Below are 65,033 nucleotides of genomic sequence, written 5' to 3' on the forward strand. Positions count from 1 at the left end.
ATCGCATGGATCCGGCTTCATCTAAGGCAGAGCTGAGAGTGGGGTCTTGCTTAGGGGGCTCCCTAGGGCTGTGTCCCCTTCCCGCCTCCCTGAGCCAGCCAGCCCCCTGCCCTGGGACTGGATCGGGATAATTACCTTAGACTGGGAAACCCCCTTGAAACTGCCACTGAAGTTTCATGATGTGGCATGAAGTTGACCTTGAAACCACTGTATTAAATGTGAAGGTCCAGCCCCAGGGCCCTCTGACACCCTTTTTTCCAATGAAGGCCGCTCAAAACCACCTTTGCTTTAAAAGTTAGTGTGTGTGTATATATATATATATATATATATATATAATATTGTCATAGAGATATAGATATTTGATATATAAAATAGCATTTGTTTACATTTTACAAAACAGAAGAAACCCAGCCCACCCGCCTCACTCCAAAAAATAAAATAAATTCCAAAATAATTAAAATAAAATAAATCCCCCTCCCCCGAAATTGGCTGTTTCCTCCCCACTTCCTGTAGCCCTGAGTTGCTGGGTGTGTCCCGGGTAGCGAGTGTGCTGGGGAAGGGGTGTCACTGTATGGTGGGGAGGGGCATAGTTCAGTCTGCCTTGCTCTTGGTGTGGGGGAGGCCGTTGGCATGAGGATTGGGGGCCTGGTGGGCGGGCACTGGGAGGCACAGGTAGGTGCTGAAGAGTGGAGCATAGTCAGGGTGGCGCAGGGCGAAATCCTGGAACTGACCTGGCAGGGAGACAAGGAAGGAGAAGGTGAAATAGCCACTGGGCTGGCTCAGCCATCCCTTGGTCCGTCTATCTGCCCCCTCCCTCGTCCGTCTGTCTGCCCATCCGCTCTTCTGTCTGTCCATCTGTCTGCCCTCTTTTCCATCCGTCTGACTGTCCATCTGTCTGCTCTCTCGTCTGTCTGTCCGTCTTGCATGTGTAGCCTCCCTCTCTTTCTCTCTCTTCTTCCCCACGTGTCAGTTTCTCAGTCTGTTTGTCTGCTGGGCGTCCCCGTTTGTCATTGTCTGCTAGGCCTGCCCTCATCCAAATGCATGTCTGTCTGTCTGTCTGTCTTCTGGATCCCCGCATCTGTCTGTCTGCCAGAACTCCTCCTGTCTATCCGCCAGGTTCCCCCACCCCCTGCCCCGGTCTGTCTGTTGGGTCCCCCTGTCTGTCTGCCAGGCCCTCTGTCTGTCCAGGGGTGCTCACCGATGCTCAGACCGTGGTGGGGCTCAGCCCCGCCCAGCGCAGCGAAGAGCTTGGCTCCGTCGGCCCAGGGCGTTCCCAGCAGCAGGTGCAGGATGGCACAGAAACCCTCCGGGGGCAGGCATGGGGCCCCCAGCCCAGCCCTCACTTCACAGAACAGCTGTGGGGAGGGGGAGAGACAATGTGAGCATGAGAGAGACCCCCAAAATCCCCAAGCCCCCAGTCCCCCATACTCCCCCCACAGCTCTCATATCGCCCCGCCTGTGGCCCCCTGATATACCCCACCCAAAGCCCCTATGTCCCCCCACAGCCCCATTATCCTCTCACATCCCCCAGATACCCTCACCCACAGCCCCCATATCTCCCTGCAGCCCCTAAATCCCGCTGACTCCATACCCTCCATATCCCCCACATATACTCCCCCATTCCACATTCTCCAAGCCAGCCTCCTCCCCCCACCCTCTATATCTCCACACATACCCTCCCAGACCCAGACCTCTCCTCCCACATACTCCCAACCCATCCCCCTATATCCCCATCCCTGCCCTATTCCTGCCAGAGCCCCTCCTCCTGCACCTCACACTCCCTGCCCCCCCACCTCGAAGGCCAGGCGTGTGAGCTCCTCAGGGCTGTGCACCCCCTTCAGCGCCTGCAGGGCCAGTCGCACCGCCCGGGCATCCACGGCGCCCCCCATGTCCTGGTGGACAGAGACATGGATGGGGGTTACCTCTGGACACTGAGTCCCACACAACCCTCTCCCCTGCCCAGGGATGCACTCTTATGCACCCCAGGGAAATTCCCCTCCCCTCCCCCATCCTGGGGCAATTTCCCACTCTCTGGGGCAATCCCCCTCCCCTCCCCCATCCTGGGGCAATTTCCCACTCCCTGGGGCAATCCTCCTCCCCTCCCCCATCCCGGGACAATTTCCCACCCCTGGGGCAATCCCCCTCCCCTCCCCCATCCCGGGGCAATTTCCCACCCCCGGGACAATTCTCCACTCCTGTGGCAATCCCCCTCCCCTCTCCCACCCTGGGGCAATTCCCCACGCTCTGGGGCAATCCTCCTCTCTAACACCCCTAGAGCAATTCCCCATCCTCAGGGGCAATTCCCCTCCTTGACCCCTGGGGCAATTCCCCTCCCCTCCTCCAACACTGGGGCAATTCCTCACCCCAGGGGCAATTCCCCTCCCTGACCTCTGGGGCAATTCACCTCCCCTCTCCACCCAGGGGCAATTCCCCTCAGCCCCGATGCAATTCCCCCCCAGCCCCAAGGCAATCCCCTTCCCCTCCCCGCTCCTGGGGCATTCTCCTCCCCAGCCTTCTCCCACTCCCTCCCTGCCCCCCGGTACCTGCTGGAAGTAGGCACAGAGCTCCTCAGGTGCCTCAGGGTGGGGCAGCCCCAGCCAGTGGGCGAGTTCCTGGCACCCCAGAGTCCCTGCTCCACCATCAGGCAGGGGGCCCCCTGCGACCCACCTGCAGGGGGATCCCCATGTGGGGGCGAGAGAGGTCAGAGACACAGGCGATACACCCTGCCCCCAATGCAGCACTGTCCCATCTGTCCCTCCCCTACTGCCTATCCATCCTCCCCTGCCCCTCTTGCCAACCCTCCCCTCTCCTCCCCAACCTCCCAACCTCCCCACACTTCCTCTTCTCTCCCTCTGTCTCCCAGCCCCTCACCTGGCCCTCCGCAGCGCCCTTTCCAGCTCCCAGAGCCGGGGCTCCAGCGCCACCCGCAGGCGCCCGACCGCCCGCACCGGCAGGGTGCCCACCAACTCGCACTCGGTGGCTGGGACGCCCAGCGCCCTGCGGGGAGACAAGAGCAGGGAGTGGTCAGATTGAGGGGTCCCCCCAACGCCGAGCCCCCTATTGTGTCCCCTTGAGTGCCCCAGACCCCACTGTACCCGCTACAGTACCCCGACTCCCTGTATCCCCAACAAACCGTGTACTTTCCTTCAACCCCCCATACATACCCCTCAGAGCACTGACCCTCCATAACCTCCTCAAAAATTTTCCATGTGGCCATTCTGACCCCATAACCCCCCTGCCAACCCCTCCCAAGACCCCCACACCACCTCATCTGACTACCCCTACATGGCCCCAACCCCCATATCCCCTGCGTCAACCCCATCTAAGTACCCTGATAACCCACCATCCCCCACACTGTGGCCATGTCAATCCCCTGAGGGCCCAAATAGCAACCCCCCCATGCCCTTCCACGCCAGCCCCCTCTGTGCTCCCTTCACCTGCCTCCATGGATCCTGTGACAACCGATGCCCATGGCCCCCCCACACCAACTCCCTGGTACCATGTGCTCCTCCCTTGTACCCCTCACGCCACGTGCCCCAGACAGCCCAGGTCCACCCCCCGGCACCTCACGCCAATCTCCCCACCACCACCTTACCCCAATATCCTTTGCCAAACCCCCATGGATGCCCCCCATCCTACCCCACTTCAGTGACCCCCAAGGGGAGCCCAGTTGGCCCCCACCAGGGCCACTCACTGGGCCATGGCTCTCTGCACGTTGCTGGCGTAAAGGGTGGGGTTGACGCTCTCTTCGGCAGTGGGCTGATAGACAGGGAGGAACTGGAAGAGATAAGGGGGTTAGGGGGCAGCAGGGAGTGTGTGGGGAGCTCAGCCAGGGAGTGTTGACCCTACTGCCCTGGCACGGCACTAGGGGGCGCTGTGCAACCTCACCTCCACTTCCACAGTGGTGCAGAGTTGCGATGCCGTCAACCAGATGACTTTGAGTCTGCGGGGGGCGAGAGAGACATGACAGTCCAAGTTAGTCATTCACGAGTACAGCAGGGAGACAGACAGGCAGACACACAGCAGGGCTTGTCCCCTCCAGCAGGGGGCAGCAGACAGACAGATACACAGCAGGGCTTGTCCCCTCCAGCAGGGGGCAGCAGACAGACAGACAGATACACAGCAGGGCTTGTCCCCTCCAGCAGGGGGCAGCAGACAGACAGACACACAGCAGGGCTTGTCCCCTCCAGCAGGGGGCAGCAGACAGACAGACAGATACACCGCAGGGCTTGTCCCCTCCAGCAGGGGGCAGCAGACACACAGCAGGGCTTGTCCCCTCCAGCAGGGGGCAGCAGACAGATAGATACACAGCAGGGCTTGTCCCCTCCAGCAGGGGGCAACAGACAGACAGACACACAGCAGGGCTTGTCCCCTCCAGCAGGAGGCAGCAGACACACAGCAGGGCTTGTCCCCTCCAGCAGGGGGCAGCAGACACAGAGCAGGGCTTGTCCCCTCCAGCAGGGGGCAGCAGACACACAGCTACAAAGCAGGGCTCATTCCCTCCAGCCAGGGGCAGCAGACAGACAGACAGACCCCTCCCCCATGCATAACTCACACTCCGGGTCCTTGCCACGCCCAGGTTGTCGAGTCCTGCCAAGAGAAGAACAGAGGTGTTGGTGTGCAGCCCGACTGCGCCATCCACCCGGCCCGTTACCCCTGCCAGACACTCACCAGGCTGTTGGGGTACCGGACGAGGATGGGCTGGATAGGAACCCCGGCAATGAAGGCACCTGGAAGAGAGAGACACAACCCGTTTACACCAAGACTTTCACTCTGGATTTACACGGGAGTGCAGAGAGGGGTATAGGCTGTTACAGTGTCACCTGCATACATGCAAGGAGATACGCCTGGCACACAGAGAGGTTAACAGCCTTTCCGCTGAGGATCACCCTGCGGGTTATTGTCGTTTGCTCTGGGTTTACACTTGGGTAACTCTAAGTTTACACAGTGTTTACTCGAATGGTTACTCCAGATTTACACTGACTCTAGTTTTACAATGGATTTTTGCAGCGTTTCCTTGGAGGGTTACTCTAAATTGACACTGAGGTTACTCTCTGCTTCTTCTAGGTTCACACATTGGGGGTTAGCCAGTGTTTACACTAAGGCTGCTCTACATTTACACTGAAGTTCACATTTCCGTTTACATAGATTGGTTCTCTAGGATTGCCCCAAGACTGGCCACATTTATACTGATGATTGCTCTGCGTATACTCTGTGCTTCAAACAGAGCAGCTACTCTCAATCCACACAGCATGTTACTCAAAGTTTACTCCAGGTTTACTCTGTGCTTCAAATTGTGTCACTACTCTCAATCCATGCTGCAGATTACTCCAGGTTTACCCTTACCATATACAGGGGATTACATCACGTTCCACACCAACGTTTCCTCCTGCTTCATACCCAGCGCGCCTGTGCTGCTCACACTGGAGTTTCCTGCAGCTCCACCTGACCATCTCACCCCCCTAGTCCCAACCCTGCAGGGAGGAGTCTCTGGGCTCCAGAGTCATTACATCCAGGCCCTGCTTGACCAGTGGGAATGAGGGTCCCAGGGTGGGGGTCGCCCTACTCCCCCCACTCCTGTGTGAGCAGGCTATACTGCCGGGCCTCATACCCGGCTTAAACTTCAGTAAGGCTTTCTTGTTAGAGCAGGTCCCCTCAGGGAAGAAGAGCACCTGGGGGAGAGCAAAGGGGAGAGTGTCAGATACTCGGGGGGGGTGATTGGTCAAGGGGAGGGGGTGGGAATTGAGTGGGGGGGGATGACCAGTCCTACCTGTGGCCATTTTCCCTGGGATGTGGCCCGTCTCTTCACCTCCTCTACCACCTTCTTGCGGGAGGCTGGGTCGTGGCGGGACACCAAGATGGCTTGGTTGAACCGCAGCAAGGCTGAGGGAGGCAGAGAAATGGGTGAGGGAGACAGGCCATGAGGCAGGGGACAGACCCACCACCACCTGCTGCCACTCAGCGCCAATGGAGCCACCACAGGCCCTCACCCTGGGGCCACCTCCTCCACCTCCCCTCACTCCTCATCCCCTCTCCTCCCATAAGAACGGCCGTACTGGGTCAGACCAAAGGTCCATCTAGCCCAGTATCCTGTCTACCAACAGTGGCCAATGCCAGGTGCCCCAGAGGGAGTGAACCTAACAGGCAATGATCAAGTGATCTTTCTCCTGCCATCCATCTCCACCCTCTGACAAACAGAGGCTAGGGACACCATTCCTTACTCACCCTGGCTAATAGCCATTAATGGACTTAACCACCATGAATTTATCCAGTTCTCTTTTAAACACTGCTATAGTCCCTCCTCTCCTCTGCCCTGCTGCTATCCACGAGCCCCTCTTTTTCCAACCCCCCATCTCCTCCTTTCACAGCTCCTCTTCCTCCTGCCCCAAACCCATAGCGTTTTCTCCATCAGGGGAGAGACCCACCAAAATGGGGAGGATGGGACATCGTCGGACCCGGCTCTATACCTCACTGTTAGCTATCAGCTCTGTGTTCTCGGGGAACCAGGGTGCAGTACCCAGCCTATCTGACACAAACACCCCTAGCCTCTGCTTAAACCAAAACCGATCAGAAGAAAGACTTACAAAAAGCAATGAAAAGGCTGTGGGAGACACCCCTAAGCCCCTGGGATAAGGGTGACAGGATTAAGGAAACTCCTTTGGCCTCATCTGCATCAAAGATGGGACAGGGAAGCATCTCCATTAGCTACAGAATGGAGAACAGAGACTTCAAGGCAAGAACCGCACAGAACTCCGGGACTAGAAAATCAGGGAAGCACTGCGGGATGGGGGATCTCTGCTCCAGATGTCAATGAACCCACGCCTGCACACACACAGCTCAGCAGTTATCAGACCAATTCTAGTAATGAATCCTTGATTGGTGTCCAACATGGTGAAGCTCCCTAATTGCATTGTGAGCTCCCTCCAAGGAACACCACCCAATGCCCGGAATGATCAGCTCCCATTGTCTAGCCCAGGGGTAGGCAACCTATGGCACGGGTGCCGAAGGTGGCACGCGAGCTGATTTTCAGTGGCACTCACACTGCCCAGGTCCTGGCCACCAGTCCAGGGGGGCTCTGCATTTTAATTTAATTTAATTTTAAATGGAGCTTCTGAAACATTTAAAAAACCTTATTTACTTTACATACAACAATAGTTTAGTTATATAGTATAGACTTATAGAAAGAGACCTTCCAAAAACATTAAAATGTATGACTGGCATACGAAACCTTAAATCAGAGTGAATAAATAAAGACTTGGCACAGCACTTCTGAAAGATTGCTGACCCCTGGTCTAGTATGAACAAAACAACTGTGGTATTCTCCCTTGAGCCATCAGTTTACACATAAACAAATCTAGTGTTCTCCCTTGAACCATTGTTGTTTCTCTACAAAACCTCTACCTATGCTCAAGTAAGTGCTCTCATGCCTGAATCCAAAATCTCCATCAGTTCCACTGGGACGTCATCTTCTCCTGAGTGATCGTGCTGGGGGCTCTGCCTGTCTCCAGCCCTCCGGACCCTCAGCTACCACCACCACCTGGGACCCCGGATCGATTCAAGCTTCATGGAGTGGTGAGAACCCAGCTCTTTTTCTCTATCTCTCGGTAGAGCCTTCTGACCCTGACCTGTGTGATCAGTTATCGTTTTCTAAACCTGACTTTTATAATCAAAATTAAGTTAGATTTAATATTATAACTGTTTTGTTTGTTTGGCTCCCCTATGGTTATTATCTGGCCATAAATAACTCTCATGGTTAAGCTGGTTGCTTCTCTCTCTCTCCCACCTCATGGGTGTTTTTTGAGTTCCTCATTTGCTCTGCAGCAACGCTCCTCGTACCTAAGCTAAAAGATCCCTGCAGCACCCAAAAAGCCTGTGGGGTTTGCTCACCAAGTGGGTTACTGCCAGAACAATTGTAATGTGAAAGTGGGGATAGGGACATGCTGAAGCTGGGACATATAAGGGTGACAGTTTGAAGATGCTACTCGACCCAGCCTGCTCAGGTGTGCTCTATTCCAGTGCGGTGCCTATGAATATGAGGGTGACAGCTTGGAGGTGCCGCTCGACCCAGCCTAATGAGTCCAAGGACATAAAAGGGGTCAGCTTGGGAGTGCTGATTAACCCAGTACTCTCAGAAATGCTCTGTTAGTGTGTGTGTGTGTGTGTGTGTTCGTCTGATTCTGGGGCTGGAAGAACCAGCCCTGGGGAACCGAGGTCCTGCAGGATCGCTCCACTGGGGGGGGAGGGGGGGGACTTGCAGCATGCAGAAGTAGAGCTCCATATGAGGACACAAGTGACACAAGCAGCACATTGACAGAAGTACAGACATCCCCCCACCCCCCTGCAGAAGAGTATCCCTAATAAATGAGCGTACCCCAAAGTAACGGGCAAAGCTGGTAACACCTACTTCCTGCCCCATCCCCTGTAGCTGGAGCCCCATGGACTCTGCTCCCCATTCCCCCCATGACTGGGATGCCCCTTCTGGAAGGGTCCCGGGGGGAACCATCCAATGGGGAGACAATCCAATGGAAGGGCCCATATCCCCACCCCACTCTACCATGGGCCCTTCCAGCCAATGACCCCAAGGTCCCTCAGTGGCATCATCCAACTGGCAGACCATGCAATGGAAGGGCCCGCCTCCCTTCCGTTCTCCATGGGGACTGTGCGATGGAAGGACCCGTCTCCCCTCTCCACTCCACCCCAGGGGTCTCTTACATCCAATGACCCCAACAGGCATCATCCAATGGGCCCTTCCATCTGATGACCCTAACGTCCCCCACTGGCATCGTCCAATGGGCAGACCATGCAATGGAATGGCCCGTCCTCCCAGCCCCTTACCTCCAATGACAGGCACGTGGAGGTTCTCTGTGCGGGAGACCACCATGGGAAGGTCACACGGCAGCAAGATGATGGGGTCGAAGAAGGTGGAGTGGGGGGCGGCCACCAGGATCGGGGCCTCCAAGCGTGATGCCCGCTGCCCCCGCACCCGGATCCGCATGAAGCCGAGGAGGAAGAACATCAGGCGGCTCAGGAGGTAAACGGAGCTGTGGGAGATGGAGCTGAAACGGGAGAGATGGAGATGGTGGATGTGGGGGGAGCACAGGGCTAGGACAGCAGGGGGCTGCGGGTCGGGACTGAGGGGCATTGGCAGAGCTGGGGAGTGGGAGCCCAGGGCTGGGCTAGCAGGGGACTGTGGGTCAGGATTGAGGGGCACCAGCAGAGCTGTAGGGGATGGGAGGTCTCTTACCTCCTCCAGTCCGTGAGCGGCTCTTTCAGCTCTTCCTCGGACCGGTGCAGCACCTGGAGCAGCGCGAAGGGCCACATGAGGAAGAGGACAACGAAGGCCAGGGCCACCCGGAGCGGGGCCAGCACCGTCCCCAGTAGGTAGAACTGCGAAGCAACGGGAGAGACGTCAACACCCCAACACTGACTGCCCGGGCCCCTTCGGGCAGCATGGGTGACAGGATCCCCTCAAGTCAGCATTGTAGGGCTTATCTCCACCAGCAGGGTCCCACACTCACACATATACACACAGAGTTCACCCAGCCAGGCAGGTTTTCCTGGGACTGGCCTCACTGAAAGGATCGCAGGCCAAGGACTCCCCATAACACAACACAACACACAGACCATCGTCCCCTTAGTGTGCATTGTCCTGGGGCTGACGCCCACAGGGCAGAGAAGGGGAGCCCCAGGAAGGTGTTATAGGCCCAGGATGGCAGCCAAGGGCAGAGGTCATTGGTGGCTTGGGCAGGGGTTGTGATCATGTAGCAGGGAGTTCCAAAGGCCTGCATACGTGTAACACAGTCACAGTGATTTTGAGCCATGCTATGTTAGCTTTGGCTACACATGCCTGTTGCTCTGTGTGTGTGCACACGCACCGTCTATGTCTTGTGCGTGTATTGCATTATTTTCTGTTTGTGTGTGTAGGTATTTTGTGCACTGCTAATATTCTGTGTGTGGATTGAGGATGTTTTGTGTTATTTTCTGTTTGTTTAGTTGTTGTGTGTGCACATTGTGTGTTTTGTGTATGTTTTGTGTGTCACGTTATTTTCTAGTATCAGAGGGGTAGCCGTGTTAGTCTGGATCTGTAAAAGCAGCAAAGAGTCTATAAGGTGCCATAGGACTCTTTGCTGATGTTATTTTCTGTTTGTTTCATTTTTTACATACAGTGAATGCTTTTGATTTATTGGGTTATTTTCGGTTTCTGTGTTTAGTTGTTTTGTGTACTGTGGATGTTTGTGTGTACTGTGTTATTTTCCGTTTGCATTTTTAGTTGGGTTTTTTTTGGTGTACTATGGATGTTGTGGGTACACTGTGGATGTTTTGTGTTATTTTCTGTTTTCGTGTTTAGTTGTTATTCTCATGTGTTTCTTGTGTATGTTTTGTGTGTCCTGTGCTATTTCCTGTTTGTGTGTTTAGCTGTTTTGAGTACTGTGGACGTTTGTGTGTTTGAATATTTTGTGTCATTTTCTGTTTGTTAATACACGAACAGCTTAGGTGTCTGTTGTGTATTGCGTGATTTACTATTTGTGTGTTTGTTTATTTTCTGTACTTGTTTGCATGTGTATTGTCCTCTACTGGGTGCGCAGGGACACTGTTGATCCCGTTTGATCTGTGGCTATTTTGCGTTTCTTGTGGGTTTTTTGTGCGGTTTGTGTTTTGTGGTCCGTTTTCTGAAAACGATTTGACATCCGGGGCCAGATTCACCAATCTCCTTCTGTCTATTCACATCATTATTAATACATAGGCTAATTATACCAATCACAGCTCCACACAGTCCCCTGCGCAGCCATACGCAACCCCAGTTAACGATTAATAAATAATAATACAAGACGCTCACATCAGTACTTTGCTAATTCAGGGCCTGTACTAATCATCATAATAAATATTATAAATGTAGAAATTCTTGGCTGTCACTGGATCAACCTCCAATTCACACAAAACTTTATTAGCATTAATAATAAAACAACAGATGTTGTCAGTACAACTTACTCTGGGGTACTTGCAGTGTACAGTCAGAACTGCCTTAAACTACCTTAAATGATGGCACAGAGGGAAACTGAGGTACCAAAGGATACATTTTTAAGGGCTCCGAAATCTCATCCTTGTTCTTAACTTTATATACATTGACTACATCTTTGCAGCACTGAGATTTCATCATTAATAATAATAGTCCATTTTTATAGAGAAACTTCATGATTTGATCTAGACAACCCTAGTGGTTGCTGAATTAAATGATTAATAATAATCATTACAACTGGAAGAATTAGGGATTTGGGCATCTCTTTGGGGAAAGTAATCTGTTTCGGTTGGGCCGAAAATGACCATTTTTTTTTGTTGAGGGCTGAACGACCCATTTTGTTTATATTTTGACCATGGTTAAACACTTTTGGCTCTTTTCTAAAATAAAAATAAAATAAAATCAAGAAACTAAAATGAAAGGACATTTTGAAGCGAGACCCAGAAAATCAAAACATGTTTCAAACACGTCAGCATGAACTAATTTGATTTTTATTTGTTTGGTTTGTTTGTTGCTGTAATAAACAATTCGGTCAAATTGACACGAATCCACTAAATATTCCAGTGTTATTTTTCACTGGAAAAACGAGTCAGCTGAAAACTCAACTCTAATAATAATTAATAAACTCAGCATCATTGTGGGCAGTCCAACCTGACACAACATGAAGTTATAATGATAAATATTATGAGTTCAATTTCATCCGAATAGGAAATGGTTAATGTACTTTGACTCCAAAAGGAAATATTTTTTTAAAGGATAATTGTCCTTAATACACAAACTCCAGGATGTGACCCATTTAATCCCCGAAGATGCATAACTAATTAGCACTGAGAATAATTAGTATGATTAACTTTAAGGTTGAGTCTCTGCCCTTGATCTAAGCCAATACAAAATGAAATAAGATTAATAATCAGGATATTGATTAGTAAAACTCCAGGGTTTGGGCTGTTCAGTTTGTCTGCAAAATGAACAAATTAATATGCTAATACCTCAATATATACGTGGAGATATGCTGATCTCATAGAACTGGAAGGGACTCTGAAAGGTCATTGAGTCCACTCCCCTGCCTTCACTAGCAGGACCATGTACTGATTTTGCCTACGATCCCTAAGTGGCCCCCTCAAGGATTGAATTCACAGCCCTGGGTTTGGCAGGCCACAGCTCAAACCACTGAGCTATCCCTTGCCCTCAATAATAATGATAATAATATTCAAAGTTAAACAGTTATTAATACTAGAGGATTCTCAGAATAGGAGACAGTCTATGCCAGCTAATGGCAAATGGAAATTATATTAATAAAAGCCAATAATTATGACTAGAGACACTCCAGGATTTGCTGTATTCAAACTCAGCGGACGCAAAAGTAAATGCTTAATTCTGCCTGCACGTACGCATGAGCTGAACGTTACTAGCAGCCCTAAAGGTGAGCCCGTGGCCAAGCGTTTGCAGCCTGGCAGTGGAACTGAACACTGGCAATAGTAATGATAAATCATTGTATTCCAGAAAATGGGAGGCCCACGCCCGTCAACAGGACGAGGCATCCTAGCACGCAGCTGGGAGAGGTTAAGAACTCTGGGGCGATTTCACCCGGTCAACTCCCTCAACTCCCGCAGATGCTACACAGATGAATAATACTCAGTAACGCCTCAACCCTCCCTCTCTGTCATTAATAGCAGCCCGGTGAGACATGCCAGGCCAGCTGAAGCCCAATGGCAATAATAAGAATATTAAGGTTAACAATGACTAATGCAGAGACCTGAATCATTGGATAAGGACCACTGGCTCTGAGCTCACTGGAGCAGAGATCGTCCACGACAGGGGCTATTAGGCGCTACCGTAATGCACCTAATAAATAACGTACCGTGCCTGGCATCCTGGGCCACAACTGGGGTTCCTAGATGCTACCATGATACACCTAATAAATAATATACAGTGCCTGGTGTCCTGGGCCACGAAGGGGGTTCCTAGGTGCTACGTGATATACCTAATAAATAACGTACAGTGCCTGGCGTCCTGGGCCACGAATGGGGTTCCTAGATGCTACTGTGATACACCTAATAAATAATGTACGGTGCCTGGCGTCCTGGGCCATGACAGGGGTTCTTAGGTGCTACCGTAATCCACCTAATAAAAAATGTACAGCACTTGGCATCCTGGGCCGCGTCTTGGGTTCCTAGGTGCTACCGTAATGCACCTAATAAATAACTTACGGTGCCTGCATCCTGGGCCACGACTGGGATGTCTAACTACTACCGTAAAACACCTAATAAATAACATACGAAGTCTAACACAATGAGGTACTGGGCCATGAATGGGGTGCCTAGTCGCTACCATAATACACCTAATAAAAAATGTACAGCACCTAGTGTAATGAGGTCTTGATCCATGACTGCGATTTCTAGGTGCTACCGTAATGAACCTAATAAACAATGTACAGAGTCTGACACAATAGAGTCTTGGGCCATGACTGGATCTGATAGTGCTACCGTAACACACCTAATAAATAATAATTGATGTCATCCCAAGAGATGCAAACCAAATGAATAATTATCAGTATTACCAGGGCAGATGTCAGATGATGTCAAATGAAACAACAAAATGAATAAGAGAAATAATGACTATTAATAGGGATTTTACAGTGGGATCCTAGATGACCCCAAATGGAAATAATTGGCATATGAAGGCTAATTCATCATTAAAAGGGGATCTCTAGGATCTGACTTAGCTCCTCTGGGTACTAAATCCAGGATTAGCCCTCAGTATTATCTGAGCAGAGTTTTGCTACCCATGTCTGCAAAAAATGAACTAATAGTATGAATATTAACCCTATGTATTAATAATAGGAATTTCCCAGCTAATGGCAAATGGAAATAATCTGTTTATTAGGGCTAAGAATAGGGAAACTCTATAATTTCTTAATATGGAAACTCAAGGATTTGACTTGCTCCCAATGGCTACAAATTAAAGGAGTGATACAATTAATGACTGTATTAATCTCTACAATTACTAGAGATTTTTGGCTGTCAGTCACAGCTAGTACCCTGGGAATCCTGGAAAGATTGCAACTGTTTGCTTCAAAGCTGTCAAAATGAATACATTTTATTTTTTTATTTATTTCTGACATATTTTTTCTGGAATAATATTAATATGTTGCTCATAATAATCTATGGTTATTGCTAATAGAGATTCTCCGGAATGGGAACCGGCTACTCCCAGCAGATATAAACCAAGCTCCCATAGCACCTAAACCCCTTAAACCCCATAGTAACACTCCCAGACCTGTATGTTAAGGCTACTAATTAGGAATGCAGCATCCCTGGTATGTGCTCCTCTACATCCCCCTGAAGGACCCCCCCTCAAGTTCTGACCTGTAGTAACCCTGGAGCAGAGGACCTGTTAGGGCAGAGCAAGCCCTCTCCAGCAGGGGAAGGCAGGGCATACTACAAGGGGGGCTGTGAGGGGGGACACAGGGAGGATATGGGGAGTTGGAAGGCGGAAATGGAGAGTCTGAGCATGGAGCTAGATTGATAAATACAGGGGGTGTATAGTGATAGATAGAGGGGTTGTATGGAGATAGATAGATAGAGGGGGTGTATGGAGATAGATAGATAGATATGGGGGCAGATAGAAGGGGATGGCTGGATTAATATGAAATAATACAATAATAGTGACAGTAAAATAATCAAGTAAACCAGAGAGCTGCTCAGCTGGTCCAGACCAGTCCCTGGACCCCAGTGTAGGGACGGCCCATTGAGAGACACACACACAAACACACACACTGGCTGCAAATACTAGGCCCCTAAGCCAAAGATGCCAAACCCTCCAGCAGAACTGACACCTAAAGATCCTGATGCCATATACGGGGCTATCGTACAGCCTGTGGGAACCTGCTCCCAGCGCTGGGCCCCAGGGGGCTGTGGGTCAGGAGTGAGGGGCATGGGCAGGGCTGGGGGCTGCCCTGGGTAGACTCTCTAGAGAAACAGGATGTAGGTAAAAAAGGGGAAAACGAAAGAGAAAGGGAAATAGAAGCAGATGCCCCGCTCCACCCACCCCGCGCTGGGCCCGGCTCCCCCCAGCGCAGTCTGGGCTAAAAACCAGCCAGGGAGGTTGCAGCATCCGCACCCCCGAGCCGCAGTGGGGTGGGGAGACCCCAGCGCATTGCAGGGGAGGGGGCTCCCAGCACCCGGTGCCCGCCAGACACCGCAACGCCCCCCGACACTGGGATCCCCCCAACACCCCCGCATCTCCCCAGACACTGGGATCCCCCCATTACATTCCCATTCCCTCCCATCCCCCCACAGACACTGGGAGCCCCCAATACACCCCCCACGGAGACTGGGAGCCCCCAATATATCCCCATCCCCCCACAGATACCGGGATCCCCCCAATACACCCCCATCCTCTCCCATCCCCCCACGCAGACTTAGAGTCCCCCAACACACCCCCATCTCCCCCAGACACTAGGAACCCCGAATACACCCCCATCCCCAAACCGCGCCCCCAAAACAAACTCCTCAGCCCCACCCCCTGCCCCGCACCTTGGCTCTCTGCGCCCCCGTCAGCCGCAGCTCATGGACGAAGGGGTTGGGGGCGCCCCCCCCCGTCCTGGCCCCGGCTGCCCCCCTCCATCGCCGCCCCCGGGCGCCCCCTCCGGGCTAGGAGCTGTGGCTACCGCCGGAGCCAGGGCCTAAGTGATGGCTGGGGTGGGGGTGGGGGGGCAGACGGACGTGGGGAGGCGGGACCAGGGCGTGGTGTCCCCGGCACAAGAGGCTGGGCTACGGGCTGGGTTAGGCAGCGTCTCACTCGTGCACCGCTCCGTCCAGCCCCCCAACTGTCCGTCCGTCCAGCCCCGTGTGTGTCCCTGTGTCTGTCCATCCAGCCCCCCATCTGTCCGTCCGTCCGTCCAGCCCTGTGTGTGTCCCTGTGTCTGTCCATCCAGCCCCCCATCTGTCCGTCCGTCGGTCCAGCCCTGTGTGTGTCCCTGTGTCTGTCCATCCAGCCCCCCATCTGTCCGTCCGTCCGTCCAGCCCTGTGTGTGTCCCTGTGTCTGTCCATCCAGCCCCCCATCTGTCCGTCCGTCCGTCCAGCCCTGTGTGTGTCCCTGTGTCTGTCCATCCAGCCCCCCATCTGTCCGTCCATCCAGCTCTGTGTGTGTCCCGGTGTCTGTCCATCCAGCCCCCCATCTGTCCGTCCGTCCAGCCCTGTGTGTGTCCCTGTGTCTGTCCATCCAGCCCCCCAACTGTCCGTCCGTCCGTCCGTCCAGCCCCGTGTGTGTCCCTGTGTCTGTCCATCCAGCCTCCCATCTGTCTGTACGTCCAGCCCTGTGTGTGTCCCTGTGTCTGTCCATCCAGCCCCCCATCTGTCTATCCGTCCAGCGCTCTGTGTGTCCCTGTGTCTGTCCATCCAGCCCCCCAATCTGTCCGTCCGTCCGTCCGTCCAGCCCTGTGTGTGTCCCTGTGTCTGTCCATCCAGCCCCCCAACTGTCCGTCCGTCCGTCCGTCCAGCCCCATGTGTGTCCCTGTGTCTGTCCGTCCAGCCCCCCGTCTGTCCGTCCGTCCAGCCCTGTGTGTGTCCCTGTGTCTGTCCATCCAGCCCCCCAACTGTCCGTCCGTCCGTCCGTCCAGCCCCGTGTGTGTCCCTGTGTCTGTCCGTCCAGCCCCCCAACTGTCCGTCCGTCCAGCCCTGTGTGTGTCCCTGTGTCTGTCCATCCAGCCCCCCATCTGTCTGTCCATCCAGCCCTGTGTGTGTCCCTGTGTCTGTCCATCCAGCCCCCCATCTGTCCGTCCGTCCAGCCCTGTGTGTGTCCCTGCGTCTGTCCATCCAGCCCCCCATCTGTCCGTCCGTCCGTCCAGCCCTGTGTGTGTCCCTGTGTCTGTCCACCCAGTCCCCCATCTGTCCGTCCGTCCAGCCCTGTGTGTGTCCCTGTGTCTGTCCATCCAGCCCCTCATCTGTCCGTCCGTCCAGCCCTGTGTGTGTCCCTGTGTCTGTCCATCCAGCCCCCCATCTCTCTGTCCGTCCAGCCCTGTGTGTGTCCCTGTGTCTGTCCACCCAGCCCCCCATCTGTCCGTCCGTCCAGCCCTGTGTGTGTCCCTGCGTCTGTCCATCCAGCCCCCCATCTGTCTGTCCGTCCAGCCCTGTGTGTGTCCCTGTGTCTGTCCATCCAGCCCCCCATCTGTCTGTCCGTCCAGCCCTGTGTGTGTCCCTGTGTCTGTCCATCCAGATCCCATCTGTCCGTCCGTCCAGCCCTGTGTGTGTCCGTGTCTGTCCGTTCAGCCCCCCATCTGTCCGTCCCTCCAGCCCTGTGTGTGTCCCTGTGTCTGTCCACCCAGCCCCCCATCTGTCCGTCCGTCTGTCCAGCCCCGTGTGTGTCCCTGTGTCTGTCCACCCAGCCCCCCATCTGTCCGTCCGTCCAGCCCTGTGTGTGTCCCTGTGTCTCTCCACCCAGCCCCCCATCTGTCCGTCCGTCCAGCCCTGTGTGTGTGTCCCTGTGTCTGTCCATCCAGCCCCCCATCTGTCTGTCCGTCCAGCCCTGTGTGTGTCCCTGTGTCTCTCCACCCAGCCCCCCATCTGTCCGTCCGTCCAGCCCTGTGTGTGTCCCTGCGTCTGTCCATCCAGCCCCCCATCTGTCTGTCCGTCCAGCCCTGTGTGTGTCCCTGTGTCTGTCCATCCAGCCCCCCATCTGTCTGTCCGTCCAGCCCTGTGTGTGTCCCTGTGTCTGTCCATCCAGATCCCATCTGTCCGTCCGTCCAGCCCTGTGTGTGTCCGTGTCTGTCCGTTCAGCCCCCCATCTGTCCGTCCCTCCAGCCCTGTGTGTGTCCCTGTGTCTGTCCACCCAGCCCCCCATCTGTCCGTCCGTCTGTCCAGCCCCGTGTGTGTCCCTGTGTCTGTCCACCCAGCCCCCCATCTGTCCGTCCGTCCAGCCCTGTGTGTGTCCCTGTGTCTCTCCACCCAGCCCCCCATCTGTCCGTCCGTCCAGCCCTGTGTGTGTGTCCCTGTGTCTGTCCATCCAGCCCCCCATCTGTCTGTCCGTCCAGCCCTGTGTGTGTCCCTGTGTCTGTCCATCCAGCCCCCCATCTGTCCGTCCGTCCAGTCCTGTGTGTGTCCTGTGTCTGTCCATCCAGCCCTCCATCTGTCCGTCCGTCCGTCCAGCCCCGTGTGTGTCCCTGTGTCTGTCCATCCACCCCCCCATCTGTCCGTCCGTCCAGCCCTGTGTGTGTCCCTGTGTCTGTCCATCCAGATCCCATCTGTCCGTCCATCCAGCCCTATGTGTGTCCCTGTGTCTCTCCATCCAGCCCCCCATCTGTCCGTCCGTCCAGCCCTGTGTGTGTCCCTGTGTCTGTCCATCCAGACCCCGGTCTGTCCCTCCGTCCAGCCCTGTGTGTGTCCCTGTGTCTGTCCATCCAGCCCCTCATCTGTCTGTCTGTCCAGCCCTGTGTGTGTCCCTGTGTCTGTCCATCCAGCCCCCCATCTGTCCGTCCGTCCAGCCCTGTGTGTGTCCCTGTGTCTGTCCATCCAGCCCCCCATCTGTCTGTCCGTCCAACCCCATGTGTATCCCTGTGTCTGTCCATCCAGCCCCCATCTGTCCGTCCGTCCAGCCCTGTGTGTGTCCCTGTGTCTGTCCGTCCAGCCCCCCGTCTGTCCGTCCGTCCAGCCCTTTTTGTGTCCCTGTGTCTGTCCATCCAGCCCACCCTCTGTCCGTCCGTCCAGCCCTGTGTGTGTCCCTATGTCTATCCATCCAGCCCCCCATCTGTCCGTCCGTCCAGCCCTGTGTGTGTCCCTGTGTCTGTCCATGCACCCACCATCTGTCCGTCCGTCCAGCCCTGTGTGTGTCCCTGTGTCTACCCATCCAGCCCCCCATCAGTCCGTCCGTCCGTCCAGCCCTGTGTGTGTCCCTGTGTCTGTCCATCCATCCCTCCCTATGTCTTCCAGCCCCCTGTCTATCCATCCAGCCCCCCATCTGTCCATCCATCCCTCCAGCCCTTTGTGTGTCCCTGTGTCTGTCCATCCAGCCTCCAGTCTGTCCCTCCGTCCAGCCCTGTGTGTGTCCCTGTGTCTGTCCATCCAACCCCGTCTGTCCATCCATCCCTCCAGCCCTGTGTGTGTCCCTATGTCTGTCCATCCATCCCTCCCTCTGCCCTCCAGCCCTGTCTGTCCATCCAGCCCCCGTCTGTCCATCCGTCCCTCCAGCCCTGTGTGTGTCCTTGTGTCTGTCCATCCAGCCCCCCCGTCTTTCCATCCGTCCCTCCAGCCCTGTCTGTGTCCCTATGTCTGTCCATCCAGGCCCCCCGTCTATCAGTCCATCCCTCCAGCCCTGTGTGTGTCCTTGTGTCTGTACATCCAGCCCCCCGTCTGTCCGTCCGCCCCTCCAACCCTGTGTGTGTCCCTGTGTCTGTTCATCCAGGCCCTGTCTGTCCGTACATCCAGCCCTGTGTGTATCGCAGTGTCTGTCCTTCCAGCCACCCGTCTGTCTGTCCGTCCCTCCAGCCCTGTGTGTGTCCCTGTGTCTGTCCATCCAGTCCCCTGTCTTTCCGTCCATCCCTCCCGCCCTGTGTGTGTCCCTGTGTCTGTCCATCCGTCCATGTGTCTGTCCATCCATCCCTCTCTCTGCCCTCCAGACCCCCCGTCTGTCCATCCATCCCCCAGCTGTCTACTCATCCCTGTGTGTGTCCCCATGTCTGCCCATCCACCTCTGTGTTTGTCCATCCATCTGTGCCTCTGCCCCTCCAGCCCCCCCGCACCTGTCTGTCTGTCCATCCATCCCCGTGTGTGTACCCAGGGGCGGCTCCAGGCCCCAGCATGCCAAGTGCATGCATAGGGAGGCATGCTGCGGGGGGCACTCTCCCAGTCACCGAGAGGACGGCAGGCGGCTCCGGTGGACCTCACGCAGGCTGTAGACCAAAGCCGCAGGACGAGCGGACCCTCCGCAGACACACCTGCGGGAGGTCCACCGGAGCCGCCTACCGGCGACCGGCAGAGCGCCCCCCGCGGCATGCCGCCCTGCTTGAAGCGGCAGAATGTCTAGACCGACCCCTGTGTGTACCTCTGTCTGTCTGCCGGTCTGTCCGTCCATCTGTCCTTGTGTGTGTCCCTGTGTCCGTCCAGCCAGCCCTGCCTCCACCCCTCCAGCCCCCCCATCCATCCATCCTCTCCGCTTGTCTCTCTGTCCATCCATCCCTGTGTCCGTCAATCCAGCCCTGCCTCTGCCTCTCCAGTCCCCCCCCACCAGCTTTGCGGGTGCCCCTCATTCCCCACCCACAGCCCCCTGCTAGCCCAGCCCTGCCACCACTCCCAAAAGTTCTGCCTGTGCCCCTCAATCCTGACCAATAGCCCCCTGCTATCCAAGCCCTGCCTCCATCTTCTGCAGCTCTGTGGATGCCCTTCACAGAGCTGGGGATAGAACCCAGGAGACCTTGCCCCCCTTGCCCTTGCTCTAACCACTAGCCCACCACTTTCCTTCCAGAGCCAGGGATGGGACCCAGGAGTCCTGAGTGGGGTTTAGTGAAGGGGGCTGAGGGTCAGGACTCCGGGGTTTTCCCCTGGCCCTGGGAGTGGAGTGCGGTCTAGTGATCAGATCACAGTGCCTCCTCCTCTCCCCCAGGGGCAGCCAGTGCTGCTTGGAGAGCATCTGTTGCCCCAGGGGCCTGTGCTGTCACAAACTCTGTCTTGATCCCAGAGTGGTTTATCCGGTTGATCTGGTCTGCCCAGAATAAACACCCCTCCTACCCCCCCCCCCGACGGGTCTCTCCATGCAGCCTCAACCTTCCAGCCAGCCAGCCCTAAAGAGAGAGAGAGCCCCTCTGTGAGTGGGTAGATTTTCGCCTCTATCGCATGTGGGGAAACTGAGGCACAGAGTGGGCTGGACCAGGGTCAGAGCAGAACACAGGAGTCCTGGCTCCCAGCCCACCCTGCACAAACCACTAGATCCCATCCCCTCCAGGAAGCAGGTTTGGGTGGTTACAATTCCAACAGGCACCCACCAGCTGATTGACCCCAGCTGGGTATCTGCTGGTGTCCCTGGCTGTGCTGTTCATTCCCCCAGATGCCCCCCCCCATGTGCCTGGGCGAGAGGCGGGTGATATCTGAGCAGAGGCCGCATGCTGGGACGTCCTTGGTTCCTGGCTGGGCGGGATTCTGGGGCCAGGCACACTCTGCTCTGTCTTTATCTTGGCCTGATTATATTTAGCTGTGCTGGGAACAGGTGCATGGCACTGAGGCTAGGGGAAGTTTACACAGTGGGCAGGGAGGGGGAATTATTACGCAGCCGTTGCCAGCCTGAGATGAAAACCAGATCTTGGAAAGTCCTGGGAATGTGCACCCTGCACAGGGCCCAGGCTGGAGTCATTCAGTATCCTCTGTAGGACCCGGGACCTGGCTCCCCAGCCCCCCAGCTCTAACTCTCCAGGCCCCATTGCCCTCCCAGAGTTGGGATACAACCCAGGAGTCCTGGCTTGGCTCCCAGTCTCCTCTAACCAATAGACTCCCCTCCCCTCCCCAAGCTGGGAACAGAACCCAGGAGTCCTGGTTATAATGAATGGAGATATACCTGCCTCCTAGAGCTGGAAGGGACCCTGAAAGGTCATCAGGTCCAGCTACCTACCTTCACTAGCAGGACCAAGTACTGACTTTGCTCAAGATCTCTATGTGGCCCTCTCAGGGATTGAGCTCACAGCCCTGGGCTTAGCAGGTTAATTCCCTGGCTAGGGGGACCAGCTGCTCCAGGGGGCAGGGAATCCAATCCAGCCCCAGGCTGGGGGACGGGCTGGAGAATGGGATACGGCGTAGGATGGATGGACGGGTGGCACTGAGCCAGGCACAGCTTGGATGGACAGATGGATGGAGCTCAGCCAGATGGATACGCAGTGTCTAGACAGACAGAGCTGGGAGATGTGGCGCTGGAATGAGGGACAGATCGATAGATAGAGGTCGGATGTAGCAGTTAGCCAGACAGATGGACTCTGTGTGGACCGAGGGATCAGGCAGGAGAATGAAGAGCAGTTGCATTAGTGGCAGCTGTTGCGCTGTGCAGAGGCACCTGGCCTGATCTATTCCCAGGGAGCTGGGTAGGCTCTCCCTGCTATGCTGTCAGACCGGCCTCTCGCCGGTAGCAGCACCCAGCCTAGGAGGCGCCAGCCAGGGCTCCCAGCCAGTACCACACCCTGATGGGGCCCAAGCCAGGGAGCTAATTGTGGTGGGTAATTAACAGGCAGGGTGGCAAAGTGATTGGCAGGGGGAGGGCAGCCTGGGAGTCTGAGGGGTGGGAACTCCCGTGGGGAGATTGTGGTGGGACAGGAATGAGGTTGGGGCTGGCAGAAGGAGAGCAAGGACTGGCCCCAACAGGGCCAAGGGGTCTGAGGGCATCTCCCTAGGGAAGGATGGACTTGCCCGTTGGGGCTGGTCCTGCCCTGTGGGATGGGGCTACGCAAGGCAAGGGTGTGTGTGTGGCTCATGGCACTGCCTGGGGGAAGGGCCCATCCTGACCTAGGCAAGGGAGGTTTGAGGGAGGATGGGAGGATACAGGGTTATTTTAAAGCAGGGGTTCTCAAATTGGGGGTCGGGACCCCTCAGGGGGTCGTGAGCTGTCAGCCTCCATCCCAAACTCCGCTTTGCCTCCAGCATTTACAATGGTGTTAAATATATTAAAAAGTGTTTTTAATTCATAAAGGGGGTTGCACTGAGATGCTTGCTGTGTGAAAGGGGGCACCAGTACAAAAGTCTGAGAACCTCTGTTTTAAAGGGTCTGAACAATGGGTGACAGCTATTTAGTGGAATATTGTCCTGTTCACTGCTGCCCTCTAGTGCCCCTTATATAGTATAGCCTCCCCTTCCCCAACCTCACCCTCTGCTGCCCCAAGTGGCCAAAGTACAGATATGCTTTAAATTAATATGTAATAATAGGAGATATACCAATCTCCTAGAACTGGAAGGGACCTTGAAAGGTCATCAAGTCCAGCCCCCTGCCTTTGCTAGCAGGGCCAATTTTTACCCTGGATCTGTAAGTTTCCCCCTCAAGAATTGAATTCACAGCGCTTGGTGTAGCAAGCCACTGCTCAAACCACTGAGCTATTGCTCCCCCCAATATTGTACTTTAATCCATTTGGAGATATGTTTGTCTTGCTTTAAAAAAAGTACAAAGCAATGAATTTGGTATCAAGTTTTCTTTTATTGTCTTTGCTTTTTCTACCACTTTATAAATGCTGGATTACTAAACTGCTGTTGAGAAGGGAGCGTGCGTGGAGATTAGATGGATGGACGGATTGGTACATTTGGGGCGATAGTGTGGTGATATGAATAGGTGGAGAGGAAACAAGCAGCATTGATATGTAGATCTGTAAAGCCCTGAGGAGAGGGGTGTACATGGATGTATGGAGCGAGCGAGGGGCTGTGTATGGAGGGATGAGTACGTGTGAAAAGAAACAGATGGGCCAGACAGACAGATGGCAGAGTAGGAGAAGGAACAGTAGGATAGACAGAGTTGTAGAAGGAACCAGGTATGGTCTGGAGAACCAGGACTGAAGCTTTGCATTTTGGGTTCAGCTCTGCCCCCAGCCCAGGCTGGATCTTTGCTCCCTCCCGCAAAAGCAAGACAGAAGTGGAGCCGCTGCTTTTGAAGGGGTGTTGCTGGGTGGGATCTCATGGAGTGTTAGGTCACAGAGAGAGTTTGCTCCAGATAAGGGACCGTATGCCTCCAAGCCAAGAGGGGTTTCCCAGCCTGGCAGATGGGCATGGGGGAGGTTGAACCTGGCAGGACCCCTGGGATCTGGGAGCAGAGGCTCCCTGCTGGGCTATGGTCTTTTGCAGTCCTTGGCACTGATGTTCTTCTCCAGCGCAGACGCCAGTGATTCGTGCTTGACCACACAGCTGTAGCTGGCATCCAAGCTCCACTCACTGGCTGGCATCGTCAGGTAGCTGCTCACCGAGTAGGTCTTGTCCTCTCCCAGTGCCACGAGCCCTGTTCTCACCCCCTGGGCCTGGGCCTGGGAGTCTCGCATCCACAGCACATCGATGTAGCCAGGGAAGAAGCCGCTCACCAGGCAGGTCAGGGTGGCAAAGCCGGTGGCGAGTTCCTCCTGGGCTGGAGGGAACAGCTGGATTCGGGGCTGGGGCAGATTGCTCCCTGCAAATACACAGAGAGGACATTGGAGACGGTGGTTAGCATCCCTGGTTCACACCCCTCAACCTCCCTGCCCTCCCAGAGCCAGGATAGAGTCCTGGCTCCCAGCCCCCCTGCTCTAACCACTAGACCCCACTTCCTCCAAGAGCTGGCGGTAGAACCCAGGAGTCCTGGCTCCCCGTCCTTTTCTGTTCTAACACACTAGACCCCTCCTCCCTCCCAGAGTCATGTATCTTGCCTCTCTCTGCTTTGTCTTCATGACAAGACCAATATCTCCTTCCTTAGTTATGGGTTCATTATCATTGCTCCGATTAATTAACGTGTGTAGTTTATTTAGATTTGGCTACTGTCATCTTTTGAAAATATCTATATGGAATAAACAAACCCAGCAGTTCCCTGAAGAGCATGTGACATAGGCTGGAGATAAAATACACATAAGAAGAACCAATGCTGCGCCACACACCACCTCTCTCACTATGACCCGGTCTGGCCCTCTCACCCAGCTCCTTGGGGGAGGGGGGAGGCGAGGGAGAAAGAGAAACCCCGCCCGTTACAGAAACTCCTGGTCTGGTTTCTTGGGCGCTATGGAGAATGTCTGTTACCTCCCTGGGCCTCCTCCACCAACCTCAGCGTGCTCATCTAAGGGACAGGTCGCCGTCTGGACACCATTACCCTAATATCAGAGGTTCTTCAATTCACTGAGCCACACAACCTCTGGGAGGTAGGGAAGGGCTGGTTTCTTGTTGCTGAGAGGGGGAACTGAGGTGCAGAGAAGCTGGCCCAAGGTTAGACATGGAGGCTGTGGCAGAAGTAGTGTCAAATTCAGATCTCCCAAAGCCAGATCCTGACCTCTGGATCATCCTTGTATTCTAACGGGAGCAAACAGCTCCATACTCACTCAACACATGCACGCGGGTCCCTTCTCCCCACGTCTGGACTCCAGCTGAACCATAATAGGCAAAGCAGAAATAGATGGAGTCGTCTCCTTCCTGGACGTCGCGGATGGTGAGCAGGAACTTCTTGTTGGAGGCGTCTCTGGAGGAGACATATCGCTCTGGGATCCCCGGAGCTCGGTAAATGGACAGATCCGTTTTGAAGAGCAGCACCCCTTCAGGTTTCTGTCCAGGGCTCTGCCGGATCCAGTTGACGTTGACCTTGTCCGCTGCGACGTTTGCCACAGCACATTCCAGAGCCACCGTCTGTCCGAGAGACACTGAGATCTCAGAGGGGCTTTGGCTGAAGGAGGCATATTGGCACCATCCACCTGCATGAGAGAAACCGGAATGTCATCTTGACTCCTTTTTGCTCATGCAAGAGCAGTAGGTTGGTAAACTGACAGAGAGACCGTAGATGAGTGGAAGGATAGATGGAAATGGAGAGATATCACCAACGAGAGGTGGAACTGGTAGCTAGAGATTCTGGAGATGGAGAGATGGAAAATAAATCCTGCACATAGATAGATAGATGGATAGATAGATAGATAGATAGATGTGCATCAGGATTGATGGATGGATGGGGGAGAGATATGCATGGGGATAGATAGATAAAATGATTATGTAGTTAGATAGATTTCCTTGGGGCTCTGGACCATATGAGCCAGAGTCTCCTCAAGGCAGGAGAAGGATCAGGAGCATCCATGAGGGTTACTCACTTGCCAGTGAGAGCAGCAGGATGAATCCCTGGAGTGGATCCATGGCTGACCTTCATGCTGTCCCCAGGGCAGAGCTGAGACCATCCAGGGAGAAGCCGCGTCTTATGAGGCCACGTATTCAAATCCAGCTGCTGATGGGAAACGAGGAAGCTCCTCATTGGCTCAGCCATGACTCCGGTGCAGCAGCCAAACCAATGGGCATGGGTGGGAGATTTGCCTATGGGTTCCCCCAGGCTCGACTGGATGGTCTGTGTCTGTCATGTCCACAAACAACCTGCTACCACCGTTGGGTATATTTGAGCTTAGATTGTAACCTTCCAGTTGAGGAGCGATAGTCACCTGGGTTATCAGCCTGAGGACTTGGGACGTAGGATATCCTGAAGGTACTGCCCTGGGGGCTGGAGAGCAGAGAACAGGCTTCATGATACTAGATGATGAGCTGGGAAATTAGCTCCTGGATGGAGCAGGGAAGCTGGGACTCAGGATGCCTGGGTCCCATGCCCACCCCCAGGAAAGGAGTGGGGGACTATGCATTAGAGAAGGGGATATTGAGAGACAGGTCCTCTGGGCTCTTTTCCGAAGCAGCTTTGATCAGATCACATAACTTCTTTGGGAACGAGCTGGTGTTCATTGGGTGAGACGTGCTGCTCAAAATATAGGGTCAGCTCCTCAAGCGATCTCACTCAGCCGAGCTTTGATTGACACCAGCTGGGGATCCGGTCCACTGACTCCAACACAGCTGTGGCCAATTCACGCCAGCTGGGCATCCAACCCAATAAATGTTTTTGTTATTATACCAAAGAGCAGTTAACACCGTTGTGTGGTGGCCCATAGGGATGGTGCTGTAGCTGGGATTTTAATGAGCCCTGCACATTGGTACCAGAGAGCGTGAAGACATGAAGAAATTCTTCTCGCTGTCTGTAACCGCTCGGTGTGTTTCAATGTCAAACCAGGAATTGTCTCCTCGCTCTTCAACCCCTGAAGGCATTTGAGACACAGCTTAATGCCAAAATCACTCTCCGGGCAAGGGTGGAATTCCCTCCCTTTGAACTAGCTGAAACAGTTACCAGTTAAACTGGTGTCAAACTGGGGACGTATGTAGGGTCCCAAGAATGTAAGATCCTTGTATCTGTTCATAGCCTGCTTGTCTCTTGCACTTGGGGTGAGACTCACAATGGCTAATACCATTAATAGCTAATAAATGAATAATCATAATAGGTCATATTAGCTTCTCATTAATAGCTAATACATAATATACAGATCATATCAATGTGAAATAAAATAATGATGTTTTTACATATATGTCACTGAGACCAGGAAATAATAATAAATGACCAACATGTTTTAATTAAAGTACGACAAAATTCTGAAAGCTTCATTACTTATTAGTTATTAATAATAATTTTATGATGATTAATTAATCCCCTTCAGTCCCTTATATGAGGGACACATCAAGAATAGGGGATAGAATTATTGGGCCAGATATAGGCCACCATCTTACTACGAAGTATGAATATAAATATCAAATGTATTTAAATGAATTGGTAAGTTGGATTGCTGAATAATCATTGCATAGAAGTTTTGAATTCGTGATGGGAAATGCCTTATCTTTCTTTAATAAACTAGTAATTGGTGGTTAAAGATCGTGATTAACAATTAGTATTAACTGATCACAGATAAAATAATTTTAACAGAGATTGGTGACGCTGTGTGTTAGTTTGACTCCATCATGTGTCAGAGAAATATAAAGGGTTGAAGAGCATTTCAATCTGAAATGCTGCTGTGTGAAAATGATCACATTGCACCTCTCTTCGTCCCAATCTCTCAGGAAGGAATGTGATTTTGAAAATAAATAGTGTCGGCTAGATGCTGAGACAATAATGGTCAAATCTGTTTTCTAATAGAATCGTTATTGTTCTGAAGCGATTCAGAAAGAGCTAGGTTGGAAAAAAGCATGGTCTACTTGCTATTATGTGATTTCTTCATTATTAATAATAATAATCATAATATTTTTATTTTCTCTTTTTCTTTTTTCTCCTGATTTTACAGTGTTATAAACATTAAAAATTAATGAGAAAGGTATCCACATAAAGAAATCTAAGCGGTAAGACTAAAAAGAGATCTACATTTTATTAGGTTAACTTGACATTTTAGTTTTCTTATTTGAATATATTTTCTATTTCACTGACTGTGATTAGGATCTCTTTATACATATTAATTGTAAGAGAATTCATGTTACCATATAGAGAACTAAGGAAAATGAGATTTCTGTAGAAGCATACGTACCCACATATAAAACATTATAATTGTTAATAAATACTTATAGACAGATCCATATTTACTTCAGAAGAGATATAGGAAAAATAGAATAATCTTAGTGGCTACGTAGAAGGAGGTGAAAGTCAGGTCAGATTACTCTGTAAATATATTCCTATTATCAGTGTGTGTTTATGAAAGATCAAATATTATTTATTATTGGAGTAGAAAGAGATTGAAAGAATAGTAGATTGTTTCAATGATAATGATATTTTTAATAAAGGTCTATAAACTGGTTGATCGAGTATTAGGTTTATAAACAATATAATTGCTACTGAAACTTATTTATAAAGAAAATGAATAATATCTGACTGGTTTATAATATATGTTATAATATCATGTTATCTTGTGTGATTACAAGAGATCGATATGTAGACTTATAGCTTCCTTCATAACTGTTATAACTATTAAGACATGATTTCAAAGCTATTGATATGAGCAAGTTTGCTTTATAAACATAGACATCATTAATAACTATTTATTTAAAGAACTGCGTAACATTTACCAACCTTTACCTCATTTTAAAAATACCGAAGTGAAATATTTGGACTGAAATCTCACTGCAAACACTTGTGAAGTGTTACACGCATCTCTGCATAGAAAGAAAGCTCTAAATCCAACACAAAGCGATTGGATTAAAAGAACAATAAGCGAGACGGGGTTTTCAATTACCGTAATTGGACTAGCACCAGGAACTTTTTAAGGCAAATATTCACTCAGATACTAAAAATACAAGTATAAGAACATGGATAAATAGATAATTCTCCGTAGCACAGATAGATGGATAGGAGGATGGATGGGGATAGATAGATAGATAGATAGATGTAATTACTCATAGTATGGACAGATAGATAAATAGATGTGCGTTTATGGGGACTGTTAGATATTTCCATATAAGACTGCTCAGTCGTGGTGCTATGGGGAGGGGCACCATTCGGGGGGAGCGTTCAGTGCTGTTATTGCTAATCACCCCGGAGTGTATCGAGCTGCATCTCCTCTTCCCTCTGGGCTGTTGTTTCAGACCCATCTGTGGCCCAGGGAACATTCTTCCCCCAGTCCATTGGACAGGGGTGTCTGCAGAGCCACTGGGATCAGATACAGGGGGGCCAGTCCTGGCCCCACTGCAGGCAATGGCCAAACTCCAATGGATGAAAGTGGGGCAGGAGGTCACCCGTGTATTCCCATGGGGGAAGGGGCCCCTAGCTCAGAGATCCGTCAATGCTCGGGGTTATTCTGATGAGTTGTTCCCCCTGGACTATCTCTCTGCCCCTCCATGGATCAGGGCCCCTCTGAAACTTGGGGACCTTCTCATCTCCCCACTGCTCGGTGTCGGGGCAGATTGGGGTCCTTCAGCCATGTCAGTCCCTGAACCGAGACTGTGATGCACGGCTCCAACTCTACCCCATGGGGCGATCACATCTGGAGGGATGGAGCCGTCGGGCAGATGGCAAGAGGGCTGGGGAAGGGGAGTTAGGAGAGACCTGCTTCTTGGTGTCATGGCTGGAGCATGTGTGTGTGTGTCCTCATGCAGGTCCGCTCCTGTGCTCAGCTAGGTCCCTCTAGCTGGCCTGGGGCTAGTGTCCCTGTGGCTGGGAGTGGAGCCGTGGGCCATAGAGGGTGGGGAGCAAACCTGCAGCTCAGTGCCGGGGGGTATGAGGAGGTCAGCACAGAGCTGTGAGTGGGACCCCCAGGAGGGGGGAGACAGGACCTGAGCCCCAAGGAGTGCTGTGGGACCTCCTCTGTGTGGGGCAGGGAAATAAATATGGTGAAAGCAAGGCACAAACAGGACAGGGAAGGGGCAGCAGGTCACACAGAGAGATGTTAGTGCCCAGCGACTGCCCCCTGGTCTAACCACTAGCCACAACTCACCTCTCAATGCTGCGGATGAACCCAGCAGTCCTGGCTCCCAGGCCCCCCTGCTGTAACCACTAGCCCCATATCCCCTCCCAGAGTTGGGAACAGAACCCAGGAGTCCTGGACCCCAGGTCCTCCTCACTCCAATGGAACCCAGGAATCCTGAATCCAAGCCATGTACAGAAATAACAACCCATTTCCCTTCTCCCTTACTGCCTCCATCCTATTTAAAATCCAAACAAGGAGAAAATCCTGCATTAAACACACTAGCACAGCTGGGGCAGTTCCCTACCCCCCACAGTGATGGGTACAGGCTCTTTGCACACTCAGGGATGTGTCAGATAAATCAGGCTGCATCTTCAATCTTTCCTCCCCAGCCACGAGGGCTGGAAACTGCTTTGTGTATGAAAATGAGCTGAAATTCTGCAGCACTGACGTGTCCCTATGGTCTGTAGTCCCCAGCCCATGATCTAGGCCTGGTTGGATAGCAGGCCACATCCCATGGGTTTCCATTGACACTATCGAAGTTGATGGCAGATGTCATGGGTGAAGCAAGAATCCCCACTTGCTGCCTTACACGTGCAGGGGAATGATCTCATAGTATCTCAATTCCAAATGCTGCTCTGGTGCCATGTGAAAACCCGCCGGGTGGCTCTGCCCCTTCCACGCAGACCTCTCAGTCCAGTTCGCATGCTGGGCTTAGCAGATCCCATGCTTTGATCGCTCCAGTGGGGTGGCCCCAAGCCATGGGTGAAGGTCAGAGTCAGTGGCTGGGAGTTCCAAGGAAGTCTCTGGGAGTCAGGACTTCAAAACCCAGCTCCATGGAGAATCCACAGAAAAAGGGGCAAAGTGCTCCCAAGCCCTGGGAAAGATGAGGAGACACATGGCCACGTGGGCTGAGATTTTCCAGGGTATCTGGAAACAAGAACCCCATGGGAATGTGTCACTGGCCCTGGCGAGCTGACAGCAAAGGGCCGTGGCCTTGACAAGCAAAGGAGACGAGCCCCATCATGAGAGAGCAGCTGGCCACGGAGTATCACCTGCGGTCACTGTGGTGTCTCGGCTGGTCTCATCTTTGCCTTCCGGCCCCCTCCTGACTTCAGTTCCTGGAAGAAAACAGGGTCTATTTGTAGTGCCGGGGCGTCCCCTCGGCCCTGCTCCGGAGAAGCAGGTGTCCATCTGGAAGTCCCCGCGCATCAGAACAACACCCAGAGGGGCAGAAAATAAACTGAGGGCTGAATGCGGAGAGGAGAAAAACACCCAGAGAGACAAACACCAGGTGGGCCTTGGAGCGCTTGGTCGTTCAGCCGAGATAACTGATCTCAGGGCTGACAAATGCGCTGCAGGGTGGGACTGGCTGGGCCGAGTGGATTGACCCCATGTCTCTGCCCTTGCGCATGGGCTGTCTGGGACTGTACTGCCTTGGGCTCGTGGGCCTGGGATGGAAACCTACGGCCTGGTTTGCTTGGGTCTGGAACTGGTTTGAAAATATATAGCTGTATTCAGTCCTGGTCCAGCTGCCCCAGTGCCCATTATACAGTACAGCCGCCCCTTCCCCACCCCACCCTCTGCTGCCCCCTAGTGCCCATTAAACAGTACAGCCGCCCCTTCCCCACCCCACCCTCTGCTGCCCCCTAGTGCCCACTATACAGTACAGCCGCCCCTCCACCACCCACACCCTCTGCTGCCCCCTAGTGCCCATTATACAGTACAGCCGCCCCTTCCCCGCCCCCACCCTCTGCTGCCCCTAGTGCCCATTATACAGTACAGCCGCCCCTTCCCTGCCCCCACCCTCTGCTGCCCCCTAGTACCCATTATACAGTATAGCCGCCCCTTCCCTGCCCCACCCTCTGCTGCCCCCTAGTGCCCATTATACAGTACAGCCACCCCTTCCCCACCCCCACCCTCTGCTGCCCCCTAGTGCCCATTATACAGTACAGCCGCCCCTTCCCCACCCCCACCCTCTGCTGCCCCCTAGTACCCTTTGTTGGTTATAGCTGTCCCTGAATGTTTTGGGAGATGTTTTGGCACCATCTAGGTGCACAAAATACACCAGAATGTTATCTGCACTCCTTTTGCCCAGCACAGAGCAGTATATTGATGGATTGACAGAGAGAGAAAGGGAGGTATCACAGATGGATTGATAGAGATATTTAGATGTGGCGATATCACAGATTGTAGGATCAGTAGATAACTAGAGATTTTGAAAATAACTAGATAGAGGGGCTGTATGGAGATAGATAGATAGATAGATAGATAGATAGATAGATAGATAGATAGATAGATAGATAGATAGATAGAGGGGGTGTACGGGGAGAGATAGATAGATAGATAGAAAGATAGATGGATAGATAGAAGGGCAGTATGGGGATAGATAGATAAATTTCATCATCCATTCAGCATGTTTATCCTGGCTGTCCTTGGCCACAGAATCCACAGCCTCTTCTGGGCATGGGGAGGACAAGAAGCATCTGAGGAGGAGTCCCTGGAGTGGATGCATGGCCGACCATCTCACTGTTTCTAGGGCAGAACTGAGGGAGAAGCGACGTCTTATGAGGCTGCCTATTCAAGTCTGGCCACTGATGGGAAAGCTGGAGGCTTCTCATTGGCTCGGCCACATCCCTGGTGCAATGGCCAAACCAATGGTCACTGGGACATGGGTGGGACATTTGCTGTAGGATGAATCTTGGGTAAGATCGCAACCAAGAGGGTGGGGAGCGATAATCACCTGGGGTATCCATCTTAATTGAGGACTTGGGACTTAGGAGATCCTGAAGGTTCTGCGCTGGGAAAATGGCATAGAAGGAGGAATGGGCATCATAGATGACTTGCTGTGAAATTAGGTACTGATTAGAGAAGGGGTGGCTTTGGGAGGGGAGTGAGGTCTAGTGATTAAAGAACAGAGGGGGCTAGAAGCAGAATTCCTGGGTTCTATTCCAATGCAGCCTTGAGCAAGTCTTATAACTTCTTTTGTGTCTCTTTCCCTAGTGGTAAAGTGTTTGTGTTCTTTTTGTTATAAATTGTATAAAACTCCTCTGCCAAATTCTTGAGCTCCTGTATCTCAATGGAGCTTCAGTTGATTCCAGCTGGGGATCTGGCCTATTGACTCCAAGGGAGCCACAACCGATTGACACCAGCCAGGGAACTGGCTTGTTGAGTCCAATGGAGCTACGACCTGTTGACACTGGCTTGGGAACTGGCGCTTTATGAATTACTATAAATGATTGTTACCACAGCTATTATGAAGTCCTTTGAGACAATACAGCATCTTGGGATTTAAATTTCCCTAGTCACATAGATTCATCATCTAAGGGGAGATGGGATCATTAGATCATCCAGTTGGACCCACTCTATAACACGGGCTGGCTAATTTCACCCATTTCCCCATATACTGAGCCCAATAACTTGTGTTTGACCCACGCATGCTCCAGAAAGGCAGACAGCCTGAATTTGGAGCCATTTGTGCCAGATACATTTAGCGAATGAAACAATCAGCTACAATTTGAGCTCTCCACGTTTTTCAGTCTCAACCAGGAGATGGTTTCCTAGGCATTGTCCCCTGGGATGAGCCAGATTAATGTGAATGTCACAGTGAGGGTAACATTCTCTCCCCATGGTAGAAGTAGCTGAATTTGGATCCCAGGTGCAACCTCTGTGGACTTGTGAGCTTATGAGATTTTTGCCTCAGGGACTTTTCCAGTTCTGTGACACTGCGTCCTTAGCCACTCCTATTAATACCAATAAATGAAAGTGAATCCTCATTAATGAGTCTTATTATACTAATATATACTTGTAAGACTATAATAAACAATGCTTAGCAACACACCACCCTTGAGAGCAGAAAACTAATCATTAATGACCAGTAAGTTTCAAAATTATTACTCACTAATAATTAACAACCAGCTGCTAATTACTAACTGCACATAATAAATGATTAGGGTGGATAAGTTACTATGAGGGATACATCCTGAATCTGGAATTAACTCTAAATCCTACATGAAAGATATCATAGAATCATAGAATATCAGGATTGGAAAGGACCTCAGGTCAGCTAGTCCAACCCCTTGCTCAGAGCAGGACCAGTCCCTAACTAAATTTTCCCAGCTAGGGCTTTGTCAAGCCTGACCTTAAAAACCTCTAAGGAAGGAGATTCACCAACCTCCCTAGGGAACCCATTCCAGTGCTTCACCACCCTCCTAGTGAAATAATGTTTCCTAATAACCAACCTAGACCTCCCCGACTGCAACTTGAGACCATTGCTTCTTGTTCTGTCATCTGCTACCACTGAGAACAGTCTAGATCCATCCTTTTTATAATCCCCTTTCGGTTTGTTGAAAGCAGCTATCAAATCCTCCCTCCCTCTTCTCTTCTGCAGACTAAACAATCCCAATTCCCTCAACCCAGAGGCGCCAACTTTCCATTGTGCCGGGGGTGCTCAACCAGCACCAGCTGTGCCCCAGGCCTTGCCCGGACTCCACCCCTTCCCTCAAGGCCACACCCAGGCCCTGACTCCACCCCACCTCTTCCCACCCCCGCTACACATCTTCCCGCCCTGTTCTGGCCCCTCCCCCAAACGTGCCACATCTTCGCTCCTCCTCCTTCCCCCCAGCCTCCTCCATGCCACAAACAGCTGATTGTGGTGGGAGGGAGGTGTGGGGAGGGAGGGAGAAGCACTAATAGGGGACCTGCTGGTGGGTGTTCAGCACCCACCATTTTTCCCCCTGGGTGCTCCAGCCCTGGAGCACCCACAGAGTCAGCACCCATGCCTCAGCCTTTCCTCATAAGTCATGTGCTCCAGCCCCCTAATCATTTTTATTGCCCTCTGCTGGATTCTTTCCAATTTTTCCATATCCTTCTTGTAGTGTGGGACCCAAAACTGGACACAGGACTCCAGATGTGGCCTCACCAGTGCTGAATAGAGGGGAATGATCACATCAACATGTTGCAATCATATTAGCATGAATACCAATTGTTCTGATTAATGATTAATGATCAGTTATGACCATCCATCCATTATCAAATAATGAACACACATCAGTTATCAATTGATTTGTTGCCATTTGTTATAATAAATTCATCAGGAGCCAGTATTTAATGATTAACATTCATAACTAGCCATTATTAATAAAAGATCATTAATAAAACAACATTAACAGAGATCTGTGACTCTGCAGGGAACAGTTATCCCACACAGTGGATAGGAAATATAAATGTTAAAAGTTCATTTTTCTCTGAGCTTTTGTGCTATGTAGATGATCATAGCTGGTGACTGCTTTTTATTGAACTTGGTAACAATCTTTCATCTGGAAAGCATTTGATTTTGCAAATAAATAGTACAATTTGGATGCTGTAAAAATAAAATCTCTTTTCTAATATAATCCCAACTGGCTTGAATGAAAATAGACAGCGCTAGCTTTGAAATAATAACAATTGACTTCTTTTTGCTGTCACAAAATAAATTATTATTATTAATTGCACAAGTACTAATGTCTATATTCTTTGTTATCTGATGTCATAGTTTGTAAAGATAAAATAAGGAGAAATATGCATTTATGTAGAAATCTAAGCAGTAATAATGAGATCTAAATTGTACTCGTTTAAATTTGGTTATTTATTTAATAAAATGCTATTATTAAGATATCTCTGCACCTTTTAATTCATATAATTCATGTTTATTGACATAGAGATCTAAATTCAATGAGATTGCTATGCCAACCTAATTCTTAATTTATATTTATGAAGCAATCCAGGTTTATTTCTAATGAGCTATAAAAGTGAGAATACTGTTAATGAATGTGTATAAACAGATGAAGGCAACATTCGATTGGTTTGTAAATATACTAGCATTACCAATATGTGTGTATAACAGCACACACAGGTTATTAGAACATAAGAATGGCCATACTGGGTCAGACCAAAGAGCCATCTAGCTCAGTATCCTATCTTCCGACAGTGACCAATGCCATGTGCCCTAGAGGGAATGAACAGAACAGGCAACCATCAAGTGATTATCCCCTGTCGCCCATTCCCAGCTTGTGGCAAACAGAGGCTAGGGACACGTCCCTGCCCATCCTGTCTAATAGCCCTGATGGACCTATCCTCCGTGAATTTATCTAGTTCTTTTTTAAACCCTATTATAGTCTTGGTCTTCTCAACATCCTCTGGTAAGGAGTTCCACAGGTTAACTGTGTTGTTGAAGAAATACTTCCTTTTGTTTGTTTTAAACCTGCTGCTTATTAATTTAATTTGGTACCCTTAGTTCTTCTTGTGGAAGTTGGGAAAAGCGCAGACATCTTAGTCTTCCAGGAAGAGCAAGAGTCAGGCTAACTCTTCTATTTAATAATGTGAGACTTTAATGCAGGGCCTGGGCAAGTGAAAAAGAACTGTAAGAAAGGTTGTTTTGACCTTGTGTAAGATAAGAATGGAACGCAGACTATAGCAAGAACTGCTGAGAAAAGTAAAATATTAGGAAGGAATATGTGTAACAAAATGCAGTTGTTGATCTTTACTGTATGTAACAAAAGGTATAAATACTTGCCCTGTTTATCTAACGGAGACCTGCCTAGGGAGGGGAACCTCTGCCCCTGAGTACTCTCCCCTTGCAAGTGTTAAAGAAAATAAAGCTGCCTCTGGCATGTTGCAACCAACCTCAGAGTGAGAACTCGTTTTTCTCACACATTCTGTACAGAGCAGGAGTAAATAACACTTCCTTATTTACTTTCATCACATCTGTCATGAGTGTCTAGATGTCTTAGTCGTCTCTTTTCCAAGCTGAAAAGAGCCAACCACATTTAGTTGGGGCTAGGGAGAAGAAGAAGAAGGTTAGTAAAGAATTGCATTTAATTATTCCTCTTCTTATCAATAAAAAATGCTTATAAAGATCTGCTCTTAATTAATGTGTATAAGTAGGAAAAAATGAGAATAGATTGCTGTAAATACCCTGATTGCTCTTAACAGTTGTGTGTGAACTGAATGAAACGCTCTTTGACTGATAATGTGATTGCTTCTGATAAACACTTAGGAAACTGACTGAAGTGTTGTCAGATTGCTTTATAAACACATTGATTGCCTTAAATAAATGTATATAAACAGTTTGAAATAACAGTAGATTGAGCTGTAAACAATGTATTTGCTATTAATAAATGTTTATGAGGAATTGGAACAGTATTTGAATGATTTATAAATATTATTGTAATCGAAACATGTTTGCAAAAGATTAACAATATTATTTAGATTTTTATAGTCATGATTATTAATACATATTATCAAATATATTGGTATTCAGTTAGGTTACTTTATACATATGGTTATTATTAATGCATATTTAGTTAAAAGATCTGTATATTTTTATTGCTGAGATCACTTAAAATATACGTAATGATTTTTTCATGATTTGGAGCTGAGTAGAAACATTTTAAAATTATTATACAGCTCTCTGCATCAAAAGAAAGCTCTAAACGAAACCAACAGGAATAAGATCAAAACTAATAAAGAATGATATGGGATTTCAATTAATTGTGTTAGCACCAGGAACTTACCAAGGTAAGCATTCCTTCTGATACTACAATATAAGAGTACGAGGATAGACAGGGAGATAAAGTACATATGAGAGAGGGAAAGATACAAGAAACATTCCCAAAGTCTGCAATTTTCTATGATTACTTGCTCAGTTCCCTTCCCCAAGACCCATATCTGCCAACCATCCTCCTCATGGCCAACTTCACCTCCTTGTTCCTGAGGGTGTAGATCATGGGGTTGGTGAGGGGGAAGACCACAGTGTGCAGCACGGCTACCACCTTCTCCAGGGGGACAGTGCGGAAAGGCCGGCAGTAGATGTAGATGGCTGGCACGAACATGACAAAGACGATGATCATGTGGGTGATGCAGGTGGAGGCCACTTTGCTCTGGCTCCGGGAAGAGCATGCCCAGAGCTTGAGCAAGAGGAGGGAATAGGAGACCAGGAGGAGAAGGAAGCACAGCAGTATGACTAGCCCATTGTTGGAGAAGGTTAGGATCTCCGCCAGGGCAGTGTCGGTGCAGGCCAGCTTGATCACTTGGGGCACATCACAGAAGAAGTTGTCCAGAACGTTGGGGCCACAGAACGGGAGCTGGGTGATCAACCCTACTAGGATAATGGCGTGAATAAAGCCTCCTGCCCAAGATGCCCCCACCAGGGCCCAGCAGACCCCCCGGCTCACCATACTGGTGTAGCGTAGGGGCTTACAGACAGCCACGTAGCGGTCATAAGCCATGGTGAGAAGGAGGAAGGCTTCAGCTGCCCCCAGGAGGTGGAGGAAGAAGATCTGGGCCATGCAGCCCCCGTAGGAGATGGTCTTGTGGCGAGAGAAGAAGTCAGCCAGCATCTTTGGGGGGGTGACAGAGCAGTAACAGATGTCTAGGAAGGCCAGGTTGGCCAACAGGAAGTACATGGGGGATCCCAGGCAGGGGTCACCCCAGACAGTGAGGATAATGAGGATGTTGCCCGGGAGGACGACGATGTAGAAGAGCAGGAAGAGGAAGAAGAGGGTGAGCTGGACTTCATGGGCAGAGGACAAGCCCAGGAGGACGAATGTGGTCTCCACTGTCCAGTTCTCTTGTCTCATCGCTCTGGACACATGCATAGGGAGCAAAGATGCAGCTCGGTAACTTGGCCCCTCAGTCTGAGTGAGGCCACTAGCCTAGGTTGTGGGTTCAACTCCCTATTCTACTACAGACTTGCTGTGTCGTTCTGAGGCCAGAACACCAAAGTGATTTAGGCACCTAATCCAGGTGCACCCAATGGGAGTTTGGTGCCTGAACTGCTTCTGAAAAATCCCATTGCATCTGAATGACCCTAACTTCCTTTGGAAATCTGGATTGCAGCGTCTCAGCCATTGAATGGAGGCAGCTTCTCAGGAGGGGAAAGTATGAGTGGAGTTGGGGAGGGGAACCCAGGGTCACATCCATGGGTACCAGAGGGTGGAGGGGTGTGTGGGGCAGAGGGAGTCAGGTGGCAGTTAGCCAGGTCCCCACTTCGGTGCCCTTCCACGCTCAGCTCGTTCTCTGCCATCATGTCCCCTCAGCTGGCCCTGTGTCCTGGCTGCTCTTGATGCTCTGGCAGAGAGGAGATGGAATAACATCAGGGCTCAGAAAGGGACAACATCTCCATGTGACTGATGGGGTGCTGTGCCCCCCAAGTGGCCCCTCTGCCTATGCATGGTCCTGGCAGGACTCGGCAAAGCCGCAGAGCAGCCCAGGTGAGAAGCTAGATGGGCAGAGGGTTGCTGGTTGGGACTGAGGCATCAGCAGAGCTGTGAGTGGGGGAAGGCCAGGGCTGAAGTAGCAGGGGCTGTGGGTTGGCAGAGCCAGGGGGACACACTGCCTTTGGGATGTGGATGTATGGGAGTTTTTTTTTTTTTGCGGGAGGAGGAAGGAGAAGAAGCTGGATCCAGGCTGTGGAAGGGGCTGTGCCGGGGGCACTGGTGAAATCATGCCCAGCCATGCCCGGGCAGTGCATCTTTGCACTGGAACTACAGGCCTGTCAGGATCCTGCGGGCTTGCACTACCCCCAGCCCAAGCCTGGCTGGCAGGAGGCTGGGGGTAGGGAAACTGCACCCGTGGGTGGCAATGGAGGGCACCATGCGAGATGGAGAGAGAACAAAGGAGGAATAAAAGAGAAAGAGGGAAAGTGGTGGAGACTCACCTTGAGTTGCCTTCGGTATAGTGACATGTGCTCAGCTGAGTGCCATCTGCATCCCCTGCTGCCACACGGCCCCCGGCTATATCCTCACTGGCTGGGATGGGCATCACCAATCCACACTGCAGAGTGTGTGTGTGTGTGTGTGTGTATGTGTGTGCAGCTGCTGCTCACTTAATTCAGCACTGAGCAAACTCACCAACTCCAGGGGGAGCCGGGAGCTCAGCTTCCAGGAGGGGTAGGTGGGTGGGTGGGTGGTTGGGGGAGGAGGACGGAGAATGGACAGGCCAGTGGGGCTCCAGCAAGACAATGTCCCCCTAGCAGGGGGTGCTGCAGGATCCCCTTCTGTGGGGAACTGGGAATGAAACATGGGGACAGGGGAGAAAAGGGACATGAATCAAGTCACACAGCCAGTGCTTAATACAGCTTGATGCCTGGCCTCCCACTTCCTCTGCTCTAACTACTAGACCCTACTCCCTTTTCAGGGTTGGAGATGGAACCCAGGTGTCCTGGCTCCCAGTCCCTGCTGCTCCAACTCACTTGATCCCACTCCCCCCCGCAGGGCTGGGGATGGAACCCAGGAGTCCTGGCTCCCAGCCAGAGGCAGATTAAGGTTTCTGGGGACGTGGGGCAGAGCAATTGCACCTGCAGTGACAGTCTCATGCCCATTTCTCCCCTTCCTCCTGTATCCCCACCCACGACCCCACATCCTTCTGCCTCTTCCCTGGGGCCCCACCCTGTTCCACCCAGGGTCCTCCCACTGTGGCCCCACAACCTATTTCCTCCTGTCTGTCCCCCTCCCACTGCAACCTCAAGACCAGAGAAGCTTTGTCCTCCTGCCATGGCCCCAGGGCCGCAGCAGGGAGTGAGAGCTCCCTGAGCCCTGAGGCTGCGGTAGATAGCGAGAGTCCTCCAGTCCCAAGGCCGCAGCAGGGGTCCTGGTGTTGGGGCTTCCTCTGCCACACCAAGTGCTTCTGCAGGGGACCAGAGTTGGGGTCCTAGGGCATCTCCCACCCCACCCGCCAGGCCCTTAGGTCAGAGAGTGGGGTTGGTTGTGGGGGCTTCCCCTGCCACCCTATAGCTTCAGCTGGGGATGGGGCAGTGGGGGCTTTCCCTGCCCATCCTGGGGATAGGGTTGGGGCACACTAGGCTGGGGCTTCCCCCACTCCTCAGCTTGTGTTGATAATGGGGTTGGGACACTAGGGTTTCCCCGCTTCAAGTGCCCCACCCGGTGCTGCTGCTGGGGAGTGGAGTTGGGTGTGGAGGCTTCCCCCATCCCGTGACCAGGGCTCTTGGCTTCTGCCACCCAGCAGTGGATTTTTTCTGGGGGTCACAGTTGGCTGGGGCCACTGGGGATGTGCCAAGTCATCTCAGTGACTAATCCGCCTCTGGTCTCAGACCCCACTAGATCCCCATGCCCTCCCAGGAGTCCTGTATCTCAGCCTCAACCACTTTAACCCACTAGACACGACTCCCCACCCAGAGACAGGATAGAACCCAGGAGTCCTGGCTCCCAAACTGCCCTTTCTAAATCACTGCACCCCACTATTCTGTTCTAACCACTGGATCCCACCACCAGTTGAGCTGTGGCCAGAACCCAGGAGACCTAAATTGAAGTCCTGGAGACACTGGAGGCAAAAAATGCAGTTTCCAGTGACCCAAAGCTATCCATGAATTTACCATGAATTCACCCAAGAGCTTTGACACACAAAAAAAAAAAAGGTTATCTGACTTGATATGAAACCCTTGGGCTAAAGGAAGAAAGCAACAGCACCTGCTTCACTCCAGAGCCTGATTTGTCAAGGAATGTGCCTTGAAGGTGGGAATTAGAAGGTCCAGTCCCCTCCACTCCAATTATTAATCCATAATACAATGTCTTCAACAGGAGACATTCCCATACCAGCTTATCCTATAGCCCAGTGGCATAACTGTGCTACTATAAAGCAGGAGACCCAACTTCCTGGTCCTTCTTCACACCATGGAGACAGGTGACTTGAACCTGGACCTTTCACTTTTCATTAAATGAAATATTTCCATCTACCTTACCCACAATTTTCTAATTCCCTTAATTTTTTCTGGATTTTTTTAGCTCGGTTCAGGTTGATGCAATTTCTTCCCCCTTCTGCTTTTTCCAAACTGTCAGAGATCTGAAAACTCAGTGATTCACCCAGCTGTAGTAGCCACCAGGCAAGCTGATGCCATTCACTCTCCACGCACACACACTGCACACCGCAAAGAACAACCCAATATTTGTTTGAGTACAGGCAGCACCCAGAACAATGGGGGCCCTGATCTCGGTTGGGGCCTGTGCAGTTCCCGGTACAATGGGACATAATCTCAAATGGGGTCTGTGTAGCACCTGACACAATGGGGGCTCTGATCTTTGGTTGCTTGTTTAGCTGGTACTCTAATAGAAAGAATGATTCAATGGAACTTGGGAAGTTTGATTCAGCTAAGTATCTGCTCTTGTATCTATCATAGTTGTTTTCAACTTTTTTTCATTTGTGAGCCTCTAAAATATTTAAAATGGAGGTGTAGACCTCACTGGAAATCTTAGATGTAGTCTTCAGACTTCGAGGGGTCTATGTACCACAGGCTGAAAACCACTGATATATCAAATCTGTGAGTGGCATAGTGAAAGGCATCTAAAGGAGATGGATTACCTGATCTCATTAAAAATACTGGTAACTGGGAAGCCACATTCCTAGGTGGCTTTGAAAATCTAACTCATAGGGGCAGAGTTAAGGCTGTTAGAGCAACATTTTCCTGAATTGTCAGTCTTTAATTGTGCAGCCTTCGCGTTCTCTTAATGCCAGTTGTGGGATGGAGTGTCCTATGTTTTTAAGCAGGGAGATTGGAGAAGGAAAAATAGAAAAAGAAGCAGCTTTGTTCTCTGGGGCTTTGAAACCTTGCTAGAAGTTGTCACATGGGACAGAGGAAAGGTTACATTTAAAGGGATTTTTTATTTTCTTAAAAATAGGTACACATTGACAGTTCTTTGGTAACTTCTCTCAGTCCTCACCACTCTCTTGATGAAATTCTCATGCACCAATCTTCACAACTGATGTAAACTCTGTAATTAGTCACAAGATACTGCAAAGATAATCTAGAGTTACCCCATGTAGAATAAACAAACAGTACACTGTTACTCTAAAGATACTACAGAGTTATTCCATGGATATGACAAAATAACTACCTCATCATTACTCTATAGATACTACAGCATTACAACAAAGTTACTACTTAGATAATACTGATTTGCTGCAAAGGTCTTAAACAGACTTCATAAATTTACTAAATAGATACTTTACAGTAATTACACAGATTTTCCCCAAGATACTACTTATTTACTAAAGAATTGCTTCACAGATACAAAATAATTATTCCATGTATCCTACAGGGTTAGTATATATTTATTCCATAGACATTACAGTTACTACGGTGTTGCTCCACACATAATACAGAGTTCCTCCATTGATGTGACAGAATCATGACAATGTTACTCCATGGATATGAAAGAATAAATCAATCGGTACTACTGTATTTCTATATAGATACTACAGAATTACTCTGTATATATTACAGTTACCCCCAAAATACTGTAGACTTATTCCACATTTATAGCAGAATTACTCCATGGCTTATACAGAGTTACTATATAGTTACTCCATAGATACTACAGATTTCCTACTAAGTTTCTCCAGACACAGTAAAGTTACTCCATATGTATAACAAAATTACTACAATGTTAGTTCACATATACTACATACTTACTTGAAAGTTACTCCATTGACTTGGAAAATTAGTTCATAGGTATTACAGCATTAGTACATAGACATTAAAGAGTTACCTCGAAATTGCTCCTTATATATAACAGAGTTTCTCAGCAGATACTACAGAATTGCTCCACAATTACTCCATAGATACATGAGACTTGCTCTTTCATTACTTCATAGATTCTTCTGCATTACTCCAGTTTTACTCTGGTGTAAATCAGTGCAGATTCTGGCCCCACACATTGATAAACCCACTAAGATTCTTCAGTTAAGAGGCCAGAGGGGACTGCTGTGATAATGTAATATGACATCCTGTATAACACAAGACAGAAATGCCCTGAAAAAATTCCAAATCCTGCACTTCTTTACTCTGACTTTGTTCTATTTCCCTCTGCAGAGCCCCTGTCTGCCCAGCAGCCTCTTCATGGCACTGATGATCTCCTTGTTCCTGAGTGTGTAGATGATGGGATTCATGAGTGGGAAGACCATGGTGTGGAACACAGACACCACCTTGTCCAGGAAGAAGGTGTGGAAGGGATGGCAGTAGATGTAGATGGCCGGGCTAAACATGATGAAGACGATGATGACATGGGTGACACAAGTGGAAGCCACTTTGCTCGTCCCCTTTGAAGGGTAACCTGCCCGAAGCCGGACCAGCAGCACCACATAGGAGATGAGCAAGAGGAGGAAGCACATCATGGTGGAGAAGCCGCTGCTGAAGAACATGAAGAACTCCAGCATGTAGACGTCAGTGCAGGCCAGCTTGATCACCTGGGTGATGTCACAGAAGAAATTGTCCAGCTCGTTGGGGCCACAGAATGGCAGCCGGATAATCAGCACCACCTGCAGGACAGAGTGCATGAAGCCTCCGGCCCAAGCAGCCCCAACCAGGGCACAGCAGACCTCCCTGCTCATCATGCTGGCATAGCGCAGGGGATGGCAGATGGCCACATACCTATCAAAGGCCATGCCCATGAGCAGGAAGACTTCAGCTGCCCCCAGAAAGTGGATGAAGAAGATCTGGGCCATACAGCCCCCATAGGAGATCATTTTGTGGTGGGAGAAAAAGTCAGCCAGCATCTTTGGGGGGGTGACGGAGCAGTAGCAGATGTCCAGGAAGGCCAGGCTGGCCAGGAAGAAATACATGGGGGACCCCAGATGAGGGTCTCCCCGGATGCTGAGGATGATGAGGATGTTAGCTGGGAGGATCACGGAGTAGAAGATGAGGAACAAGATGAAAAGGAAGAGCTGGATCTCCCGGGTCTGGGATAGCCCCAGCAGCACAAACTCCGTCACCCCTGTGCCATTCTTGTGCTCCATCCCTGTAACAAACCAATGTGGTACATTATCATTGCTACAACTGAGGACCTGAGCAGTTAGCCAAATATTTATGGTCTAGTAGGTAGTTCCAATTAGGAGGGGAATTTGGGGCCTGAATCAGGAATTTCTTTGATGCAATCCTGCATATATACAAAAAATATACAAAGTTCTATTTCCCTGAAAACAGGAGGAACCAAACAACAGGAGAGAGTGTCTTTGATCACCGCTCCAGTCCTCTTTCAGCCAGCAGCTCAACCTGAAACCTCTTTCAGTCTCTCAGCTTCTTTCACCTTCAGTCTCTCTGTCCTGCTCCTTACAACCCCCCTTACAGAAAATATACCCAGCAAAGCCATGCACCCACATAATTCACTTTTCTGGATGGACTCACATTTGCCTTTGTTTTGTCTCTCCAATGTATCTCAAACGAGAGGCAGCAGTTATGCCCCACCCATCAATTTCTAGATCCCAAAGCCAGAAGGGATCCTTGTGATAGTCGGACCTCCTGTATCAGGCTTGGAAGGGTGAGATTTTTATCAGCCAATGTCAGCCAATGTTGCTTTCACTGAACACACACAACCTGGTGAAAAAATATTCCCATCAATAATGATCAAAATTTACAAAGGCAAAGTAAAAAAAAATGCCATATAAGAACTTATTGAGTTTGACATAAGCTTATTTACTTTGTATATTTTGACATGTGATGTTGACAGTTTGTCTTTTAACAGTTATAAAGCTTTAACATTTCGAATCTCAACATCTGCTGTCATGAAATAATTATTGTCCCTGTTGTTTGATTCCCCCCTAATTTCCTGTGTGAAAACGTGTATTGCTAAACATCCAAAAAGGTGTTAAAATAAACATCATTATTATAACAGATGTTCAGAGCTGTAAATAATGCTGAGGCTGGTGAAACAGGCTTCGTTTGCACAAAATGTCTTTGAATACAGCCAAAATGCAAAGTGACACATGCGTACAGGACGGGGGACTGTGGCCTGGCAGTTAGGGACTGAAAAGGATTGACTGCTCAGAGCAGAGAAGTAACTCACCGTGAAGTATAATGAGGGTGGTGGTGAGCAGGAGCAGGTCGGGGTCCTGTCCTCTGTACTGGCATTGGTAAGAGTGATATTGGAATCCTACGTTCAGTTCTGGGGTGCGTGTTTTGAAAAGGATGCTGGCAAATTGAGGCATGGGGGGCAGAAAGAGTTGGAAAAGTGATCCGAGGGCTGGAGAAAATGCCTGGCAGTGAGAGATTTAAAGGGCTCAATCTTTTAGCATCTCAAACAGAAGACTGAGAGGTGACTTGCTTATGCTGTATAAAGACTTTCCCAGGGAGAAAAAATACCAGCCACTAAAGGGCTCATTAATCTAGCAGAGAAAGGCAGAACAAGAACTAATAGCTGGAGCTTAATGCCTGGTAAGCTTGATTTAGAAATAAGGCACCAATTTCTAACCAATTTGGTTAATCATTGGAAAAAACTCCCAAGGGAAAGTAGTGGATTGTCCATCTTTTGGTATCTTCAGAAGCAGCCTTTCTGGAAGATGCTGTCGTCAAACACAAGTGATGGTGTTCAATGCAAGGGCAGCTGGGTGAAATCTGCTGGCCTGGATTATACAGGAGGTCAGACTGGGTGGTCTAGCAGTTGTTTCTGGTCTGTAAATTTATGAATCTAAGAATCAATGAATTTATAAATTATGGTAACGTCTAGGGGTTACTGAGGTCAGACCTCCAGATATGCTGGGTGCTGCACAGATCCTGACTGAGATCAGGACCCCCCCAAAATTGTTTATACATTCTACTATTGATATATTTATAAATTAATTTATGTATCTATCTGTGTAGTTGTTGCTTCCCTTATTTCTCTCTACATTGCTTCATTTCTTCTTCTTCCATGCATGCATGGATTCCGCCACACGTTCATCCTTTTAATCATGGATTCATTCTTTTTTTTATTATTTAAATCCTTCTGTCCCTGTAATTTATCTCGAGACTCCGTTCATGTGTTTAATAACCTTTCTTTCTACAGTCGTTTATTTATTCCTTCCCTTCATTAGTTTACTCACTCAGTGAGGAGAAGTTCCGCACACACATACAGTCAGGTATCACAGTGGCCTTGCTAGCTTCCGCTTTAGTCATGTAGTAAGAAATGCCCTCAGATATTTATCCTTCCATTGGCTCATTCATTCCCCAGCTATCCATTTCCTGCATTGACTGAGTCGATACAAAGACACGGTGGATGTGCAATGAGAACAGCAACACTTGAAATACCCTGGTATGCGCCATCAGATATGCTGTGAAACCTGAACTCTGTCCTCCTGAAGCAGCATACATGTCTGTTAGCAACTGAGATAGCAAAGGGGGATCTTGGTGGGGACTGAGGGGCACTGGTGGAGCTGCAGGGGAGGGAGGGTGGGGAGCTCAGGACTGGGCTGGCAGGGGCTGTGCATCAGGAGTGGGGGGCATCATCAGAGCTGGAGGGGAGCCCAGGACTGTGATAGCAGAGGCTGTGGGTTAGGATTGAGGGGCACTGGCAGAGCCGATGCAGGAGGTTTAGCTTAGGAGGGGGGTTCCATTGGGCCTGAGGGGCAGCCAGAACTGGAGAGGGAGGGCTGATGGGGATGGAATGAGAGGGGAGGACAGGCTAACACTCACCCTGTGCAGCCTCCCATGGCTAGGTCCCATCTCCGTCCCTGCCTGCCTCACGGCCCCTCTCCCTTCGCACAACCCCCTGCTATATCCCCTCTGAGGCCCCCAGGGAGCTCTGGTTGCTGGCCAAGGTGTGTGTGAGGAAGCAGGTGTAGCTCAGCACCCAGGGGCCTCGTTAGTTGGGACTGGAACTAGGTTGCCACTCGGCAGAATTGTTCCTCTCACCATCCCCATGTTTGCTCAGGTGGGACATGAGTCCCTGTGACTGAAGTGCTGGGGGTGCCAGGCTGAGATTGCTCAATTTGGGCAAACTGCAAAGAATGGGACAGACAATCCCCAAAATTTGTGGTTATTCTAATACTTAAATTCACCAAGTCAGAAACAAATCAGCTTCTACAATAGCTCACTGGTTACCCAGAAGCCAGAAATAAGTTCCCTTAAAGCAACCCAGCCTTGGGTTCCCACCCAGACAGCCAAGTCAAATATGATGAAGATTACTGAAAATCTTGTTCATTATATAAAAAGTTCGACCAATCCCAAAGGATTGGACACAGTACCCACCAAGTTAGTGATGATCTTACCCAAATACACACTTACAGACAATTCTTATTAACTAAACTAAACATTATTAAAAGATCGTTATACATACAGACATGAATAGAGTCCTTAGGTCAGTTTCATCATAGAGATGGTGAGCTTTAGAGTTACCAAGAGTCCTTTCTGAATTAGTTCATAGGTTAGAGTCCAATGTCCAATATCAAGGTGATCCACATGGGACTGGAGACCTCTGTCTTTTAGCTCATACTTCCCTGATGAAGCTTAAGCAGATTCTAGATGCAAGGATCAGGGTCCAAGAGTCCTTTTTATACTTCTCTGGCAGGCTATTGCTATTATGCAGTCCTTGGGTGAACAAAAGTGGTTTAAAAGTGACCTCTGTTTCCTAAGCATCACTGGATTAACACAAGGTAATTACCAATCTTCAGCCATTTACAGGTTGTTAACTACATACTTCAAAGAAAAATAAGAACAATGATATTACTACATTCACAGTTCATCTAAATATTAACAGAATACAGTGATTGGAACCATTTGGTTACATTGTCAACCTCTAATAAGATATAAGTAAACATAGACACCTACAGTCACTATCTTCTTCCAGTTCTTTAACAATACAAGTTTACATTTCAAAGCTCTAGTCCATGTAACATGGAATGGCCCTAATTACCATTTACATATCTTTTAATAGATATCTAAAGGTTGAATCTGTGTCATTTAGCTTGCTAGTTGTGTATCCCTTTCTGGCCCTGCGTCACAGTCCCGCTGTGCGTAGGGGGAAACTGAGGTACGGAGAAAGGGAGTTAAATCACAGCACACCAGGAATGGAACCCTGAAGTCCTAATTATCTCACAGAGAGATCACCCCACCACATTATAACTGTTAGCAAGGGCACTCAATTAAATACAAATCATTGCCCCAAATGAAACCGAAGGTGGAATTTCAACTGGGGAGGTTCCGACCTCCCAGGGGAGCGCTCAACCCATGGGGCTTAGAGCTATAATGACAGACACACTCAGACAGATCAGGGCTCACCCCACCAGTAGGGGCAGCAGGGACATCCTCACCCCACAGCCAGCCACAAAATTCTGCCCCACCCCCAGAGCATGCCCAGGGACTGGCCACAGAGACGAGCTAGCCACAGCAACACTGAGCTGGAGGGTATCACCACAGACAAGATGTGAGCTACAGCACCATAGTTGTATCAGGATCAAGATGCTTCCACATAAGCCTACCAGCAGATATTTCAGTGCTTTGGGAATGTTGCTGGTGTTCCACATAGCTGCCTAAGGGGGTTAGGTGCCAGCTGAGCAGGGTTTCCTTTAGCTCTCACGAGGCCTAAATGTGAGATGTAGGCTTTTAATCTGGGAGCTGGGTGATGTTTGTGCTGATATCCCCATGGGAATTGAGGCTCTGTTTCCTCACAGCAGCGCCTGACATAACTCAGCCAAAAATATTTCTAAGGGAGCTTCTACCAGCTGGTCAGGAGACCCTGAAATGTCCTGGCCACTCACAAACCCCATGGTCAGAGTCATCCAGGTGTGATACATGAGGCACAATATCCAGCACTGAGAAGAAGGACTAAAGATAGGTGGGCTGCTTAGCATGGCAGAGGAGACATCGGGAGCTGCAGAAGAACCCAAGGATGTTCCAGAGGGAATTAGGTGTTCAATTCCCTCATTGCAAAAGCTGATGGCTCTGAGTAGGGAAGGAGAAGATCTCTGTTAGGAGAAAGCCACTGGCCCCATGTGTCTCCTCTGGTCATCCTGGTATCCTGCTTTGGAGGTGGGAATTAAAAGGTCCAGTTCCTCTACTCCAATTATTGATCCCTGCTGGAACGATTTCAACAGGAGACATTCCCACACCAGGTTATCCCATAGCCCAGTGCTGTAGCTGTGCTGCTATAAAGCAAGAGACCCAGCTTCCTTTTCCTTCTTCACACCATGGAGATGAGGGATTTGAAACTGGGGCTTTCACATTTTGGTTCGAGCTGAATGTAATATTTCCACCTACCCTCCCCCTGCATGTGGGATTTTTAGCACCCCAACTTTTCCAATTAACTACATTTTTTCTGAAAAATTTCAACTCAATTCAGGTTGACCCAATTCTTTCTCCTGCAGTTTTTTCCGAACTGCCAGTGAACAGAAAAATCAGTGATTCATCCAGTTCAAGTAACTGCCGGGCAAGCTGATGCCAGTCTACCTCCATGCATGCAAAGTACCCACCACAAAAACCAACATAATATTGGTTTGGTATGGGCAGCACCCAACAAAATGGAGGTCCTGATCTCGGTCAGGATCTGTGCAGCACCTGGCACAATGGGGGCCCTGATCTCAATCAGGGGTTATGCAGTGCCTGGCACAATAGCAGCGCTGATCTTTAGTTGCTTCTTTAGCTGGTGTTCTACAAGAAAGAATGATTTTAATGGAACTTGGGCAGTTTACTCCAGCTGAGTATCTGATCCTGTATCTATCACAGTGGTTTGCAACCTTTTTTCATTTGTGGAAGATTATGATGGTGCAGACCCCTTTGGAAATCTGAGACATGGGCTGCTGCCCTCCAGGGGTCCGTGAACCACAGGTTGAAAACCAGTGATATACCGTATTTGTGAATGGTAAAGTGAAAGCCATGTAAAGGAGATGGACGGCTCAATCTCATTAAAATGACTGGGAACTGGGCAGCCACATTCCTAGGTGGCTTTGAAAATCTGACTCATGGGGGCAGAGTCTAGGCTGTTAGTACAACATTTTCCTGAATTGTGAGTCTTTATTTGTGCAGCTTTCATGTTCTCTTAATGCCAGTCTTATGTTTTAAGCAGGGATATTTGAGAAGGAAAAGAATGAAAAGAAATTGGCACATGAGGCAGAGAAAAGGTTACATTTGAAGGGATAAATTTTATTTGCTTACAAATAGTTCCATATTGACAGTTCTTTGCTCACCTCTGTCAGCCCACATCACGCTCTTGATGAAATTCTCGTGCGCCAACCTTCACAACCGATGTAAACTCTGTAATTACTCATAAAATACTCCAGAAATAATCTAGAGTATCTCACATATAATAAACAATCACCTCTAATGAACAATTCCTTTATAAACACTGCAGAGCTACTCCCCAGTTATGACAAAATTATTCCATTGTTATAACTCTATAGATACTACAGAGTTACAACAAAATTACTACGTAGATAACTCTATATTATATGTGGAGCAACTCTGTAGTAACCATGTAATGTCTATGGAATAAATATATACTAACCTTGTAGGACACGTGGAGTAATTCTTTTATATCTGTGGAACAATCCTATAGTAAATAAGTAGTACCTTAAGGAAATACGTGTGTAATGACTGTGTAGAATCTATGTAGTGAATTTATAAAGTCTGTTTAAGAACTGTATAGCAAATCAGTATTATCTACTGTGACAAAGTTCCTCCTCTACCTTGGTGGGTCCTGCACTTATTAGCAGATTTGTTTGCCTCACAGATTCACCATGTGGGTTGGGAAACAGCCCAGAGACCTTCCCCTCTGGTAGAAACCACAGGCCAGGTCAATTCCTCCTGTGTCTGGTCAGGAGTTTGGAGGTTTAGGGGGAACCCAGGCCCACCCTCTACTCTGGGTTAGCTGGAACCCAGGCTAGCTAAACAGGGCACCTGAGTTTTAAAAGGACCTCACTCCAGTTTGTGGTGTGCATGCAAAGAGCTGAGAGCAAGAGGCACGAGGACCTGAGAGTGAGAAGACATATTGTTGGAAGCCTGAGGAGTACAAGCATTATCAGGCACCAGGAGAAAGGTCCTGTGGTGAGGATAAAGAAGATGTTGGGAGGAGGCCATGGGGAAGTAGCCCAAGAAGTTGTAGCTGTCACGCAGCTGTACCAGAAGGCATTCTAGACAGCTGCAATCCACAGGGCCCTGTGGATTGCAGCTGTCTAGCAGTTTCTTAATAGGCTCAAGGTGTCTTAATTATCCTGCCTGTCTTAATTGGTTCTAGCAGGTTCCTGGTTACTCTAGTGCAGCCCCTGCTCTGGTCACTCAGGGAGCAGAAAACTGCTCATCCAGTGACCAGTATATTTGCCCTCTACCAGACACCTGTACCTCACTGGTCTGGGTCTATCACACTACATAGATATGACAGAGTCACTACAATGTTACTCCATGAATATTGCAGGTTACTCCATGGATATGAAAGAATAAATCCTTAGGTACTACTTTACTTCTATATAGATACTACAGAATTACTCTGTAGATACTATAGTTATCCAGCAAATACTGTAGACTTATTCAACAATTATTGCAGAATTACTCAATAGCTTATTCAGAGTTACTCTATAGTTACTCCATAGATGCTATGGACTTACTACTGAGGTCCTCCACAGACACAGTAGAGTTACTCCATATGTACACCAAAATTACTACAATATGAGTTCACATATGCAACACTGTTACTAAAAAGTTACTCCTTTGACATGGACATTTAGTTTATAGGTATCACTGTATTAGCACATAGACATTAAAGAGTTACCTCAACATTGCTCTGTAGATGTTACACAGTTACTCCTCAGATACTTCAGAATTATTCTACAATTACTCTATAGATATTTCAGATGTGCTCCATTGTAACTCCATTGATCCTACCTCATTACTCCAGCATTACTCTGGTGTAATTGAATGCAGATTCTGCCCTCTCAAATTGATAAACTTGTATAAATTCACCAGTTCAGAGGGCAGAGGGGACCTCAGTGATCATCTAGTCAGACATAAGCCAGATAAATTCCCTGAAATAATTCCAAATCCTGCACTTTTTAAATTTCTACTTCCTTTTAATTCCTTTGGCAGATCCCATGTCTTACCAGCAGCCTCTTCATGGCACTGATGATCTCCTTGTTCCTGAGTGTGTAGATGATGGGGTTCATGAGGGGGAAGACCACGGTGTGGAACACGGCCACCACCTTGTCCAGGGTGAAGCTGCGGAAGGGCCGGCAGTAGATGTAGATGGCTGGGCTGAACATGATGAAGACGATGATGACATGGGTGACACAGGTGGAGGCCGCCTTGCTTGTCCCCTTTGAGGGGTCGCCTGCATGCAGCCGGACCAGCAGGGCCCCATAGGAGATGAGCAAGAGGAGGAAGCACATCAGAATGGCCAGGCCACTGTTGAAGAACATGAACAACTCCAGCATGTAGACGTCAGTGCAGGCCAGCTTGATCACCTGGGTGATGTCACAGAAGAAATTGTCCAGCTTGTTGGAGCCACAGAATGGGACTTGGATGATCAACACCACCTGCAGGATAGAGTGCATGAAGCCCACAGCCCAAGAAGCCCCTACTAGGGCACAGCAAACCTCCCTGCTCATCATGCTGGCATAGCGCAGGGGATAGCAGATGGCCACATACCTATCAAAGGCCATGCCCATGAGCAGGAAGACCTCAGATGCTCCCAGGAAGTGGATGAAGAAGATCTGGGCCATGCAGCTGTCATAAACAGATAGCTAAGGGTTAATGTCTCTTTCACCTGAAGCACCTGACCAGAGGACCAATCAGGAAACCGGATTTTTTCAACTTTGGGTGGAGGGAATTGAGTGTCTTTGTCTTTTTTCTTTTGTCTGCCTGCCTGCTTTCTCTGAGCTTTGGAGAAGTAGTTCTATTTTCTAGTCTTCTGTTTCCAAGTGTAAGGACAAAGAGATCAGATAGTAAGTTATATGGTTTCTTTTCTTTGGTATTTGCATGAATATAAGTGCTGGAGTGCTTTGATTTGTATTCTTTTGAATAAGGCTGTTTATTCAATATTCTTTTAAGCAATTGACCCTGTGTTGTATCATCTAATACAGAGAGAACATTTGTACTTATTTTTCTTTCTTTTTATATAAAGCTTTCTTTTAAGACCTGTTGGAGTTTTTCTTTACTTCAGGGAAATTGAGTCTGTACTCACCAGGGAATTGGTGGGAGGAAGAAATCAAGGGGAGATTTGTGTGTTGGATTGCTAGCCTGACTTTGCATTCCCTCTGGGGGAATAGGAAAGTACTTTTTGTTTCCAGGACTGGAAGCAGAGAGGGGGAGTCACTCTGTGTAGTTTCACAGAGCGTGTGTCTGTGTATCTCTCCAGGAGCATCTGGAGGGGGGAAGGGAAAAAGGATCATTTCCCTTTGTTGTGAGACTCAAGGGACTTGGGTCTTGGGGTCCCCAGGGAAGGTTTTTCAGAGGGACCAGAGTGCCCCAAAACACTCTAATTTTTTGGGTGGTGGCAGCAGGTACCAGGTCCAAGCTGGTAACTAAGCTTGGAGGTTTTCATGCTAACCCCCATATTTTGGACGCTAAGGTCCAAATCTGGGACTAAGGTTATTACATGGTGTGCAGCTGGTGGGACTAGAACCCAGAAGCCAGTAGAAATATTATATTTTTCTTTTCTCTGCTAAGGGCTTTTTAGCAGAGAGAAGCAGTTGGTTTTAAAAGGGAACCAGAGAGAATTTTTTTTTTCTGCTCTCTCTCGCAGTTTGTGGCTTGCATGTTAAGGGTCTTTTGTCATGCAATAGCCCTCCCATTAGGAGTCAAGTACCAGCACTTATAGGCATGCAAATAAAGTGGTTTTTCTGGTTTCCCTTCATTGAACATTAGCTAGAGAGAGAAAAGGAAAAAAGCACTGTTGCTAGGCAGACTCCAGGAGGCAACAGAACCTGCAGTTCAGAAGATAAACACCGGAGGGCACCCCAACACAAGAAAACAGGAACCATGACTTCTAAGGCAAAAATTGACGCCGAAGAACAAATCAAAGAAGCTGAACACAGGCGACAACTGGAAATAAAACAAAAAGAGATGGAGATGAAAGAAAGAGAAGAACAGATCAAAGAGGCAGCCTACCAAAGAGAACAGGCAGCCTACCAAAGAGAACAGGCAGCCAAAGAGGCAGCCAAGGAGGCAGCACACAAAAGAAAACTAGAAGAAGAAGAGGTGGCCCACAGAAGGAAGCAAGAAGAAGAAGAGGTGGCCTACCGAAGGAAACAAGCAGAAGAAGAGTCAGCCCACCACCGAGAAATGGAAAAACAACAAAAAGAGAATGAAGAGAAGGAAAAACAGAGAAAACATGAACTGGAGTTGGCAAAAGCTGGGCTGCCTGTGCCAGCCAACCCTAACAACCCGGCGCCAAATATTGCTCCACAGCCCAGGAAATTTCCCACCTACAAGGCAGGTGATGACACCGAGGCCTTCTTGGAAAATTTTGAAAGAGCCTGTCTTGGGTACAGCATTCCCGAAGACCAGTACATGGTAGAATTGAGGTCACAGCTCAGTGGACCTTTAGCAGAGGTGGCAGCTGAAATGCCTAAGCACCAAATGAATGACTATAAACTTTTTCTAACCAAGGCCAGATACAGGATGGGGATAACCCCAGATCATGCCCGTCGGCGCTTCAGAACCCAAAAGTGGAAACCAGAGGTGTCATTTCCCAAACACGCCTACTACATTGCACAAAACTATGAGGCCTGGCTAACAGGAAACAACATTCAAACCTTGGAAGAACTGAACCTCCTCATACAAATGGAGCAGTTCTTGGATGGTGTTCCTGAAGACATCACGCGGTACATACAAGATGGAAACCCCAAGAATATCGCTGAGGCGGGGGAGATTGGAGCCAAATGGATGGAACTGGCAGAAAGCAAAAAAGCTACTGTCAAGGGGAACGATTACCCCAGGGGGCACACAGACCATAAACCCTACCACCGAGGACAGCCAAAGACCCCACATACCACCCAAGTAAAGCCACAGATACCCTACCCTTCAACCTCACCAGTCTCCAGTAACTCACCTCGGCCCAGTGACCCATCAGATGGAAGATGCTTTAAGTGTAATGAACTGGGACATATCAAGGCCAAGTGTCCCAAGAACACCATGCGAGTGCAATTCATTACACCACCATCACACCAAAGATCCCCAGGCCCGGATGCCTCTCAAATACCCTTGGAGCGAAGGGAAAATTTGAGAGTGGGCGGAAAGAAGGTTACTGCGTGGAGAGACACGGGGGCACAAGTGTCAGCTATCCACCAATCCTTCGTTGACCCCAAATTCATCAACCCAAAGGCCAAAGTTACAATTTACCCCTTCATGTCACAAGCTGTAGACTTGCCTACAGCTCAACTGCCTGTCCAGTACAAAGGCTGGTCAGGAATGTGGACTTTTGCAGTCTATAACAATTATCCTATCCCCATGCTACTGGGGGAAGACTTGGCCAACCAGGTGAGGCGGGCCAAGAGAGTGGGAATGGTTACACGTAGCCAAACCAGGCAAGCTTCCAGACCCATTCCTGTTCCTGAACCGTCCACAGAGGCCCCGTCTGTGTTACCAGAGACCCAGACAGAGGTAGTGGACCCGGATTCCATGCCTACCACTGAAACAGCCACAGCATCTCCAGTCCCAGTCCCGGAACTGGAACAGCAACCAGCACCAACAAGTGCAACTACATCTTCAAACTCAACGCCAGAGGGCGCCAGCGAGCCAAAACTGGCAGAAGCCACAGACAGCCATACCCAAAAGGCTCGGCCAGAGCCTGAAATACCCTCAGGTGCACCAGCGGAGAGCGGTTCACCAGCAACGGAAACAACCCCATCACCTACATCGCTTCCAGAGGGACCAAGCCCAAGTCCACAGTCTGAGGAAGAACTGGTGACCCCAGCCTCAAGGGAACAGTTCCAGACTGAGCAGGAAGCGGATGACAGCCTTCAGAAAGCGTGGGCGGCGGCACGGAGCACCCCACCGCCTCTCAGCTCTTCTAATCGATCCCGGTTTGTTATAGACCAAGGACTTTTATACAAGGAAATTCTTTCTGGTGGACACCGGGAAGAATGGCAGCCGCAAAAACAGTTGGTGGTTCCAACTAAGTACCGGGGGAAGCTCTTAAGCTTAGCCCATGATCATCCCAGTGGCCATGCTGGGGTGAACCGAACCAAGGACCGGTTGGGGAAGTCCTTCCACTGGGAGGGGATGGGCAAGGACGTTGCCAAGTATGTCCGGTCTTGTGAGGTATGCCAAAGAGTGGGAAAGCCTCAAGACCAGGTCAAGGCCCCTCTCCAGCCACTCCCCATAATTGAGGTCCCATTTCAGCGAGTAGCTGTGGATATTCTGGGTCCTTTCCCAAAAAAGACACCCAGAGGAAAGCAGTACGTACTGACTTTAGTGGACTTTGCTACCCGATGGCCGGAAGCAGTAGCTCTAGGCAACACCAGAGCTAACACTGTGTGCCTGGCCCTAACAGACATCTTTGCCAGGGTAGGTTGGCCCTCTGACATCCTTACAGATTCAGGGTCTAATTTCCTGGCAGGGACCATGGAAAAACTGTGGGAAACTCATGGGGTGAATCACTTGGTTGCCACCCCGTACCACCATCAAACCAATGGCCTGGTGGAAAGGTTCAATGGAACTTTGGGGGCCATGATACAAAAATTCATTAACGAATTCTCCAATAATTGGGACCTAGTGTTGCAGCAGTTGCTGTTTGCCTACAGGGCTGTACCACATCCCAGTTTAGGGTTTTCACCATTTGAACTTGTGTATGGTCACGAGGTTAAGGGGCCATTACAGTTGGTGAAGCAGCAATGGGAGGGGTTTACGCCTTCTCCAGGAACAAACATTCTGGACTTTGTAAGCAACCTACAAAGCACCCTCCAACACTCTTTAGCCCTTGCTAAAGAGAACCTAAAGAATGCTCAAGAAGAGCAAAAGGCCTGGTATGACAGACATGCCAGAGAACGTTCCTTCAAGGTAGGAGACCAGGTTATGGTCTTGAAGGCGCAACAGGCCCATAAGATGGAAGCATCATGGGAAGGGCCATTCACGGTCCAAGAGCGCCTGGGAGCTGTAAACTACCTCATAGCATTTCCCAATTCCTCACTAAAGCCTAAAGTGTACCATGTTAATTCTCTCAAGCCTTTCTATTCCAGAGATTTACAGGTTTGTCAGTTTACAGTCCAGGGAGATGATGCTGAGTGGCCTGACGGTGTCTACTACGACGGAAAAAAAGACGGTGGCGTGGAAGAGGTGAACCTCTCAACCACCCTGGAACGTCTGCAGCGGCAACAAATCAAGGAGCTGTGCACTAGCTTCGCCCCATTGTTCTCAGCCACCCCAGGACGGACTGAACGGGCATACCACTCCATTGATACAGGTAATGCTCACCCAATCAGAACCCCACCCTACCGAGTGTCTCCTCATGCCCAAGCTGCTATAGAACGGGAAATCCAGAACATGCTACAGATGGGTATAATCCGCTCATCTACCAGTGCATGGGCATCTCCAGTGGTTCTGGTACCCAAACCAGATGGGGAAATACGCTTTTGCGTGGACTACCGTAAGCTAAATGCTGTAACTCGTCCGGACAACTATCCAATGCCACGTACCGATGAGCTATTGGAGAAGTTGGGACGTGCCCAGTTCATCTCTACAATAGACTTAACCAAGGGGTACTGGCAAGTACCGCTAGATGAACCTGCCAAGGAGAGGTCAGCATTCGTCACCCATGCGGGGGTGTATGAATTCAATGTCCTTCCTTTCGGCCTTCGAAATGCACCCGCCACCTTCCAGAGGCTGGTAGATGGTCTACTAGCTGGACTGGGAGAATTTGCAGTTGCCTACCTCGATGATGTGGCCATTTTTTCAGACTCCTGGCCCGAACACCTACTACACCTGGAAAAGGTCTTTGAGCGCATCAGGCAGGCCGGACTAACTGTTAAGGCCAAAAAGTGTCAAATAGGCCAAAACAGAGTGACTTACCTGGGGCACCAGGTGGGTCGAGGAACCATAAACCCCCTACAGGCCAAGGTGGATGCTATCCAAAAGTGGCCTGTCCCACGGTCCAAGAAGCAGGTCCAATCCTTCTTAGGCTTGGCCGGATACTACAGGCGATTTGTACCCCACTACAGCCAAATCGCTGCCCCACTGACCGACCTGACCAAAAACACCCAGCCAAATGCAGTTAAGTGGACTGATGAGTGTCAAAAGGCCTTTACCCAACTTAAGGCAACGCTCATGTCGGACCCTGTGCTCAGGGCCCCGGATTTTCACAAGCCATTCCTAGTAACCACAGATGCATCTGAGCGTGGTATAGGAGCGGTGCTCATGCAGGAAGCAACGGATCACAACTTCCATCCTGTCGTGTTTCTCAGCAAGAAACTGTCTGAGAGGGAAAGTCACTGGTCAGTCAGTGAAAAGGAATGCTATGCCATTGTGTACGCCCTGGAAAAGCTACGCCCATATGTTTGGGGACGGCGGTTCCAACTACAAACTGACCATGCTGCACTACAGTGGCTTCATACTGCCAAGGGGAACAACAAGAAACTTCTTCGTTGGAGTTTAGCTCTCCAAGATTTTGATTTTGAAATTCAACACATCACAGGAGCTTCTAACAAAGTAGCTGATGCACTCTCCCGTGAGAGTTTCCCAAAATTCAGTAGTTAAAAAGTGTTCTTAAAATGTAGAAGTCTGTTAGTTATATACTTAGTGGTATATGTAAAGGTGTATGTGTTGTATTAATCTGTTTATTTTCAAGTTCTAGAAGGAAATCGCCGCCAGTGAGCTTCCCCACTGTCTGCAATTTGGGGGGCGTGTCATAAACAGATAGCTAAGGGTTAATGTCTCTTTCACCTGAAGCACCTGACCAGAGGACCAATCAGGAAACCGGATTTTTTCAACTTTGGGTGGAGGGAATTGAGTGTCTTTGTCTTTTTTCTTTTGTCTGCCTGCCTGCTTTCTCTGAGCTTTGGAGAAGTAGTTCTATTTTCTAGTCTTCTGTTTCCAAGTGTAAGGACAAAGAGATCAGATAGTAAGTTATATGGTTTCTTTTCTTTGGTATTTGCATGAATATAAGTGCTGGAGTGCTTTGATTTGTATTCTTTTGAATAAGGCTGTTTATTCAATATTCTTTTAAGCAATTGACCCTGTGTTGTATCATCTAATACAGAGAGAACATTTGTACTTATTTTTCTTTCTTTTTATATAAAGCTTTCTTTTAAGACCTGTTGGAGTTTTTCTTTACTTCAGGGAAATTGAGTCTGTACTCACCAGGGAATTGGTGGGAGGAAGAAATCAAGGGGAGATTTGTGTGTTGGATTGCTAGCCTGACTTTGCATTCCCTCTGGGGGAATAGGAAAGTACTTTTTGTTTCCAGGACTGGAAGCAGAGAGGGGGAGTCACTCTGTGTAGTTTCACAGAGCGTGTGTCTGTGTATCTCTCCAGGAGCATCTGGAGGGGGGAAGGGAAAAAGGATCATTTCCCTTTGTTGTGAGACTCAAGGGACTTGGGTCTTGGGGTCCCCAGGGAAGGTTTTTCAGAGGGACCAGAGTGCCCCAAAACACTCTAATTTTTTGGGTGGTGGCAGCAGGTACCAGGTCCAAGCTGGTAACTAAGCTTGGAGGTTTTCATGCTAACCCCCATATTTTGGACGCTAAGGTCCAAATCTGGGACTAAGGTTATTACAGCAGCCCCCATAGGAGATGGTCTTGCGGCGGAAGAAGAAGTCAGCCAGCATCTTTGGTGGGGTGACGGAGCAGTAGCAGATGTCCAGGAAGGCCAGGTTGGCCAGGAAGAAATACATGGGGGAGCCCAGATGAGGGTCTTCCCGGATGGTGAAGATGATGAGGATGTTAGCTGGGAGGATCACAGAGTAGAAGACGAGGAACAAGACGAAGAGGAAGAGCTGGATCTCCCGGGTCTGGGATAGCCCCAGCAGCACAAACTCCATCACCCCTGTGCTGTTTTCACGCTCCATCCCTGTAACACACCCACATGGTACAATGTCACTGCTACAATTGTAGACCCGAGCAGTTAGCCAAAAAATCAGAGTTCCAGTTAGGAGGGGAATTTGGTGATGAAGTCAATAATTTCTTTGATGCCATACTGCATAGTTACAGAGAACATATAAATCCTGTTTCCTGAACACAGGAGGAACCAAACAACAGGACAGAGTGTCTTTGATCACTGCTCAAATCCTCTTTCAGCCAGCATCCCAGCCTGAAACTTTGCTCAGTCTCCCGGCTTCTTTCACCTTCAATCTCTCTGTCCTGGTCCTCACCCAAACACCTTCCCTTACCCAAACAATACCCAGCAAAGCCATCCACCCACATAATTCTCATTCCTGAATGGACTCACATTTGCCGTTGTTTTGTCTCTCACACCTATTCTAAATGAGGGGCAGCAGTTATGCCCCAGCCACCGGTTCCTAGAGTCCAACACCAGAAGGGATCTTTGTGATAGTTGGATCTTCTGTATTAGGCTCGGAAAGGTGAGATTTTTATCAAGCAATGTTGGTTGAGGTCAATTTCACCAAGCACACATGCAATCGGACGATGGAGTATTTCCATCCATAATAATCCAAATTTACAAGGCAAAGTAAGAAAAGTGCTGCTTAAGAATTTCTTAGTGTTTGACTTAAGGACATTTACTTTGTGTATTTTGACATGGGATTTGACCATTTGTATTTATATGGTTATAAAGCTTGAATGTTTTGAATCTCAGCATCTCTTGTCATGAGATTATTATTGTCCCCGTTGTTTGATTCCCTCCTAATTTCCAGTGTGAAAATATGTATTGCTAAACATCCAAAAAAGGGCTTAAAATAAACATTGACATTGACCATCTAGATAATAAAAATGGACTTTTGCTGAGCCTGTATATAACACGGGCTGTGGGAGCCCCCTGGGTTCATGCTGGTTTGAATTTGAGGAAAAAAGGCCCCACTTGATTGACATTGACCCCCAACATAATTATAGTTTATTATTTGTATTGGGGGAAGGCGTTTGAATGAGTAGCGCAAAATATTCTGGCAAAAACTAGCACTAGCGGAATCAATAGAGCCCACGTTAAATGCATTGATGGCTAATGGAGAGATCGTAATGAGTAGTCGTCACTGGTGATTCCTCATCCACTGAGGTGTTTCCAGTGGAGTTCTGCAGGGATCAGATCTTGGTCTGTGGCTATTCAACCGCTTTATCAGCGATAGGGAAGTGAATATAAAATCACTGGTGATCGTAGGCAGGTGACACCACGAGTGACAGAGTGGTAAATAGTGCTGGGGCAGTCACACGGAGGGAGCCGGATTGGTTGGTGTTTGAGTTCAGAGACATGCAAAGTGACATATGCCTACAGAACAGAGGACTGTGTCCTGGCAATTAGAGTCAGAGAAGGATTGGTGGCTCAGAGCAGACAAGCAACTCACTATGATGTACAAACAGAGCAGTGGTGAGCAGGAACCCAACACTGTACCTGGCACTGGTGAGAACGATACTGGAATCATAGACTCATAGACTCATAGGTCAGAAGGGACCAATCTGATCATCTAGTCTGACCTCCTGCACAAGGCAGGCCACAGAACCCCACCCATCCAATTTTATAACAACCCCTATCCCAGGACCGAGTTATTGAAATCCTCAAAAATGGTTTGAAGACCTCAAGCTGCAGGGAAACCACCAGCAAGTGACCCGTGCCCCACGCTGCAGGGGAAGGCGAAAAACCTCCAGGGCACCTGCCAATCCGCCCTGGAGGAAAATTCCTTCCCGACCCCAAATATGGCGATCAGCTAAACCCTGAGCATGTGGGCAAGAGTCACCAGCTAGCACCCAAGAAGGAATTCTCTGCAGCAACTCAGTACCCATCGCATCCAACATCTCCCCGCAGACCATTGAGCAGACCTGTCTGGTGGTAATTCAAGATCAATTGCCCAAATTAACGATCCTATCATAACATCCCCTCCATATACTTATCAAGCTTTGTCTTAAAGCCAGGAAAGTCTTTTGCCCCTACTACGTCCCTCGGAAGGCTATTCCAGAACTTCACTTCCCTAATGGTCAGAAACCTTCGTCTAATTTCAAGTCTAAACTTCCTAATATCCAGTTTATACCCATTCGTCCTCGTGTCTACATTAGTACTAAACTTAAATAATTCCTCTCCCTCCCTAACGTTAACCCCCTTGATATATTTATATAGAGCGAGCATATCCCCCCTCAGCCTTCTTTTGGCCAGGCTAAACAAGCCAAGCTCTTTGAGTCTCCTTTCATAAGGCAGTTTTTTCCATTCCTCGGATCATCCTCGTAGCCCGTCTCTGAACCTGTTCCAGTTTGAATTCATCCTTCTTGAACATGGGACACCAGAACTGCACACAGTATTCCAGATGGGGTCTCACCAACGCCTTATATAACGGCACTAACACCTCCTTATCCTTGCAGGAAATACCCCGCCTGATGCATCCCAAAATCGCATTTGCTTTTTTAACAGCCGTATCACATTGGCGACTCATAGTCATCCTGCTATCAACCAGTACCCCAAGGTCCTTCTCCTCCTCCGTCGCTTCCAACTGATGCGCCCCCAACGTATATCCAAAATTCTTATTATTAATTCCTAAATGCATGACCTTGCACTTTTCACTGTCGTATTTCATCCTATTTCTATTACTCCAGTTTACAAGGTGGTTCAGATCTTCCTGAATAGTATCCCTGTCCTTCTCCGTGTTAGCAATACCCCCCAGCTTCGTGTCATCCGCAAACTTTAGTAGCACATTCCCGCTCTTTGTGCCAAGGTCAGTAATAAAAAGGTTAAATAAGATCGGTCCCAAAACCGATCCTTGAGGGACTCCACTGGTGACCTCCTTCCAGCCCGACAGTTCACCTTTCAATACGACCCTCTGGAGTCTCCCCTTTAACCAGTTCCTTATCCACCTTACAACTTTCATATTCACTCCCATCTTTTCCAATTTAACTAACAGCTCCCTGTGCGGAACCGTGTCGAACGCCTTACTGAAATCTAGGTAAATTATATCTACCGCATTTCCTTTATCTAAGTAATCCGTCACCTTCTCAAAGAAGGAGATCAGATTGGTTTGGCACGATCTACCTTTAGTAAATCCGTGTTGCAATTCGTCCCAATTACCATTGACCTCTATGTCCTTAACTACTTTCTCCCTTAAAATTTTTTCCAAGACCTTACATACTACAGACGTCAAGCTAACAGGCCTATAATTACCCGGATCACTCTTATTCCCTTTCTTAAAAATAGGAACTACATTAGCAATCCTCCAGTCATACGGCACAACCCCCGAGTTTATCGATTGCTTAAAAATTCTCGCTAACGGGCTCGCAATTTCACGAGCCAGTTCCTTTAATATCCTCGGATGGAGATTGTCCGGGCCTTCCGACTTCGTCCCATCGAGCTGTTCAAGTACGGCCTCTACCTCAGTTGCGGTAATATCCACTTCCATATCCACATTCCCGTTTATCATCCCTCCATCATCGCAAGGTTCCTCACTAGTCTTATTAAAAACTGAGGCAAAGTACTTGTTTAGATGTTGGGCCATGCCTAGGTTATCCTTTACCTCCATTCCATCCTCAGTGTATAGCGGCCCCACTTCTTCTTTCTTTGTTTTCTTCTTATTTATGTGGCTGTAGAACCTTTTACTATTGGTTTTGATTCCCTTTGCAAGTTCCAGTTCAATGTGGCTTTTAGCCTTCCTCACTTTATCCCTACATGTTCTGACCTCAGCAAGGTAGCTTTCCTTACTGATCCTGCCTTCCTTCCACTCCCTGTAAGCTTTCTGCTTTTGTCTAATCCCCTCTCTGAGTTGTTTGCTCATCCAGTTTGGCCTACAACTCCTGCCCATGGTTTTTTTCCCCTTTCTCGGGATGCAGGCTTCCGACAGTCTCCACAGCTGTGACTTAAAGTAATTCCAGGCCTCCTCCACATTTAAATCCACTAATTCCTCCATCCAATCCACTTCCCTAACTAATTTCCTTAACTCTTTAAAATTAGCCCTCGAGAAGTCAAAAACCCTAATCCCAGATCTACATTTGTTTATCCTTCCATCTAGTTTGAACTGAATCAGCTCATGATCACTCGAACCAAGGTTGTCCCCTACCACCATTTCTTCTACGAGGTCTTCACTGCTCACCAACACCAAATCTAAAATGGCATCCCCTCTGGTAGGTGCTTCAACTACTTGATGAAGAAATCCATCCGCTATCACATCCAGAAAAATCTGACCCCTATTATTCTTGCAAGAACTCGTCCTCCAGTCTATATCCGGGAAGTTGAAGTCCCCCATAATCACACATTTCCCCTTTGTGTTTACTTCATTAAAGACATTAAAGAGGTC

At 49.5% G+C, this 65,033-nt stretch overlaps 5 protein-coding genes across 5 annotated transcripts; all 5 read right to left on the minus strand.

Moving 5' to 3' along the window:
• Nucleotides 1-358: 358 nt before the first annotated feature.
• On the minus strand, nucleotides 359-15,661 carry LPCAT4 (lysophosphatidylcholine acyltransferase 4). The gene is given in 15 exon segments (XM_050917213.1): nucleotides 359-731; nucleotides 1,199-1,355; nucleotides 1,794-1,892; nucleotides 2,544-2,667; nucleotides 2,872-2,997; nucleotides 3,695-3,777; nucleotides 3,889-3,943; nucleotides 4,556-4,590; nucleotides 4,672-4,730; nucleotides 5,612-5,672; nucleotides 5,771-5,883; nucleotides 8,836-9,056; nucleotides 9,245-9,387; nucleotides 15,556-15,618; nucleotides 15,620-15,661. Coding segments are annotated over 15 exon segments (1,506 nt in total). The 5' UTR covers nucleotides 15,647-15,661; the 3' UTR covers nucleotides 359-591.
• An 8,072-nt stretch (nucleotides 15,662-23,733) lies between these two features.
• Nucleotides 23,734-25,822, minus strand: LOC127031770 (immunoglobulin lambda-1 light chain-like). Its single transcript, XM_050918807.1, has 3 exons — nucleotides 25,780-25,822; nucleotides 25,027-25,392; nucleotides 23,734-24,131 (listed from the first exon to the last, which is right to left on the minus strand). Exons 1-3 carry the CDS (start codon nucleotides 25,820-25,822, stop codon nucleotides 23,800-23,802), a joined length of 741 nt encoding a protein of 246 aa, XP_050774764.1. The 3' UTR covers nucleotides 23,734-23,799.
• Nucleotides 25,823-37,607: 11,785 nt separating this feature from the next.
• LOC127031771 (olfactory receptor 4N2-like) lies at nucleotides 37,608-38,552 on the minus strand. Its single transcript, XM_050918808.1, has one exon. The coding sequence runs from the start codon at nucleotides 38,550-38,552 to the stop codon at nucleotides 37,608-37,610; it is 945 nt and encodes a 314-aa protein (XP_050774765.1).
• A 5,230-nt stretch (nucleotides 38,553-43,782) lies between these two features.
• Nucleotides 43,783-44,736, minus strand: LOC127031856 (olfactory receptor 734-like). Its single transcript, XM_050918878.1, has one exon. The coding sequence runs from the start codon at nucleotides 44,719-44,721 to the stop codon at nucleotides 43,783-43,785; it is 939 nt and encodes a 312-aa protein (XP_050774835.1). The 5' UTR covers nucleotides 44,722-44,736.
• Nucleotides 44,737-52,734: 7,998 nt separating this feature from the next.
• LOC127031772 (olfactory receptor 734-like) lies at nucleotides 52,735-60,662 on the minus strand. The gene is made up of 2 exons (XM_050918809.1): nucleotides 60,371-60,662; nucleotides 52,735-53,381 (listed from the first exon to the last, which is right to left on the minus strand). Exons 1-2 carry the CDS (start codon nucleotides 60,660-60,662, stop codon nucleotides 52,735-52,737), a joined length of 939 nt encoding a protein of 312 aa, XP_050774766.1.
• Nucleotides 60,663-65,033: the final 4,371 nt, after the last annotated feature.

Source organism: Gopherus flavomarginatus, chromosome 11, assembly GCF_025201925.1.
Source record: "Gopherus flavomarginatus isolate rGopFla2 chromosome 11, rGopFla2.mat.asm, whole genome shotgun sequence".
NCBI classification, from domain to species: domain Eukaryota; kingdom Metazoa; phylum Chordata; order Testudines; family Testudinidae; genus Gopherus; species Gopherus flavomarginatus.

Excerpts from the sequence above, each read along its gene's own strand:
- LOC127031770 (XM_050918807.1), bottom strand. The coding sequence starts at position 25,822 with ATGGATCCACTCCAGGGATTCATCCTGCTGCTCTCACTGGCAA. Across the intron at positions 25,393-25,779 it reads CCTGCTGCTCTCACTGGCAA|GTGGATGGTGCCAATATGCC; the intron begins GTGAGTAACCCT and ends TCTCTCATGCAG. Across the intron at positions 24,132-25,026 it reads GACCCGCGTGCATGTGTTGA|GGAGCAATCTGCCCCAGCCC; the intron begins GTGAGTATGGAG and ends GTGTATTTGCAG.
- LOC127031771 (XM_050918808.1), bottom strand. The coding sequence starts at position 38,552 with ATGAGACAAGAGAACTGGACAGTGGAGACCACATTCGTCCTCCTGGGC.
- LOC127031856 (XM_050918878.1), bottom strand. The coding sequence starts at position 44,721 with ATGGAGCACAAGAATGGCACAGGGGTGACGGAGTTTGTGCTGCTGGGG.
- LOC127031772 (XM_050918809.1), bottom strand. The coding sequence starts at position 60,662 with ATGGAGCGTGAAAACAGCACAGGGGTGATGGAGTTTGTGCTGCTGGGG. Across the intron at positions 53,382-60,370 it reads CATCTCCTATGGGGGCTGCT|TGGCCCAGATCTTCTTCATC; the intron begins GTAATAACCTTA and ends ATGACAGCTGCA.